General features: G+C 34.1%; 2 protein-coding genes and 1 long non-coding RNA gene across 8 annotated transcripts; 2 read left to right on the top strand and 1 right to left on the bottom strand.

The window, feature by feature from the left end:
• Positions 1-9,071: 9,071 nt before the first annotated feature.
• LOC139856005 (CBL-interacting serine/threonine-protein kinase 6-like) lies at positions 9,072-10,706 on the top strand. Its single transcript, XM_071845473.1, has one exon. The coding sequence runs from the start codon at positions 9,324-9,326 to the stop codon at positions 10,608-10,610; it is 1,287 nt and encodes a 428-aa protein (XP_071701574.1). The 5' UTR covers positions 9,072-9,323; the 3' UTR covers positions 10,611-10,706.
• A 20,853-nt stretch (positions 10,707-31,559) lies between these two features.
• On the bottom strand, positions 31,560-37,903 carry LOC139884776 (uncharacterized). 6 transcript variants are annotated; one of them, XR_011771946.1, is made up of 9 exons: positions 37,122-37,901; positions 36,581-36,682; positions 36,411-36,463; positions 34,993-35,062; positions 33,471-33,587; positions 33,287-33,371; positions 32,273-32,346; positions 32,075-32,150; positions 31,562-31,996 (listed from the first exon to the last, which is right to left on the bottom strand). It is a non-coding gene; the product is annotated as an uncharacterized lncRNA (long non-coding RNA). The 6 variants fall into 6 exon arrangements; XR_011771947.1 differs by lacking the exon at positions 34,993-35,062 and adding an exon at positions 33,158-33,190; XR_011771945.1 differs by lacking the exon at positions 34,993-35,062 and having other exon boundaries at positions 31,565-31,996; positions 37,122-37,154; positions 37,266-37,899.
• Positions 37,904-39,968: 2,065 nt separating this feature from the next.
• LOC139847776 (uncharacterized) lies at positions 39,969-45,414 on the top strand. The gene is made up of 4 exons (XM_071837503.1): positions 39,969-41,627; positions 43,039-43,341; positions 43,549-43,668; positions 45,259-45,414. The coding sequence occupies exons 1-4, from the start codon at positions 39,969-39,971 to the stop codon at positions 45,412-45,414; spliced, it is 2,238 nt and encodes a 745-aa protein (XP_071693604.1).
• The last annotated feature ends 26,675 nt before the right edge of the window (positions 45,415-72,089 follow it).

Genomic DNA, 72,089 nt, shown 5'->3' with positions numbered 1-72,089 from the left:
CTATTACGCTCACATGACGTGCCATGCTCAAACGTATCACAATCATCTTGCTCGATGTTCAAAACAATAACACACGATTAGTAACATCGTAATATAACATAGTTAGTCCACCTATGCATCAAAGAACTAATCAAACCCCGCACCGACCCGTAGTCCTACAAGTCCCGCATATAATTCCACAACACAAAAGTCTAAGTCTAGGCGCCTATCTCAAGTCACCTAAATCCCTTAGACCATGCTCTGATACCACTTGTAACAACCCAACCCTCATTATAACAAAAACACGACACAAAAAAAAAAATATTTCTGTGACTGCCCATCTGGACGGCGTCCAGAAATCGGGACGGCGTCCAGCACTTAAAACTGGGACGGCGTCCAAGGATTTGGGACGACGTCCCAATGAACTAAAACCTACTGATCAGTTTGCCTTTACTCGTGTGCGAAAAACCCGACTCCCGACACTTTTCAGCGAAACCAATTATCACATCACATCAATATATGTAAAACTAAGAGATTCCCACAATAAAAACCAAGTTTACATCACCGGGCCCACAACGACCTGTTTTACAATTTCGTTCAAAAATATAAGTTTCGACCACAATAGTTTAAATACCAAACGACACCTAGAGCATGGTGTTTGGGGTTAAACTACCCAAATCTTGGCCGAACTTTCCATAAAGCTAAAACCCCCGAGGTGCCACTAGTCCAAGCGAATACCTTTTCCTTTATCCAAGCCGGATCCTAAAAAGGTAAACAACGAGAGAGTAAGCTTACGCTTAGTGAATGCAACAATTATACATATACATATATAATACTTGCAAGCACTTACACAAATACCTCATACACGCTAGCAATTTACAAGCATACCATCGCAAGTATAACTCTAAACTCTTCAAGATCACAAGCTAGCACATCAATAGCATATATATATATACTACAACACAACGCGAAATTATGGTTAACCAATAACACAAGGGAGTGGTACTTCGAATTTCCCATCGGTGTTCGTAATAACCGTTTGTGTACAACGACATATATCACTAACCCCTAGGCGACACGGACAACGAAATATCCGTTCAAGCAATCGTTAGTGTACAACGAAATATATCACTAACTCTTCGGAAATTTGGACAACGAAATGTCCATCGTTAGTGTACAAGGAAATATATCACTAACTCTCGGTGGTATAGACACGTATACCCGGCCCCAACCCCCGCCCTACAAATAGATACATTATATACACACATGTATAATCATTCCACTCACCTTGTCGTCTAGGCGAGATTTCCAATAACAACTTGAATTCTTCAAAGCGAGTCACCTAACACAATTAACTCTCAATTAATACACATAACAAATTGGACTTTCCACCAACTAGTCTAACTAGTGCATTTATGGCCCAAATGGGTATTTATGACCCATTTGCCCTAAAATCACCAACTCAAGGTCCAATTCCCCAACTAATCACTAAAAGCTAGTGATTAAGGTTCTAAGACTTCCAACAACGCATAACTGGGGTGTTTTTATTCCCAATTTAACCCGCTAGGTCAAACTCACCCATTTGACCCATTTCAAGTCAACTATGAACCCTAACAACACTTTTCACTAACAACACAAGTGAGCTAGTGATTTATTAAACCTTTAAGACTCATTAACACCAATTATGACTTTGAAACCCTAGGTTAGTAACTCTTTAGTCTTACATGAACCATCTTTACCCAAAATCCCCAAAATCACCACATATGGGTTTTATGTTCAACCCTAACCCAAACCCTAACCATTTAACACTAATTAAGTAGGGAAATGGAGATTAGGACTTACCACCACTATCACCGTGTAGCTAGCGACTAGATGAACAACCTTACAACGCGAGCTAAGACCCGAAAATAACTTCTTCCTCCTTTGCTTGAGCTCTCTCACTCTAGGAATCACTCTCTCTCTCTCTATAATGAAGTGAAGAAGATGAGGTTGGTGTAAGTGGAGTAATGACTCCACCAAAACTGATCTAAAGGCCTTAAACTCGTTCCATTGTGAAAGTACCAAAATACCCTTCTTAAAATATCAAAAACCAACAGCTGGCCCGCCAGTTGTTCTGGACGGCATCCCAAGAATCTGAACGGCGTCCAGCCTTTTGAACTTGGACGGGTCCCACGTGCTGAACCAAAACAGGATGTTACAGTAAGTAGCATGGCAATAATAACAAATTCTACAGAAGTATCATGCAATCGAATGCAGATAATAGCATGCAGTAGTGAAAACAAGTAACAGTATACGACATACAGCACTAAAAGTAAGCAGCAGCATGCAGCAAGTTCCGCAGAAACAAGTAAACTAGCAAGTTGTAGATTAGTCCTATTAGTGAATCCTACTCGGTCCGGTCTAGACTCACTAATGCAACCTAATTCCCTACAACCAATAATCTGATACCAAATGTGATGCCTCGTACAAAATTAACGTGTACGGATCATCAACAACAGGATCATTACAAGGTCAAACACTATATGCTGTTTTAAAATAAGTTTGCATTCATAAGAAAGGGTGACATCATAACCAACATCAAAAGTTTTATAAACGAAAGTATGCTTCTATGAATAGAAGCAATTAACATAAGTACGAAACCCGAAGATCATTACAAATCATTGTTCAAAAGTAACATAGTTTGTTAATGCAAGGTTTCATACAAAGAAATCTTTAACAAGAGCAGCAGGAGTCTACACAGCAAGACTACTACAGCGGAAGCATCAAACCTCTAAGCACCTGAGAAAACATGTTTAAAAACGTCAACACGAATGTTGGTGAGCTATAGTTTAAATGTAACAGTAATGTAAGGTAGGCCACGAGATTTCAGTGTTTCAAAATAGTATGAAAAGTATATGTTCAACTGTGGGCACTTGGTAACTTACTTAACGTAATATCACCCCCTAAAAGTACACTTGGCGAGTGCGTAAGTTTACGAAGTATTAAACACCCTCTAAATGCTAGCGCGACTAGCCCGAGTGGGGATGTCAAACCCTATGGATCCATATCTAAGATTCGCGTTCACCGGTTCAAAAACCAATGACTAAACGTTACCAAGCTAAGGGGAAAGTTTATGCCGTTGTATAACCCACACATATATAAAGTTTAAGTACTCGTGCCTAGTATGTAAAACGTAAAACGCGCATGTATTCTCAGTTCCCAAAATAGTTAAAGTAAAAAAGGATGCTATAACTCACAGTGAAAAGTAGTACAGTCGGTACGAGATAAGTAAGCAAGTAGTTAGTCCGAAAGGTCCTTAACCTAAGTCAAAAGTTACTAAGTCAGTAAATCGTTCCCAAAGGTTTAAAAGTATGTAAATTAGGTCTTAAGTATCATCATCACCAAAAACATAAGTAAAAAGTAAAGTAAGTTTTCAATCAAGAATAGAGATCGAAACAAAGGCTGACTTCGTTCAGCTGTCATGACCTCTATACAAACTGAAATGAGGTGAGACCAGTGGCCATGGCTCCGTATATAAGTCCTTTAACCACTGACCAATTTTCAGAACCAAACTCGTCTTCGTTTGACCGTGGCGATGGTTTAAGTGCGAGTAGGTCAGAAATTTCAGCACAACATTAAAAGGGCGTAGTGACTTTCGGAAGGCTATAAATCCTAAACCGTAAATCGGATTAAGACGAGGCCTAAACTGAAAATCATCTACTCGAACCGAACTAACTGGAAATAAACTTTTCCAGTAGCCCAGGAGCCTGATCAGATCCAGAAATCAGTAAGCAAAGTGCTCCGGTAGATTCTTGGTGCTTGATGTTCATCACGGTTCTCATCCATGATGCTTGTAGCTTCAAGTGTACAACTCGTTGATGTGTTTGCATCATCTTTACCAAGTTTTAACCATCATGACACTAGTGTATGTCTAAGATAAATAGCACAACTCATTTAAGGGTTGTAAGATGGTTGATGAACCAAAGTTACATCAAGATCTTAAATCCGACACATACATGATTTCTAATAGTAATATTAAGCTATAAACTTGAATGTAAACTAAATAAACAAGATATTAAGTTGTAGAACTTAGATCTTAGTTAGATCTTGAAGATCCTAGACTAGAGAGTCTAGATCTAGTGTTCTAAAGTTAAACCCTAAGTTATGGAACTTGAATCTTTACTTTAATAAAACCATAAGTTATGAAACTTAGATTTTAATCTTGTAGAATGTATATATAAACTTATAAGCTTTTGTTTTAGCCAAAATTGGAAGACCATAAGCTATAGAAACTTAGATCCAATATAAGTGTATGAAGTTATAACTAGAAAGTTTTCATGTTCTTGAACTTACAAAGTTTAAACTTTAGTTCCAAGAAAAATGAGATCAAGTTTAACTAGTAATACTTGACCAATATTAAATAAATCACTAATTGAAATACTTACAAAAGAAAGAAATAAACTAAAGTTACAATTAATAAGTTCATATTTGCTTCATACTTAAGAAGATTCAAGCCAAAGCTTGGATCTTAAGAAAATAAACCTTAAGTTTACAAAACATGAACACAAGTAAGATCTTAAAGCTTATGAACTTTAGATCTTTATAATATTTCAAGTGTAGAACCATAAGCTAACAAGCTTAGATCCTTGTTCTTGGTTCCTCATCAAACAAAGGATGGAAGAAGCAAGATTCATGAAGATACAAACTATAAAGCTTGATCTTTAACAACAAACACAAACAAGTATATTGATGATGATACTTGGTGATTTTTAAAGGAAAAAGAAGAAAGGAAAATAAAGTTGTTACTTACAATTTAGAGAGAAAAAGTTGAGAGAAAAGAAAGTGTAAGTATGATGTGTGTGGAATGAGGTTTAAACTATCATATAAGTAACAAAAAAAAATGGAACTCCCTCCCCCTTGCTCAAAGCCGTCGGCCTTAGGGTCCAAAAAGGGAAGTCAACTTTGTTATTTCATGTGTGGGAAGGTGGTGAATGCTAGGAAGAGGTATAAAGCCAAATACATGGGAAAGGTGGTCATGCATGCTTGCAACATCTTTGTCTCCTCACTAAACTAATTAATCCTAGTTTATCCTTAATAAATCACAAGCATAATGATGGGCTCACAATTAGTCCATTAAGTAATGTAGGGTGGGCCTTGATAGTCCAAGTCCAATAATATAAGCCCAAGTATAAGTAAGCAACAAATTAGTAGAAAGCCAACTACTTACATTAGTTAATTAGAAATAATTAATAATAATTAATCATGAACGTAAATAATATTCGAAATATTATTCGCGAAAAGCACGTGTCGAAAAGACGAGTCGGGACATTGAAATGTCAATTACGGTGACAAGTAAAATGTATAAGAATACATTCATTAACACGCAAGTATTAATAATAAATATTAATAATATAAGTTGGAAAATCCAGGGTCGTTACAAAAGGTAAACCTAAATAGGAAAAAGGAAACACACCTTTGGAGCAACCAAGTTCGCGAACATAATCATCCACAATCGAGTCTTGAACCCCTAAACCAAATAAATGCGATTTGGCCACGTTAATTTTTAGACCCGAAAATCTATGGAAATCGTTAAGCACTTGTAGAGTCTGCAACAAACTTTCTCTATTCCATTCAGATAAAATTACCGCATCATTAGCATAAAATAGGTGCGAGATCTTCACTCCCGTCTCATCTATACATGCCCCTAAGATAACCCCTGAATCTACTTTTTCTTTAAAACAAAGGTGAAGCCCTTCCATTATCAAGAGAAATAAGAAAGGACTTAGCGAGTCCCCTTGACGAAGGCCACGCTGTAAATGAAACTCACCAGTAGGGCTCCCATTCATAAGGACTGATGTACGCGCCGAATAAAGGCACATTCGGATCCAGCTGCGCCACTTGTTACCAAACCCTAAAGACATCAACATATGATCCAGAAATTCTCAACTAACCGTGTCGTATGCCTTTTCAAAGTCGACTTTGAATAACATTAACTTCTGTTTTTTCTTTTTGTACCAATCCAACAATTCGCCGACAATTAATGGACCTTCAAGGATTTGTCTACCTTTAATGAAGGCAGACTGCTCCTTACTAATAATTTTATCAATTACTAAAGATAAACGGTTAGTTAAAATTTTAGCAATGATTTTATATTGCACACCAATTAGAGAAATCGGCCTATAATCCTTTATACAAGAGGGATTAGGGACTTTTGGAATTAACGTGATAAAAGCAGAAGCCGCACCTTTTGGTAACCGAGACTCGCCAAAGGCCTTTTGAATCGATAAAGTCAAATCCTTCTTAAATAGGTCCCAATATTTCTTAATGAAGAAGAAAGTGAATCCATCCGGCCCGGGTGATTTATCGCTACCACAATTTCAGACCGCCGTTCGAATTTCATTTTCAGTTACCAAACCTTCAAGCATTAGGTTGTCCTCCGTGGATAAACGCTCTTCAGGAGAGAACTCTGGAAAATTGCCATCTAGATGCTCACGTTTGACGTTCACTTTGTAGTATTCTTTGAAGGCATTTTTTACTAGCAAAGGGTCTGTGATCCACACTCCATTAAAAGATAAACCGGAAATGGCTTGTTTACTCCTTCGTTGTTTTAATAATCCGTGAAAAAACTTAGAGTTCTCATCGCCTTCCACGTCCCATTTTACTTTCGATTTTTGAATAATATCTTTCTCATCGTTTTCGTATAATGTAGAAAGCTCGGCCATCAAGTTCACTCTTTCTACCAACTCTGATTCGGAAACAGTAGGTTCATCAATTTTACGTTCAATAATATGCAGCCTCTCAGCCGCCACTTTTATTCTAGATTGATGGTTATTTCTCCTATTCGCTTTCAGGGCTTATATTGTTAGCTACCGGATAGCAAAAGAATGCCCAAGCTAAAGTAATAATATGTAATACAGCTAAATAGTCATCAAAGTGTTCATATCCGGCCATTCCTACCAGGCCATTTCTATCCGGCCTATCAATCACGATGCTAAAATGGTTTTTAATTATTGAGTATCATAACTTTCTCTCATATTTCCCATTTTGTCTTTGTTATTTATCCACCCACAGGTACCCCGTCTTTCTGGCTAGAAATAGTTATTCTTCAAACCAAATAAACTAATTGAAAATGTTTTTTATATGATATCTAAGCGACTAAGCGTATCATTATCACATGTTGTAATTACCACGTTATGGGTATTTATAATTGTAAATTATAAAATTTTAATTATAATTTACATAATGAAGTTTTAACGAAAATTACGTGGAATTCATAAATGTTGTAGTCAACAAATAACTGGATAATAATTTTTTATTTTTCAGTGGTTCATTTATTAGAAAAGTTCATCGGATTCTAGGGCAAGGTTGAACACCATTTTTGCAGCCTCACTTTAGACGATTTAGAGATTTCGGAACACTATCACTTTATGTTCAACGAGTCGAAGAAAACTTATTTGTTCGATTCTATCCGTATTTTTTCATATTTTTGGTTAAAATATCGAGGTAATTGTAATTGTAGTTGGTCTAACTCGCTAGCTAATTGTATTTGTTTTCTTTGCTGCTTGCTATATTTTTGGTTTAATAACAAGGAAAGAGACATCAGACATGTGCTTTGTTGCCGGATGGTTTATTCGATTAATTGAAGAGGGGTCAATTGAAAATAAAAAAAAAAATAAAGGAATGAAGAAAAGGGGAAACAAAGTGAAAACAAACTTGTAAAAGAAAAGACAAAAATTAAGAAAAAGCAAATGACAAAGTTACCCCTTAAAGGGTGCTAATTTATGATGAACTGCGAGTGTGAAAAGGGACAATACACCATGATTAGTATATACGGAACAATGTAATATCTTCGTCGTTAAAAAAATACTCTCTTCGTGTCAAATCTATTGTTCATAGACAAAAAATACACAGTTTAAGAAAAAAATACATGTCACGTAATCACGTGTCCTTTTTTGTTCACTTTTCAGTCTTACCCCTTACGTTTTACTTATTTTTTGTCTTACAAGAATAAAGTACGAGCACAAAGAACTTTTATCACATTATTTCTTTTCTATTTATAGAGTAGACAATTAAATTGAGGCATTTTAAAAAAGAATAATGGACATAATATATGAGACTGAGGAAGTAAGTATATAATAAAATACAATACTATACAATCAAAGTGTCTGAAATACAATCAAAGTGCTATGAATGGATTAATTGTCGTTGGAAAAAAGGTACTCTAGACTGGCTAAAATGGATCTCTAATCCGAGATGGTTCGATGCTAACCAAGCAAAAGTAGGCATTGGTTAATGTGCAGGTTTTTTATGCCGGATTCCTCCGATTCTCTACCTTCGCCGAGACTAAGAGGGGAAGGGCCAATTTGCTTTGTCGTTGCATAATGCAATACTGTAAGTTGGCTCCTTTCCCTGCTTGTAATTACAAGTTGTTCTTAGCCTAGTTGGAAATCGTGGATGAAGGCTTTTTCCTGCTCGCGAAAAATTAACCTTCGTGTTTATGCATTTAGATACTTGTATAGTCTTTGCTTAGTTTTCACGTTTGTATCTCGTCGTGTCTAGCTCTTTTAATTCTTGGTTAGGGTCTCGTTTCGAGTCTTTGTTTATGTAATTCTTTGTATCGGTTCTTTCTTAATAAAGTTGTTTGGCTTTTCAAAAAAAAAAAAAAAAAAAAAAAAAAAAAATACAATACTATACTGTAATGTATTTTTAATGGATTATTTATTGTAAATATATACAAATAAATAATCCGTATATATATATATTGTGCTATTTAGAGAATTTTTTAAAAAATGTTTTTGCTAGCAGATTTGATATTTTCTTTGTGCAAACTGCAACGCAACTGTTTCCACAAAAAAGAAGTGTTGTCCCAAAATTTATTCAACTTTTGCTCGTTTATATCCGCACACGTGTCAACCTACTACAAGTGCAAATAATTCAACTACTGACCCCTCGCAAATTACATTATACCCAACTATAGCCGTTGGATTACCTTCAACTTGACCAGCTCTATAACCTCCACACTCCCAAACCGCCTATAAATCACGCCTCCTGCCTTCATTGCAAAAAGAGTAGCACATCGGATTAATATCTTTCATTTACTTTTGCATCCTACAAATTCCCCCAAATTCCCTACAATTTCCCACAGATTCTTAGAATCCGCTTTGGGAATGCAGAGAGATGAGGGAAGATTTGCGGCCGTTTAACTCTGGGCGTGCTCAAAAATCCACCGGCGGCAGAACTTGCCACCGTAAACACGTGGAAGACGGGTGAATTACTTTCACGCATCAAAACTATTTCTTTGATTCTGTAATTGTACTTTAAATCGATTGATTGATATTTTTATTAATCGTATAATCAATTTCACGATGGCGGTGGAAGACAGATCTAACGCCGTACTAAACGGCAAGTACGAATTAGGTAGACAATTAGGGCACGGGACGTTTGCGAAAGTGTATCACGCGAAAAACGTGAAGACGGGTAAAAGTGTAGCGATGAAAATGGTCGGTAAAGAGAAGGTGATTAAAGTCGGTATGACGGAACAAATCCAGCGTGAAATTTCCGTTATGAAAATGGTGCGTCATCCGAATATCGTCGAGCTTCACGAAGTTATGGCGAGTAAATCGAAGATCTATTTTGCTATGGAGCTCGTTAGAGGCGGTGAATTGTTTTCCAAAATTGCAAAAGGTCGGTTAAGAGAAGATGTCGCTAGAAACTATTTCCAGCAGTTAATCTCCGCCGTTGATTTTTGTCATAGTCGGGGCGTGTACCATCGAGATTTAAAGCCGGAGAATTTGTTATTAGACGAAGAAGGTATTTTAAAAGTTACTGATTTTGGTTTAAGTGCGTTAGCGATTCATTTAAGGCAGGATGGGCTATTGCATACGACGTGTGGGACCCCGGCTTACGTGGCACCTGAAGTAATCGGGAAGAAAGGTTACGATGGGGCCAAAGCTGATATTTGGTCATGTGGAGTTATTCTGTATGTTCTGCTTGCTGGTTTTTTACCATTTCAGGATGAAAATGTAATCGCGATGTATAAGAAAATTTACCGTGGTGATTTCAAGTGTCCGCCGTGGTTTTCATCTGATGCTCGGAGATTAGTTACGAGAATGCTGGATCCGAATCCGAAGTCGCGGATCACGATAGCGAAAATCATGGAATCAAGTTGGTTTAAGAAGGCGGGACCGAAGAAACCTAGTTTTTTAACGGAAGATGAGAATGTGAATTTAAAAGGAAAAGAAGGTGATACGATGAATGCGTTTCATATAATTTCGTTATCGCAAGGATTTGATTTGTCGCCGTTGTTTGAAGAGAAGAAGAGAGAAGAGAAACAAGAGATTAGGTTTGCTACTATGAAGCCGGCCGGAGCAGTGGTGTCGAAATTGGAGGAGGTGGCGAAAGCGATGAAGTTTAGCGTGAAAAAAAGCGGGGACGAGAGTAGTTTGAGGTTACAAGGATGCGAGAATGGAAGGAAAGGGAAATTAGGGATTTCGGCGGATATATTTGCTGTAACGCCGTCGTTTTTGGTGGTTGAGGTGAAGAAATCGAGTGGTGATACGTTGGAGTATAATCAATTCTGTAGTAAAGAGCTTCGGCCAGCGCTTAAGGACATTGTTTGGACGTCACCCGCTAATCACTCTGCTCCGGCTTGAATTGAGCTCATTGATTGTTGTTATTGTTACTGTTTGATTGTCGTTTGTTGGATTAGTTTGTTTGATTATTTGATTAGTATCAGTGTCATATTTGAATTAGAATGTTGATATTGTGACTTGTTATATTTTGTTTAAGGTATTGCTATAATAAGTAAAAGGAGAATGTCTAAACGTTTTAAATTAAACATTCCTACATTTTTATTTTTAGTCTGCAAAAATACGAAAAGTGAAACTACTTTTTTTTTTTTTTTTTTTAACCTGAGTATCTAACATTTTTTAACTAAGAGCGATTACCCGCTTTGCGAGTAGTCCGGAGTCATTGCAGGCGAACATACAACGAACATACAAGCTCAAACATGCACAAGCAAAACCAAACATAACAAAAGACACACCGAACTATAACTGCACTACAAACTAGACCATTTGCCAACAAACCGGCAAAACAAAACAACTACAAACTAGACCATTTGCCAACAAACTTGCAAAACAAAACAACAAACACATAACAAATTGGCACACATACAAAATATGACGAAAGAACATAACCAAAGCCCTCATCATTTCTACAATTGATGTTATTTTTTCTCTTTACATTGTAGAACTCGTGAAAATTTGATTCTTCCATTTTTCATGACGTCTCTGTTTTTTTTTTCTTTTTTTTTTTTGTTTTCTTTAACCTACTTATTGGCCGGAGGTTCAGAGAACATTGAGAGGGAGGACTTTCTCTACTCTTGTGGTGTTTTCATTTTGGGTGGGGAAATGACTTCTCTTTATTCTACGATAGAGAAAAGATTGTTTACATCATATCTCTTCATACCCCACTTTTGTGAGATTAAGTTTTGTTGTTGTAGAAATCAATCATCTTAGAGTCGATTTAGGACTCTTGAACTGTATGTTAAGCTATCGACATATTAATTATTAATTGTAATTATATTATTACTCCGTAGACAAAAGTTAGAAAAGACGAGCTGCAAAGTTGAAGTAAAAGACTGATGGCATGAGAAGAGTTGAAAGAGTGTGGTAATTGAGGCATGTGCCTTAAAACGATAGTTGGCTAAGGTTGAATTGACCCAAGAGCACCCTCCAACTTGATATTTTACAATTACCACTTGTTTCTTATCATTATCATCATATAATATAATATAATACTACTACAACAACAACAACAACACCCAATCCCACGAATGTAGGGTATAGGAGAGGTGGAGTGTAGACAATCATTCCTCGTACTCTAGACTAGAAGGAAATTCCTACTCCACTTGCGGGTATAGAACCCGCGACTAGATAAGATCGTCTCTCCCTCTACTCGAGAGCCAAGAGATTGCTTCCTAAAGGACCTCCGGCCAGAAACTGCTCATCCAAACGAAATAATGCGAACATATGTACATGTAAGAGTTATGTGCGCCTAGGGAGATGCAACCATACGAGGTAGCCATAAAAGAAGACTAATATAGTAGTGATGCACATCATATAATATAATATAAATAATAACAAATAAATCCTAAATATAAAAATAGGCTATAAATAATAATAGTGACTTAATCAAGTGTACCTTAAAACTAGCCATCAACTTCTATGGAATCTTCGTAATATTTGTAAGAGAGTTTCCTTTAGGCTTTCCTCGTCCAAAAGTTTAATTGATCGATGATATCATTAAATAACCAATCAAAATTTAAATAAATATAATATCACATTCGTCTCAAAATAAATATCCACTATACTATTTATAATTGTCTTAAAATAATCATTAACTTACAAAACATAACCATCAAATATCATTAAACTCATTAATTTACTCTCATTTGTTATTTTCAATTATTTATTTTTATATTACTTTGAATATAAAACAAATCTACTCAGGTGCTGTTTGTTTTTTAAGATGTTTTTGTCTGAAATCTGCGAACCATGTCTGTAGAGAAGATGTGGCCTGAAGGTCTGTAGACTGACACTTAAAGACTGTTTGTTTTTACATCTGCTAAATACAATTTGAAATCTTGAAATATTATAATTTTCAGTTTTTTTTTATCTAAAACGATAAAATTAAACGTTATAAGAATTTTCTTTAAAAAAAAAATTCACGTACATTCGTGTAAAGAAATTAAAAATATTTTTAAATGACAAACAAAATTTTTCATCATGATCTAATATTACATCGATCAATAGGTTGATATAAATCTGTATATTATCAAAAACTTAACAAAATAATATGTTGTTAAATTTATACATAAAATTAATTGCAGCGTAGAAATCATTTAACACATTCAAAACCAACACTCAATATATATCACACACACACAAAAAAAAAAAAATCGAATATAAAACCCCAATTCTTTTTTTTTCCCCTTTATATTCCAAAACCCCCTAATTTTTCTCAAATAAAATTACACAGTCAACATAATCCCATGTTTCTAAAATTCAGTAAATAAGATGAATTAATTGATATCGCATTCGTAACCGAGTTGTATTTTTCAAGTAACAAAAAATGGCATACAAGTATAAATAGGCCGCACAAGTTATGAATTTTGTTATTGCATATAAGTAAAAAATGTTATTCACAATTATATACTTTATTTAATTTCGATTTTGTTATTGTTATAAATTTTGATTGATGGGTTTCATCAGCACAAGAGTGTTGACTTCACTGTGAATTAAATCTTTGATTGATGGGTTTAATGAGCTTAGCTTGCTTGATTTCCATCACATAAAAGTTCTGTTGATTGATTAGCACGCCGGAGATGATGGTGTCGTCAGAGGTGGTGGTGCCGCCGGAGGTTGTGATGACGTCGGAGGTGGTGGTACCGCCGGAGGTGATGGTGAAGCTGGAGGTGTGAAGTGGGTGGGAAAGGATTGGAAGAGAAAGTAGGTGGTGAAGAATAGAGAACTGATGAAAATGTCTTCAATGTTTAGAAGCTATATTCCAGAGCTGAAAATTGGAAGACACATGAAGATCTTATCTTGTCTTATGTCTTCGAAAAAACAAACTGTCTTCAATGACAATGTCTGCCCGCCCGCAGACATAAGACTTAATAAGGTCTTCAATAGAAAAAACAAACAACACCTCACTCTCTACGTCTAATTTGACTTTTCATTAAATTTAAGATATATTATCAAAAATTGTCTAATATAGCTTTCATTAATTGAGATATTTTAATTGAAGAGGGTTGTTTTAAAAGTAATTATTAAAATAGTTAACATATATAATGTTACATTTCCAATAATATAAAGGATATAATTGAAACTTTAATAATCTTTTATGATTATTTAGAGTTAGAGATAATATATTTGAGAAAGATAAAATTAGTAAAATGGACATTTTTTTAGAACGGTGGATTAATATTTATCAAACATAGTTTAAATACAATAAAACTTCCTAAGATAATGAATTGTTGGTGATTTTAGCATGATCCAACGTCATTTTAGTTGATTGGATTGCTAAGTTGAAAGTGCTCGAACCATTGACACGCTACACGGATTTGGGGAGTGTGGAGTACACGTTCGTAAAGTGTAAAATGGTTTGAGGATATGTTAGTGAGCTTGGAAATAACATTTGGAACTTAAGGAATACGAAACGCGACTTGAAAGAATGCGAAACGCGACTTGAAAGGCTAAACACACTTGAAAATAAGCTTAAACTTGATTTTGGTGTGCAGTATATTTAAGCCGCGGCGCGGCTCATGGGCCCGCGACGCGGCTTAAAGGGTGATTTTTAGTTCGAGAGTTTTGCCATTTTTGGAAGTGTTGTGCTTTGTTAGCCCGCGGCACGGCTTAACACTGAACTCGCTGAAAATTGTGTTTTTTCAACCCAAAAGGCACATTTGAACCCCAAACGTTATGGGGTTGTTCCAGGGCATTTATGAACGGTTTTTTCATGTATTTGGAGTTGCTTAAGTACAAATACATGGGTGTGACATTCCAAGCATTATGTGGGTTCATATGAAGAGGTGTGACTCTTCAAAGAGACCTTTTCACCTATTATAAATATATGAATTCATTTTCATATGAATGGTTAGACACTTTACACTATGTTCCAGATTTTGAACATGTCTAACACACTTTCAACACAAAACTTACAGATTATACTTTCTAGAATTGCAAGGAACAATTATCTTTTGGTCAAGATGATTGTTCATACTAGTCTTATCCTAATAGTGATTTCGTGTAACCCGTGACCAAGTGGGTCGAAATACTCTATTAAGAAAGTGTTCACACGATTCTAGTATCAATCCGGTTGTTGATTCTTTACCCGCTAATCTATATTTCCCCAACAATTTAATAGAGTATTTTCAAGAATCAAGACCGGATGAATTTGTGAAGAATTTGACTTTCAAATTGGTGTGAAGTTTTGAAGGTATGAAGATTATGAAGGAATGGATTGAAAATTTTAATGATGGGACAATCATCATAAAGAGTACGCATTTGTTGTCCATAATTCTCATTTAAATGTTCAGGCCACGGTTGAAATATTTGTGAATAAATATGAATTGTGTCTGACCATCACCATCACCATATTTAATAATTCATGGAAATTAATGATGAATTATTTGGCCATTTACTATGGAAAGATAAAAGAGTGGTGATTGTAAAATATAATCTGTGAATTTGCAAATACTTTCAATTTACGTTTGCTAAATATGGTATATATTTTGGAAAGGAAATTTTTTCATTTTCTATGCAAACAAATTAAGTGTCTGCATGTTTATGTATATGCATATGATTGTGAGTATGTATATACATGTGATTGTGATGCCAATATTTGTTGCCAAATTTTACATTGGTGGTCGTTATCTTTCAATTGAAAAACAATAAGAGAACAAGTTTGTTTTACCGGAAAATCGGGTAAAACCTTCCTTTGAGAAAGTATGTTTCTTTTTCAAGCGTGTTATTAAAAAGGAAAATTGGAAGGGATTTTGAAAGATGTTGTTTACTAATTAATATTAGTAAGAGAATAGAATAGAAAGAGTTTCATTCTCTTGTATAAATGGTAACCGACATATATCCCATGTGACTGTTGGTGTTTGAACAAATCGGTTCAAACACATGCTAATTGCTTGATGATGATTATGATGCATATGCCTTCGTGCAATTTTATGTATCATTTCATGTTCTGTGATTACAATAATAATCAATCAAGTGAAGAAGTATGAGTTAATGGGTAAACATGACAGGGTTAATTTCATGTTCTTGAAATTTATTTATTACTTGTTTTAAATGCATGTTTTATTATATGTATGCATGAGTGTAATGATGTCAATAAAGAATGTTGTAATTATATTCTTTGTATATTGACATGGAATCTCCTCATGGATTGTTAATAATTGTGATTATTGGTAAGACAATGGGTAACAATTATTAGACAAATTAACGGGTGGTAATAATCCGTTGGAAGTGTCACAAAACAATCTTCATGATTGTGAAGTGACTATTTTGTTACCAAATAAAATGTCCATGAAATCTTTATTCATTGATGAGATATGTCCATAGATCTTTTGATGCTTATCAAATGGTAGAAGTTAGTGAAATGAATATATTTTATATGGAACGAAGATTTGAAGTTGCTTAATTGACAACGGATTTATGCTTTGGAATTGGTGGCATGATGTATGTGATTACATCAAATAACCAATATAGCATATGTGTTGGAGAGATTAAGCGAAGTATATTGTCATTGGACTTAAGTAATTTAATACTTGTAAAACCCAACTATGGACTATGGTTTAATTCACAATATAAAATCCTTAAAGCATATTAAGAATATATTGAGTTAACTTTTGATCAAGATGATGATGCATCTATAAGTTGTAGGACTTTACACTTGGTATAGATGAGGCATCTTAGATCAAAATGTTGATGTTGAGATTATTGAAATTATAAACTTATTGTCATTAACTCTTGGTTTTAAGAAGTGGCTTGACTAAGGTATGTTTATAATAATAATCTCACTGTCTAATGTAATGTTAATAATTGTATACACAAGGATAATGGGGATACATTATCAAGGGTGTATAAATTATAGGTTTACATTGATTACTTGTGAAAGGTGGACATGTGCAAGAACTAATCAATCAATTGATTTGAGTTCTCATAAGTTTCTTATGGTTTAGTAAGAATTTGGCAAATCCTTGGCTTAAAGGATTGCAAAAGAAAGGAAATTGATTGAAGTCATAATGAATGAGATGAGAGTTCACGGTGATCCCTAGTTATGGGATGTCACGTGACTAAGGCATGTGTTTGAATGTACAAGTGAAAGTCTAGCTAGACGCTTATGCCTTAGACAAATTGTGTTTCGTGAGGTTTATCACGAATAAAGTGATGTATGTGGATGTTGTTGGGTTACAACAAAAGTTTGACTAAATCACTTGACAAAAGCATTAGCCGGAATCCGGCAAAAGATGGCTAATGTTGTGGGATTGAAGTCCATTTAGATCTTCCATAGTGGGATACTCAATTCCCTTCTACTACAACGCTAGGAGCTGAATTCAATGAGGAAAGCCTACTATCTGAATATTGGAACACATTTAATATATGATCCCAAAGTATGTTTTCGGACCCGCGAGATAAAGAAGGTTGAAGTTAAATACTTCTTAATAGTTGTCTTGAAAAATTGCATCGCGAGAGCAAGATTAAAAGAAACTACCTATGTGAACATGAGGTTAAGCCGCCTTAAGAAAGCTTGGGACTTAGCTTTTGATATGTTCATGAGAGGATTGGGACACAAGGCTTATAATAGTATCGGGTTAGTTGTAGAAATTATGGAACTAGTGTGTATATTATCGACAGGTTTTCAAATGAATTGATGGGTTCAAACTATTAGAGCACCTTGATTTTCGAATTCTTGCACGTGTAATATACTATGTGTAAATTCAATCCATGTGACATTTACACTTATGCACTAGTTATCTGTTTGTTGGTATTTTAGTGATCAAGGATCGTACTAAAATGGGGGGAAATTGTTGGTGATTTTAGCATGATCCAACGTCATTTTAGTTGATTGGATTGCTAAGTTGAAAGTGCTCGAACCATTGAAACGCTACACGGATTTGGGGAGTGTGGAGTACACGTTCGTAAAGTGTAAAATGGTTTGAGAATATGTTAGTGAGCTTGGAAATAACATTTGGAACTTAAGGAATGCGAAACGCGACTTGAAAGAATGCGAAACGCGATTTGAAAGGCTAAACACACTTGGTGTGCAGTAGCTTTAAGCCGCGGCGCGGCTCATGGGCCCGCGGCGCGGCTTAAAGGGTGATTTTTAGTTCGAGAGTTTTGGCATTTTTGAAAGTGTTGTGCTTTGTTAGCCCGCGGCGGGGCTCCTGGACCCGCGGCGCGGCTTAACAATGAACTCGCTGAAAATGTGCCTTTACAACCCAAAAGGCACATTTGAACCCCAAATGTTATGGGGTTGTTCCAGAACATTTATGAACGATTTTTTCATGTATTTGGACTTATTTAAGTACAAATACATGGGTGTGACATTCCAAGCATTATGTGCGTTCATATGAAGAGGTGTGACTCTTCAAAGACACATTTTGACCCATTATAAATATATGGATTCATTTTCATATGAATGGTTAGACACTTTACACTATGTTCCAGATTTTGAACATGTCTAGCACACTTTCAACACAAAACTTAGAGATTATACTTTCTAGAATTGCAAGGAACAATTATCTTTTGGTCAAGACGATTATTCATATTAGTCTTATCCTAATAGTGATTTCGTGTAACCCGTGACCAAGTGGGTCGAAATACTCTATTAAGAAAGTGTTCACACGATTCTAGTATCAATTCGGTTGTTGATTATGTGCCCGCTAATTCATATTTCCCTAACATGAATGACGTATATTTTTAGGACCAAACTAAACACCCATCATGCATGTCGTCAACTAGTTCCGAGTTTTAAATCCTAGACATTATCGGCATGAAAAGAAACAAAAATGAATATTTTGTACATAATCAAGAAATCGAGAAATATACAAACAAGATACTTCGTTATATCATGTACTTTTATTTTATGAAATACGGAGTATAAAGCTAGATAAGGTGGTTTTATTTGATGAACCTTTTTTTTTTTCCTTTCCACTTTACTTTTTTAAAATAAAGGATGATTTACTTTTTTATGAAGACTAAAAGAGGTTTCTGAAATCGACGCTCCATTTTGTTAATTAAACGTGTGCTAGTACCAGTGTTGTAAATCTCCCGGGATCTCCCCGAGATCTCCTCCGAGATCTCGTTTTTAGAAGAAAACCGAGACGAGATGTTCATCTCCCGAGATTTCTCGGTCAACGGGGTCAAACTTAGTCAAAGCCAGGATTTCTCGAATTTTCTTGCTAATTTGTAAGATTGTTTTTGTAAAATTCGTAATTTCTAAGATTTTCTTGCTCATTTCTCGGATATTTTTGTAAAATCTCGTAAAAACGTATATAAATATACATATATTTATGTTTTTTTGTATATTTTTATTAAAAACCCTATAAAGTCAACATAAGTCAACGTCCGAGATCTCCCCGAGATTATTCCGAGATGCCGAGATCTCCCTAAAAAAGTCCAAACGAGATCTCCCCGAGATCCGAGTTCTTCAACCTTGGCTAGTACCATATAAATGTCGACAAAACTAATTATATTCACTTAGAGTATTCGATGTTATATTGAACAATTTAACTAGAGCAAAGGTTTAGGCGTAATTCCAAGATGATTTAATAGTTATCATGTTTAAACTTCGCTATAGCAATCTTGGAGTGGCAAGAGCAATGATTAAAAACAGTAAAGTAATAACTCGATTTTGCCACGTAAATTTGAAAATCCGAGTAAGAATTACCGTCCTCCCAAGTAAGTTAACCATGAAAAAGCACAGTCATCCAAATATGTTAACGGCTAATCAAGTGGATTTAACATTTCTAAAATTGAGTGAAGACTTTGATTTGACAAACACACTATTGTTAAAGTTGCACCTTTTTTTACAAAAGAGACGAAAACTTTCATAAATACGTAAAAGATTTTTGAATAGAAATCGTCTTCAAAAAAGATACAATGGGAGTTAACATTTCTAAAATTGAGTGAAGACTTTGATTTGACAAACACACTATTGTTAAAGTTGCACCTTTTTTTACAAAAGAGACGAAAACTTTCATAAATACGTAAAAGATTTTTGAATAGAAATCGTCTTCAACAAAGGATACAATGGGAGAAACTCCGAAGAGGTTTTTTCTTGAAAGCGGCAACCTTAGAAACTATCTGTATCGAGCCTCATCTTAATTAAACCGAAATACAAACCGGATAACAAACAACACATGCAACAAAGTAACTACGACACCAAACTCAAAAACGAAAAAGATGCTAGGAAGCGTGTCGTATTTTAAACACGTTTGACATATTTTCATTGAATATTTCTTTCTCGTGGTCATCTTGTACATAATTTCTCCACAATATCCGATTATAACAATCATGAGAAACAATTAACCTTTTCATTTGTACAAATATAAATATAAATATTGTTGTCCAGTTAATATTATGTACTCTCAAGCCGGGGAGGCCCGAAGAGGAACATAGTGATTGACCGTTCAGGACCCAAGATTTTTAAGGGTCCAATTATTTTTATATATACAGACATAATCAGAGATTTTAGAAACAAAGGTACCAGGAAAACACAATTGAAGTAGCGAAAACAAAACACAATAGATCCAAAAACAATAATCAAAAGCCGCGAAAAAAAAGAAATCAAAGTCTACTAGCAAGGCTGAAAGAGCATTTTTTTTTAAATAGTTCATATTTTCGTTAGGACCTAGGGTTTTTTTTTTTTCATCTCGTTCTAAGTACTTAAATTTTCAGAACTGGTCCCGCTTCCAAGAACATCCAATAATGATGCAAATAAGTTCAAAATGAAGTCTTCATTCCAAAGAACGTACACAAGCTAAACTTTTTCTCGTAACAGTTACATAATCAAACAATGTACATTGCAAATAGACAACGTTTTAACAAACAAAACATGACACTACTTTGATACGACCGCAAGTGAGAAAAGGGCAGGCATTAGCGATTATCCAACACATGTACTACAATGTACCGATATCGAGTTTGTTTAATTCTTTTCGATCTTGTTAGTAAACATCACTATTACTTGCTTCAAATAATACAACTAAAATAAACGCCGGTGACACCTTTCATGAGCTTACTTATTTAATTGCATTACTTCTAATTATATTGTACTTAATTACGTTGCTTGTCATCACTAATCATTAGAATGAAGTTAATAAAAAAGTACCAATGATAATTGATTAATTAATTAATTCATTGAACAAGAATCACCGTGCATCCAGAAATCAGCATGACGCAATTAAACACACACGCATAAGAGAATATATACCAAAATAATAATAATTGTCATTTAAAAAATTATATACCTCGTACCACACTAATGAAGTCCCACTGAAATTACAAAACTGCGCCGAGTTAATTTTCATTAAATTATATACTCCTTATTACAGTAGCAATCGCTTACTCTTTTAGAATTATAGAAAGATTATATATTAAAGAATTATTGACAAAGAAATACAGACCAAATGTCAAGACATAAAATAGAGATAAATTTGGTGAGTTATTAGACAAAAAGGTGGTGTTATTTTACAATCAATGATGTTTTGTGGATGCAAATGGACTCAACTCATCTAGGGAAGGTCGTTACAAACCATGAATTGTGTTTGTCGAGAATATTATAATTTCCTAACTCATCATTAAGCTATGAATAATTCACAATTAAGTGCTCTAATCATTGCAAAATTAGACGGCCACTATTAATTCAACATAATACGTGACAACTACTGATGGCGATCACAACATGACAAACAGTCGAACATTAGTACCCTGGGCATCCAGCAGAACAGGATGCACAATGTTGCCACAATTATAACATTTTTTAAACAGCTTAAATTCATTAGAATTTTTTTTTACTAACTAGTAATATAGCATGCTAGTAGAAAAGAGAAAAGAGCAAAGAAATTACAAAAAGAACATGCTTACAGAATGTAGTTGACGAATCTAAATCAATCAAACCGAGTGTTTGTTTTTCAGCCTGCATATATTATTATGTCTTATGTTTGCGCGCTCGCGGACGTTGTTTTTTTTTTTTTTTTTTTGAAAGGCAAACAAACACACACACCCCCCCCCATTAACACGAATATTTACAACCACGAACATGCCCTAAGTGGGACTTGAGCCCTCAACCTCTTGGTTGGAGGACCATCACGATACCGCTGGGCCAAATGCCCTTTGGTGCGCTCGCAGACGTTTTGACTGCACATTGTTTGTTTTTCTGAAAACATAACATAAAATAATGCATTACTAGACTTAGAAATATGTTTCTAGGTGGTGCAGACCTTTAAGTCACATTTTCTCTTAAGTCTTTGTCCGCGACAAAAACATTTTAAAAAAACAAACAGCTAAGACATCGTTGTGGCTAGGCATGACACCATAAGCACTAAATTGTTATAGGTATCACCAAGAAGGGAAAAGAGTAGTGTTTAGTTACTTTTCAGGATAAGAACTTAAGTATGACAGTTATGATAGGTATTCTTTAGTTATGGATTAGTTATACTCTTGTAACATCCCTCGTTTTTCCGTTAAATTTAATTTTAACACCGTTTTTTTTTTTAAATATAATCTTTCGTATTTAAATTAATAGTTCCCGTGAGTAACGTTCATTATATTTCCGCTATTTAATTTTGACATCACCCGTTTACTCGAGCGTTTTAAAAATATTCGATCGGTTAAATCCCGCACCCGCTTTGAAACTCGAGGGACCGGAGTTGCCAAATGGGCAAACTAGTTGACTAGGTCAACTAGTCAACCCATTTTTCATTCATTCCATCATCTCCCTCCTCTTTTTTTCTCTCCATCTCAAGAACACACACACAAACCCATTCCATTAATTCATCATCTAAATTCGGATCGGGAAGCAAACTTCAAAACAAATTACATATTCGTGATCCTCTCATCATCCTCTTCGATTTGGTACCAATTTCATCCATTTTGGGTAACATTTCTAAAACACTAAATTTCTCTAAATTCGTTTTATATACTTGAAATTGTGTTAGTTAGTGTCTATGGCTCGTGTGTAACATGAATATATGTTTTGTTTGCTCGATTTGTGGTTTGGAGTAACTAGTTTGAGTTTTTGAAATGGGTTTGCTTAATCCTTGATTTTGGATGAGTTAATGTTGTTAGATTGTTAAAGTGCATGTTTTAATTGTGTTACTAGTATCATTAGCCACATTTGGATGTGTAGGTTGATTAAGAAAACTTCAAAAACCCGATTAATGATTTTGTGATGTTTGACTAGGGTTTGATAGTTCTTGACATGAACTTTTGGATGCTTAAATGCCATGGAATGTTAATTGTTAGTGTTTAGTTGTAATGTATGCCTCATTACCTTCAAAACGGCATATCATATGTGAGAATTGGATTCCCGAAACTCAAAATGCATTTACGAACTTGAAACTTTGAAAATAAACCTTTCTTGATCAATTGACGAGTTTTCGGTTATTGTAATTGATGTTTTTGCTTGTGAAAGGTAGTTAATTGTATTCCTTGTCAAAAGAGCTTTCCAACGATATAAGATGCGAGTTCTAAGTGTTTGCGGTTTGTGTTTTATGCATAAAAAAGTTTTGGGTTGAGACTTAGAAAACTGAAACTGGCCAGGTATCAGCTCGCGTGTAATGCCGCGGCGCGGCCAGCTTTGTCGCGGCGCGGCATATGCCGTGGTCAGATTCTGACCTACTTTGTCAAATTTCGAAAAATGTTTGCTATGCTACGCACCTCCGATTAACATGTAACTTGGCCAACATGCTCATATATGATTTCTAAGATTAGAAAAATAGTTCGGGACCCGACCCGAACGTGTTGACTTTTTCGTTGACTTTGACCAAGTTTGACTTTTAGTCAAACTTAACCAAACTTTTATACAATCGTTCTAACATGCTTTTATACTTGATTCTTGCATGAAACTTGACAACGTGATTCACATGCTATACTATTCGAGTCGTAACGAGCCATAGGACTAATTGAACACATTTCACCCGACCTTGTGTCGTAACCGGTTAATTGATACAACTTACTTGTTTAGGTCAAGGCTAAGCAACTTTCATGCACACGTTTACTTGTTGAAGTACCTTTATACTCGTGCACTCGAGGTGAGATCATAGTCCCATCTTTCAACAACTTTTATACTTTTAAATTATGGGATGAGAAACATATACAGTTTTATACTACATACTTTTATACTTTGAACACAAGTACAAGGAAACAAACATTCCACAGCGAGTTAGAACAAAAATCCTCAATTCGATTATCATTAGTTACACTTGCAGGGTGTAAGCGAGAACTTATATTGTGTGGCCATACGGGTTTGACAAACCCTCATTACGGACGGTTCGCTACCGTCTACGGATGAAATATATTTTCGGGAAACAGTGTATGTTCTAACACTATTGTGATGGGGTTCTATGGAAGGAAACGTTAAGTCTTGATAATTGGGTGCTCGCGAACAATACTTTTGGAATGCAAACGATTTTGATAATCAACTATGGGAATACTAAATCTTGTGGTTCAAAAACAACGTTTATTACAAACACCTATGATCTCACCAACGTTTTTCGTTGACAGTTTTCTACATGTTTTCTCAGGTTCATACTTGGCTACTTGATACATGCTTCCGCACTCTTTGATTCTTGCTTGGGGTCAAGCATACATACATACATACGCTAGGGATAGCACTTTTGGATTCAAACTTTTGTTTACATACTTACGCTATTTATAGCAACTGTGTTTTTCAACTTATATTATGTCGCAAGTTATTTCATTTATACTTTATGACTTTTGTAAACTTAGACTTGTTGTCGAACGGTTTTGTAAACTAAACTTGCAAGTCTTGTACCTTTCAAATGAATGCGACATAATTTTGGTCAAACGAGTCTCATATAGGGACTACGACCACGCAACGGGACCTAAGTTAACGGCGCCGTCAATAACGGTTTTGGTCGGGTCGTTACAGATGGTATCAGAGCGTTGGTTGTAGGGAACTAGGACGTGCATTAGTGTGTCTAACAGAGTCGTTAGGACGCATTAGTGAGTCTAGACTACAACCGGATAGTTAGCATTTGCATTCTGACATACATTTGCTATAGATAGCACTTACTTGACTACTTGTGCATTATACTTGAATCATTCTTAGGCAAACTTTTTAATGGTACCCAACCTTCATCATACGAACTCGTATTCCGCCACTTTTTTTGGTAACACACGTAAATTCATGATTCATACACGTATGGATGACGACGACTTCGTTAGTCACACTCGTTCGGGAACTCTGTCTCCCGGATTGTTATTTGCCACCGTTTCAACTTACTATCGGTTCTCCACTGGTGTTTCTTACTATCTACTTTTTGGTGTTACTACCATCACTACTCTAGGTGAGTATCGTCATCACCATTTATCGCTACGGTTGCGTGCTACTCGTTACTCTTTTCATACCTAAATACCTTATTGTCTGACTCGAATCACATTGACGTGAACAATCATTTATACACTTCCCACGGGGAAACGCTTCTTTAGAGTTGTAGAAATTCTTTCGATTTAATATGAGACACGTTTGAGACGTCGTTACATTTTGTTCATTTTAGGTCTTCACGATGACACGAACTTGAATCTATAGAGTGATGTGGGAATGGAGGTATGAGTTAGCGTAATATAACGACACTCGATCAACGTGGTTATATTACGGTAAGACATACCAAAGTTCTAGTGACACGTGATGGTGGTTAGACTCGATCAACCTAAACACCACCATGTGCCATGTACATGACTTCATCCTTTCATGTTTGGACATCCGAAAACCCCGAGAAAATTGATAACAACCATACCGGGGACACCCCTTCGACTTTTGTCGAACTATACTTATGCTTCCGAATGAATTACCGATTCCTCTCGACTTTAACCGTATGTTACACGTGTATACTATCTCGTCCTCGCACAGTCTTATTGACTAATTACGATTTACTCGTTATGCTCGCACCGAGGCGGAAACTTCTCTCTCATCACACTCGTACTTCCGGTTCAGGGAATCTTTACTCTAAACTCTCAATGGGGGAAGAGACTCTCCACGTTATACTAGTATTCACCTCGAGGGTGAATAGTTCCGACGAACGTTTTTCTTTCAGAAACCGATGAGAACTTGCCTCGACGAACGTTTTTGGAAACTGATAAATCTTTCGCGACGCGAATTTTCTTGAGAAACTTGTCCTAACAAACTTGTCCAAATATACCTTACGGAATGTACTCCGTTTCGGACCGAGATCCTCGTTTCACTTCTAGATTTTGGAGTGCCTCACAAAAAGTCTCGGGACCACGTTTAGACATGAGTACCGCGTACCATCCAAAACCCGACGGACCGAGCAAACATACGATTCAAACCTTGGAAACCGTAATACGAATTTGTGTTATCAATTTCAAATTTACTTGAGAAAAGTTTTTGCCTTTAACCAAAATCTCTTACAACGATGGTTATCATTCAAGTCTTAACGTCACACTTTTCGAGGACCCGTATAGCCGTAATCGTCGTTTTCTTAATTTGTTGAACCGAAGTAGGTGACAAGCGAACCACCGGACCCGAAATCATTCATGAAACAACCGGAAAATTTTTCAATTCCAAGAAAGGCTCAAGGCGGATCGTAGTCGCCAAAAGAACTATGCCGATGTTAGACGTAAACATTTCAAATTCAACGTGGGAAACCGCGTCACGTTAAGAGTCGCACCTTGGAAAGGTGCAATCCGTTTCGGGAAACGTAGGAAGCTAAATCCGCGATATTTTGATCCTTTAAATTCTTGGGGTGTTTTGGACCCGTCGCTAGCCGTTTAGACTTTTCCGACTCATTTTGGGTCTCCGTTTATCCTACATTCGATGTATCAACTCAAAGACGTGTTTTGCGAAACGAGAACTTGTTATCTCCTTTGATGAACTCACTATCGACGATAACCCTCACTTCCTAGGAGGACCGGTTGAAACCATAAATCGTGAAGCCAAACCTTAAAACAACACATGATCCCGACCGTCAAAATCCGTTGAAATACCTTAGAACGTACTTCTCCCTCATTCGTAGAATTGGCAACACAAGATCTCGAGGAAGATTCAACAACTACTACTTCCAACTAAATTTCGGGACGAAATTTCTTTTGAGGTGTGGATAATGTAACATCCCTCGTTTTTCCGTTAAATTTAATTTTAACACCGTTTTTTTTTTAAATATAATCTTTCGTATTTAAATTAATAGTTCCCGTGAGTAACGTTCATTATATTTCCGCTATTTAATTTTGACATCACCCGTTTACTCGAGCGTTTTAAAAATATTCGATCGGTTAAATCCCGCACCCGCTTTGAAACTCGAGGGACCGGAGTTGCCAAATGGGCAAACTAGTTGACTAGGTCAACTAGTCAACCCATTTTTCATTCATTCCATCATCTCCCTCCTCTTTTTTCTCTCCATCTCAAGAACACACACACAAACCCATTCCATTAATTCATCATCTAAATTCGGATCGGGAAGCAAACTTCAAAACAAATTACATATTCGTGATCCTCTCATCATCCTCTTCGATTTGGTACCAATTTCATCCATTTTGGGTAACATTTCTAAAACACTAAATTTCTCTAAATTCGTTTTATATACTTGAAATTGTGTTAGTTAGTGTCTATGGCTCGTGTGTAACATGAATATATGTTTTGTTTGCTTGATTTGTGGTTTGGAGTAACTAGTTTGAGTTTTTGAAATGGGTTTGCTTAATCCTTGATTTTGGATGAGTTAATGTTGTTAGATTGTTAAAGTGCATGTTTTAATTGTGTTACTAGTATCATTAGCCACATTTGGATGTGTAGGTTGATTAAGAAAACTTCAAAAACCCGATTAATGATTTTGTGATGTTTGACTAGGGTTTGATAGTTCTTGACATGAACTTTTGGATGCTTAAATGCCATGGAATGTTAATTGTTAGTGTTTAGTTGTAATGTATGCCTCATTACCTTCAAAACGGCATATCATATGTGAGAATTGGATTCCCGAAACTCAAAATGCATTTACGAACTTGAAACTTTGAAAATAAACCTTTCTTGATCAATTGACGAGTTTTCGGTTATTGTAATTGATGTTTTTGCTTGTGAAAGGTAGTTAATTGTATTCCTTGTCAAAAGAGCTTTCCAACGATATAAGATGCGAGTTCTAAGTGTTTGCGGTTTGTGTTTTATGCATAAAAAAGTTTTGGGTTGAGACTTAGAAAACTGAAACTGGCCAGGTATCAGCTCGCGTGTAATGCCGCGGCGCGGCCAGCTTTGTCGCGGCGCGGCATATGCCGTGGTCAGATTCTGACCTACTTTGTCAAATTTCGAAAAATGTTTGCTATGCTACGCACCTCCGATTAACATGTAACTTGGCCAACATGCTCATATATGATTTCTAAGATTAGAAAAATAGTTCGGGACCCGACCCGAACGTGTTGACTTTTTCGTTGACTTTGACCAAGTTTGACTTTTAGTCAAACTTAACCAAACTTTTATACAATCGTTCTAACATGCTTTTATACTTGATTCTTGCATGAAACTTGACAACGTGATTCACATGCTATACTATTCGAGTCGTAACGAGCCATAGGACTAATTGAACACATTTCACCCGACCTTGTGTCGTAACCGGTTAATTGATACAACTTACTTGTTTAGGTCAAGGCTAAGCAACTTTCATGCACACGTTTACTTGTTGAAGTACCTTTATACTCGTGCACTCGAGGTGAGATCATAGTCCCATCTTTCAACAACTTTTATACTTTTAAATTATGGGATGAGAAACATATACAGTTTTATACTACATACTTTTATACTTTGAACACAAGTACAAGGAAACAAACATTCCACAGCGAGTTAGAACAAAAATCCTCAATTCGATTATCATTAGTTACACTTGCAGGGTGTAAGCGAGAACTTATATTGTGTGGCCATACGGGTTTGACAAACCCTCATTACGGACGGTTCGCTACCGTCTACGGATGAAATATATTTTCGGGAAACAGTGTATGTTCTAACACTATTGTGATGGGGTTCTATGGAAGGAAACGTTAAGTCTTGATAATTGGGTGCTCGCGAACAATACTTTTGGAATGCAAACGATTTTGATAATCAACTATGGGAATACTAAATCTTGTGGTTCAAAAACAACGTTTATTACAAACACCTATGATCTCACCAACGTTTTTCGTTGACAGTTTTCTACATGTTTTCTCAGGTTCATACTTGGCTACTTGATACATGCTTCCGCACTCTTTGATTCTTGCTTGGGGTCAAGCATACATACATACATACGCTAGGGATAGCACTTTTGGATTCAAACTTTTGTTTACATACTTACGCTATTTATAGCAACTGTGTTTTTCAACTTATATTATGTCGCAAGTTATTTCATTTATACTTTATGACTTTTGTAAACTTAGACTTGTTGTCGAACGGTTTTGTAAACTAAACTTGCAAGTCTTGTACCTTTCAAATGAATGCGACATAATTTTGGTCAAACGAGTCTCATATAGGGACTACGACCACGCAACGGGACCTAAGTTAACGGCGCCGTCAATAACGGTTTTGGTCGGGTCGTTACAACTCTAGTGTTTATGTGACAGCTAAGAAGTCATGATATCTAATAGTAAGTGGTCTAAGACCGATAATCTAACTCTGATCTTATTGTTGCTCCAATTAATTTAACCCTTGTTAGAGACGGTCCTGCACCCTTGTGTGTGTGTTTGACAGCTGATATTTAATAAACGGCTAGCAAGAAGCTAAAGCTAAAACAAATACAAAAAAGATGCAATATTTAAGGAAGCAAAAAAGACGATACAACGAAACATACAAGCAAACAGACAAGCAAGACAGAAAAAAACGAATACATAGGATTACTTAGCTCGGAAGTCCAACTTGGTGCAAAATTGCTTCTAGCCTTTAGTCATAAGAAGGAAGAAAGTCTTATATTGTCGAAGAGCTCGCTTTCCTTTATCAGATTAGAGCCATTTAAAGAGTCGTTCCGTAGTCTCCAAAGCCACCAAAGCGCCGCAGTAGTAATACAATAAAGACGAGACTTACTGGAAATGGGTCCATTAATAGAATCCATCCAAATAAAATGTCTTTATTGGTGATGACGTTGGCTAGTCCATGTTCATCCAAATCTTTAAAAGCCTCCAAATCGAGTGTCACTCGACAAACAACGAAAGTATGTTCCCTTGAATCTCCACCAATGCTACAAACAGGACAAATAATTGTGTTGATGTCGAGCCCCCTGAAAGCCAAATTAACTCGAGAAGACAACCGATCCATAATAAGCCTCCACACAAATATATTGATTTTCAATGGTATATACTTGTACAAGCGGGGTAGTGTAGCTATAAGAATGGACATTAATAGTATCCAGATAGATTCGAGTATCACAAACACGGAAAATACCATCGTTTCCAATGTTCCATTCGCACGAGTCTTTAGAGTTATTTAAGGTAATCGATTGCAACTCCGAGCTCAGACTATCTAGGTTTGCCGAAGAAGAGGGTATGCGAGACCCGTCCCATGACCAACCATTAGCCCACATTAAATCTATTGCAAACTAAGCAGTTCGGGTCATTATCGAGGTGATATAAGCGATTGTATCTTTGTTGAAGTGTAAAATTTTCCAACCATTTATCCTTCCAAAATCTAGTGTTCATACCATCTCCAAATGAAGCGTATCAAGAGGAATATCGCCCTTTTCATGAAGTGAGTTAATACTTCCCACTGTATTACTCCACACACCCGAAGTTTTACACCCACATTGCTTCAATTCATTGACATTACCAAAAGAAGGGATACTCAGATTCCACTACCAGGCAATCAAATTTTGTCACAATTATAACAGATCCTATTATAATTCAATTAGAATGAACATGCAGCAAAGACTAAAACTTACATTGTATTCCAAATTTTATAATTTATTTCTTACTGATTTTTCAAAACACAATGTAATGTTTAGACTTACACTCGATTAGAGGGAGAGATGATTTTCTATTTATGGGTGGAGAAATGATTTTTCTACCCGTGGGTGGATTAAATTGACTTTCCTTTATATTAGAATATTTATATTAGGATTAGCCCAGCCCAATTGTATAGATGGGCTTAAGGTCCATAAGTAGGGGATTAGGGTTTCTGTTGTACTCTATAAATAGTTATGAATGTAATACATAATCCTCACGGGGAATTCACTATTCGACACTTTACTCTAGGTTAAGGTTACATGACTATCAACTAATCTAGATACTAATTACGTACTTATAAGGGATAGACGCACACGTTTCAGAAACATTGAACGTATTAGAGCATCAATAGCTTAACACTCATGAAAGCTTAGTTATCATACAAGTTAAGACTGAAAATGAATATCATCCCATATACCAAAGTACTATACCTGGCAAACGGGTCAGGTTGGGTCGGTTTGGGTAACAGGTTAAAACGGTTTTGGGTCAAAATGGGTCATGGGTCATGGGTCAAACGGGTAAAAATTTTATACGGGTCCAAACGGTTCAGGTTGGGTCGGTTTGGGTAACAGGTCAATTAGGTCATGAGTTAACAGGTCAAATGGGTCAAATGGGTCAAATGGGTCAAATTGCTCAGGTCAATTCGAAACCCGTTTTTTCTTCAATTTTTTTACAGCCAGAAGTCTTAAATTAGAATAAATGAGATATTTTGAAAAAGATTATTTCAAAATTATGTAGGAACGTGCTCAGATGTATTAAAAAATTATTTCAAGCCTATTCGTTAAGTTTAGACAAGAAAAAGTTATTTCAAAATTATGTAGGTAATGTGCTCAGATTGCAGAAAGTTCCTTCACATTTTTATATAATAATTTACAAATCTTTGTCAATAGATTCATGAAGACAATTACTCTGAAATATTCTACTAAACAATATTTAATCTATCATTCTTCATTGCAGTAGTTCTAGCAGATTAATCTCCAACTTCACGACACTGCCAACTCATAGGCACACATAAGCATAGACCAAAACCAACCTTAATTGATCCTCTAACGATTGATATGCGGACAGAAAGTATTCAAAAGTCGAATAAAAGGGTATTACACAAGCAGCATAACAAGTTTAAAAAAGAAGTCTATCAGAACATGTTTCAAAAGCGAAAATATATACAAACAAATATAAGATTGAGTTTCATGGATAAAAAACGGATGCTTCGATAACGACTCGGGATCATCGCTTCCATATCATGCTACTTCAAACACTTGGGATCAACACTTCAATATCCTCAACTAGATCTTCTTCTTCTACTTCGTCTTCATCTATAAAAAGTATAAAGGATTTAAATTAATAAATGAAGATTAATGGATAGAAAAATTTAAAATAGATCAGTATACTACCTTCAAAATCGAACTCGAACAACCAATCACTTTGTTTTTTATCAAACTTAATCACTGCTCCAACTCGATCTACAAACTTAATAAAGGCTTTTTTGTTATCAAATCAAAAGTTTAGTATTAACAATCATACAGTTGTCTGAACCAACGACAACGATAAAAAAAAATAAAAAGTTCCAAAATCAATATTTAAAACCCTACCTGATGAGAGATTATAGAAGAGGAGCAGATTTGGATGAAAAACCCTTTGAATCCGTGTTCAACTATTCATAAATCTGCGTTATAGATTCTTCGATCGTCAATTTCTCATTGATTCTTCTTCCGTATTCAAATCTTCATGAATCGGCGATTGGGCGTAGAGGTTTTTGAAGGTACGATACGCGATAATTGAAAATTAGGTTTTTTTTTTTTTTTTAAGTATTGGACTATCAGGTAACAATAGGAAAAGGTTAAGTAAAACCAATAGGTAAAATTAGAAAACCAATTAACCTGACTTATGGCTCGCGTCTTTTCTTTTTAGGCCCATTAAACCCATTATGACTTTGATTTAAAATAGAAGGAAACCCAATAGTAAAAGTATAAAGCCCATGATACCTAATAAACCCAATATGGGTATGGATTGCCAGGCCTATACCAAACTGATAAGAAGATAATACTAACTCACTCTTTTACTTAGCACCCAGGCCCGAGAGAAGAAAGGTTAGTATCGAATCAGTACAGTGGCATTTTTCAACTTAATTTTAAACTGAAGTCGCATTTACAAGACCTACATTGCATCACCTGCTGTTATTCACACTAACCCATAGAACATAATGTACTAATTTTCTATTAATAATTAGTTTCTTTGGGCATTGTTGATTTGTATTGGGTTAATTAGTAATGATAATAGTTGGCTACTAGTAGGATTATCCGGGTCAAGCCAATACCCACAAAACCCGAACCCACAAAACCAATTTTATAGTTGAATTGGATTATGGTTAAGTTTTTATCTATATTATTAATTCGACTAACCCGGCCCGATTAACCCTTATTAGGGGTCGAGTCAACTCAATTAACCCCTACCTGTGAGGACTTTACGACCCTTACCACGAGGTCACCTTCGTGATGGTTTAAAGTTGTCTACAAGGAAATGAGCAGATAGATGAGGTTTTCCATGTTCATGTTATGTTACACAAGGAGAGCGAGTATTTTTTATTTTAACTAAGATGTACACACCTAACTGGGGATCGCGTGACCGTTTTGACCCTTTCTTGATCACCCTTAAGATGTTTACTCGGTTGGTTATGTTTGTACTTAAACCCTGCATATAGAAATCTATTATTATATGGTAGTGGACACAGACGTATATAGATATTACAAACTTATATGAAGTATTATCATTTTGACATTTAATATTCACCTCGATTAGATGATGCACGCCTTATATTTATCTCATGCCGGGCCACGCCATAGAAAGACCTTTGTGACTCGATCTGCCTGACCAAATAGTGTTGAATCAACTGTCATGGTCATCGATCTACACACAGTAGAGAAGAATTAACCAGAAGTTTACCTTAATTAAACGTGTTTACATAAATCAACCTTGTCAACACAAGTCAATTACCACGTAACTATTATTATCTAGCAAGTGGTTACAAAGATCCAACTTTACTTTTATTTACATATATACATATTTTGCTGAGTTTACATTGAATACCTCGGCAGCAAATTAAGTTTCAATTAATCATAAAACTTTAAAAGCACAGTTAGTAGTTAGTACTGCCCCAGGCGGCCACATGTGTACAGTTAAAATATTGCTCATATTGCTATGTCATATATTCCACAACCACTAGCTCCATAATCGACCCGTGGACACTAGTTACGAGCTTTGCATATAGATTATACGTAGTATTAAATATTAATATTAATGATTACCTATTAATGGTATGAGTGTATGACAGACATAGTCAGGTAATGCACAAATGACACAGCACACTTCTTACACAACCATCTAGCTTCATCATTACAAAACAGGAATATGAAATTAGAAATAGTTTACTTGCATGATATAACCATCAATTCTGATGCAGTTTAACTATATGCCAAATATCTTATGGAAAAACTCATATTTACTTCATTGCTTCTCTGGCTTGATGTCTTACACGATCAGACAGTAACCAAGTGATGATCCTTATAGTGACAGTATAATAGAAACCACAATATTCAGTAGCAAATAATCATCAGAATATAGTAACCTAACTACAAACATTATGAGCTACACATGTCAAAAACAGGTTAACACTTGGATTTAATTATAAAGGTGAAGTGCTTCTGTTCCCAATATTTCACTGAGAAATGATATGTCTCAAAGAGAGGGATGACTTTCTCTACTTTTCTGGGTGGAGAAATGACTTGTTTTTATTCTCGGATAAGGGAAGGATTGTCTGCATCTCACCTCCCCCATACACCACTCAAGTGGTATTGGGTACTGTTGTTGTTGTTGTTGTTGTTGTAAATGATATGTCTCAAGTTCTCAACAGGTTTCGGTGGTCAAAGTTGACTAATTAAATGAATACTAAATGCTTAGAGAAGTTAATGTACTGTTTAAGAGATCATGAGATCTTTCAACGGTTCGTCACTTCGATAGGTCATCAGTGAAACAATTTTGGTCTTAAATAAATATTCAATGATAAACAGACTAATTACAAACACACTAACAAGTACCAAAATTTAATATAATCCATCCGTGGAGACTTGAATTGATTGTTGATGCAATGATGATAAACTAATGAGATGCCATCACATAAGTCACAAATCAACACGAATCTTTTGATGCACGTTTTAATCATATGATCAGTGACTGTATCATAATTACAGTACAAGCATCAAATCCGCAAAGCACATTAGGGCTACCAAATTTGAGTAGTGATCAAACTCATTACCGGGATAATGGCTTGAGTGCAAAATGAAGGTGATAAGGTTTGATTTAATTGTTTAATCTCCAGCTTAATCCTGCAAACCCAATCAGAAACACTTGGTGATTAATCACTCTGTTGACGAGTAATTAATAGTGTGGTAAATTCCGACTCGAGGATGATCGAAATTTGACCAGAGTTTATGAACTTGAATATGAGAGAGAATTTTTTGGGGGAGTAAGTTTATGGTGAGTGGAAATATGGCAAATATCCAAATGTGTCTATTTATATGTGGGAAAGTTTGTTAAGAGGTGCTGATGTGGCACTGCTCATGTGTGTAACAAACTTTCCAAATTAATGGGGCTTACGTGGCACACACGCTTCTCATGTGTGCACACTGCTAGATATTTGTTAGGGTCTTTGTAATACGTTTCCGGATAGCGTGCTAAGTGCCCAAGGTAAAAGACTTACGTAAAATACTGCCCGATATTCTTCAAGTGTTTCTAGTCGATATACATAATAAGGTACACGACGTCACGAATTAGATCACTGGTGACTAATTTGTGTAGCAATGGTGTTTTTTCGGTCTTCCGACTAAGACCTCCTCACTTCTTTTTATCCGGGACATGGAGGACGTATAATATTTATATAATATTTGATTTTTTGAGTGTAATCAGTAAGACGTATCATTAAGTAGTTAGCAAAAACATAAACGGTCACCGGCTAACCCGGGTAGGACGCGTATATTCGATTAAAATATTGCCCTTCTGAACATATATATATATAGAAGACTTTCTCCGTTTTAAGGAAACATAAACGTGTATTGAGAACACAATTTTCCCAAGTTGAGCCAATGCTAATAATTGACTTTGAGTTTTTTTATCACTGATATTATGTATCATAAAAAAAAAAATAAACCACGTGTGATACAGCATATCAGTATATTATTCAATGTAATTTTAGAACAGCAACAGCAATAGGAATTAAACATATAAATTGCATATAATAGGAACCATTAAACTTATTAAGGGTGCGTTTGTTTGCCTCTTAATAGAATGATTTCAGCGTGTTTGTTTCTGACCTCTGAATGACATATGGTGCTGAATGGTTCAAAATTCAGTGTTGAACCATTCAGAGTTGAAACAATCTCTTAATCATTAAGAGCCTAATTGTTCTGTAATATTCTTTTCAAATCACATCCAGAACATGTAACCAACAAGTATATTGTATTTTTTATTCATGTAACACGTCAATAAGGTAATTTTACTCGATTCATATCGTTCATTTAAAACGATTATCAAACAACTTATTTTCATTCAGAGCAAACTTTATTCAGAGGCTCTGAACCATTCAGCGCTAAATCATTCAGTTTTATCAAACGCAGCCTAAGTTGCATATATTCTGATTATCAAACTTAATAGGAACTAACCAAATAAATTTGTTACCTGGCACGAATTCTTTCTCCAGTTAGGCAATCTTACCACCCAAGCATCAACTTCTGCAGGAAGAAATTTTGATTAACACGACCATATTTACTAATGCAATATTGTTAATAACAACTTTTTTTATAATTTTCTCCCCTCCATATAAACTACTTTAGCAAATACCATCATACCTGCTTTATCGAGGTCGCTTCAAGAAGTACGGAAAGCAAAAAGTTCTACACTTCTACTAGTCCGTGGAATTGAATCAAACTGTTCTTGGCATTCCTTGCTTCCTAATTAACTTTTATTAGTATTGGCCTTGCAAAGGAAACGTTTTTAACTCAAAAACCCTTAATTTTTAGTGAATAAATTTTATATCTGTGTTTTAAGAGTGTTAAGTTGCCTGCAAATAGTAAGATGCTTTGTACCAAAAACAATATTTCACTCAAATAACTAATGGATCACTACATGTAAGTTTCATCGATCAAACCCATTGAATAATAGAATTTCATTTGATAAAAACAAATTCCACATCTATAATACTCCGTAGTACAATTTAACAACACAACCATAATTTTATGCCAAATAGTTAGAAGAAATAACACGGATGGCAGAAGAAAACCCTAAATTGAAAAACTGAAACTTCTTAGAAGAAAAAAAAGGTTAAAGTGAAGTTAATTAGTACAATAACAATTAACAATCAATGATTAATAGAAGATGATGGAGATGTACCTTGTTAATGATTTCGAAAATTCCCATTTCGTCCTCACCATCAACAAAAAAAGTACAGACATTTAGACTCCCAAGTTGAAATAATAATAAATAATATTTATAATGTTTAAAAACCACAAAAAACAATTTTAACAAAAATGGAACCTGAAGGTGAATCTTTATTATACCTACCATCCTCGTGTCTTCTCTTGATCTCATCTTCCCAATTTCGAGTCTGCTTAAAATGATAACTCTAATTGATTAACAAAGGGGGATGTGGTGGTGTTGTATGGTGTAACACTAACTAGTCATCAGAAAATTTATTAACTACAGTTTTATGTTGTGGTGGTGTCATGATTGATATAGCTATAGTTATAGCTATGTAGCTATATGATATTTTAAAGTTTCCAAGTGTCTAGATTTAACAAAAATAATGCTTCCATTTTCCCATAAGATTTAACAAACAAAAAAAAAAAAAAAAAATTAAATTTGATAAAGATAATACATACACATATGATAAACACACACAAAATAAACAGGAGGAGAAATAAAGAATAAGTGGCTGACAGCAAGAGTAGTGAGCACACGCATAAACACTATATAGTCTCTCTATACAATTGCCTGCGTATGCTCACTCTCTTCTGTCAGTTCTCAACCAAACTCCATCTTTCTCCTAACCCTTTGCACCTTATACATAAATAAAAAACAAAAATATTTATTTAATATATTATAATTATATGATATATATAGATAGATAGATATATATATATACTACTAATCATGAAGTAAGTTGAAAGTTTAAGCAAGATCACTGCTTGACCTAAACCCAATCTGGTAAAAATTCAACATACAGAAGAAAACTCTTTAATCTTTAATCCCTGTGTATATCAAATTTGTACTGTATCATATTGGACTGTTTGAGTTGGTATTGTGATAAGATGAGACAAATAAAACTCAAGACTTGGTCAAGAAATATCATTAAATATAAACTTTGTATTTGTGATTGATTTAGAATTTAGAATTTAATTAGAATAATAAAAAGACGTGACAAGAAACTACTTTGTTAACCACTTTTTGCTTGTCTTTATTAAGTTCGCATATGATAATTAACCATCAAGCTAGATTATATTATTATGATTAATACTTCATCTGATGGGTATCAACATTAATGCTTTTTGTTATCTACTTTTTGAGTTTGAAATGTAAGATCACTGATAAATAGAAGGGAGAAAATTAATAAAGCAATATTTTAAGTGTCATTTCTGCGTATATTTAATCGTATACTTATACAAATATTTAGCAACTCAAAACAAAATGAGTGGCTAAATGATATATTTAGTGACATGGAATGTTGTCAATAATCTATTGGTAGTTTAGGGTAAATTGGAAACTTGGAATAATCTTATTGGTCAAGGAAGATGATGGGATGAAAACTTTGGTTGACTGTAGTTCGTAGATGTAGTGGGGGACCGAGATGTAGACCGTCTCATAAATTTAATTTAGAAAAAATTACGTAATTGATACACGTGGTTTGTTTACATTATAATCATATTATTTAAAGTTTCTTTTTTTTACGTAGTTGGTACATAAATTTTGTATAACTTACGTGATTGGTACTCATGACTAACTGTAGTTAGCCATGAGTACAAATCACGTAAGTTATACAAAATTTAGGTACCAACTACGCAAAAAAAAAAAATTAGGTGTTATCATGATAGCGTAAACAAATTACGGGTACCAACGGCGTAATATTTTTAAAAAAAATACATTTCTATGATTGAAATGAATTATTTAATAAGAAGCTTATAAAAGATGATATTTACGTTTATCATATAAATTGTTATTTTAGTCTTTTAGGGTACATGTGTTTAGAACACGAGATTTGATGAGTTTTTGGGCACTTATAAACTCTAACTTGTATGCTTGTTTGACAAAAAATTAAAATAAAAAATAAGAAGATATAAAATAAATTAGTTGTTGAAAAATAAAAGTAGTTGGATATGTTTGAAAAAACTATCTAGTACTTTATAGCTGATAATTGGTAGGTTGTAGCTGTTAAATGATGGCGTTTAGGTTGTTAGTTTTCTTTATATGTATTTATTTGTTTGAAAGCATAGGTGATGGTAATTAGGTTGTTGGCTTTTAGGTTCTTTTATTTTAAGTCATTCAACAAATAACTTAATCAACATACAAATTGTTAACAAGAAATTAAGGATGCAATTTTATCAAAGCAAGGCATTATATACTATTCCGTATCTATAAATACAATTCAAATGCTAACCTTATGACATCACCATTATGCTAATTTGCTCGTATACGTAATTAGACTAATATCAGGGACACGTGTTTCCATTTAGATGAGAGGGTGACGTCATGCAATTATCATTATCATTGGAATTTAAAAAAAAAACCAAAAAAAAAAAAATATACTTCATAACCGAAAAAGATAGATAAATATAAGCAAAAATATCTTAACCAATAAAAACGAAATCAATTGCCAAAATAATAGGAGAGTCAAAGTCATTTAAACCCACGACTATCACACCATTCCCAACCTTCTCACAAGCTTTTCATCTCAGTAAAAAAGATACATCATCAACTTGCACGTATGTACTGTTTTTCTGATTTTTTCGATTTTGCTTGAAATGAAACAACAAATCTTTACACTCTTATATGTTATTTGATGTTGCAACTTAACAATCTTTTCATGAAACAGCTATCATTATGCCAAACAATTTAGCAGCAATGGCAATAATTAACCTACTGGATCTCGATCTTTACACTCTTATAAGGTTAGCATTTTAATTGTATTTATAGATAGATACATGGATCTTAATAATATTCAAATATATGTGGATCAAATGGATCATGACATGCTTGTCCTCTGCGTCGATCTCCGTATTGGTGAACGGGTCCCCTACGTTAGAATTTAAACCGGAGAGAGGTGTTAGACAAGGAGATCCGATTTCTCCTTTTCTATTCATTATCGCGGCCGAAGGTTTAAACATACTCACACAAAGGGCGGCTGAAAATGGTATTTTTAAAGGAATCAATGTTGGTAGAGATAAGATCATGGTATCCCACCTCCAATACGCGGACGATATGATATTTTTTGGAGACTGGTATAGAAGCAACTTGGCTAATGTCATGAAACTCCTACGTTGTTTTGAAGAACTATCGGGTCTTAAAGTCAATTTTGCAAAAACTAAATTAATTGGAGTTGGAATATCAAGTGAAGATAGTAAGCTGATGGCCGATCGTTTTGGCTGCTCTTCGGGGGATTTCCCGATTACTTACCTAGGTATCCCACTCGGTATTAAAATGAGCAAAGCTAACTCGTGGAACCCGGTAATTGAAAAATTCAGAAAAAGACTCTCCGAATGGAAAGCAAAATCAATTTCGTTTGGTGGTAGGTTGACTCTTGTGAAATCGGTGCTTAGTAGTTTACCATTGTATTTCTTTTCCTTGTTTCGCGCGCCTGCAAGTGTGATCAAGCTACTCGAATCCATAAGGTGCAATTTCTTTTGGGGCGGGTCGGGTTCGGGTAAAAAACTTTCTTGGGTAAAATGGGATCGGGTACTTTCAAAATATGGGGAGGGTGGTCTAAACATCGGTTCCCTTATCTCAAAAAATCTAGCACTTTTGGGAAAGTGGTGGTGGAGGTTCAAATTGAACCAAAACTCCTTTTGGGCAAAAATCATATCTAGCATTTATGGGTCGGAGGGTGGGTTGGGAGGTACTAATAACTCGCGTTGTGTAGGTTTTGGCTCTACATGGGCAAATATTATAAAAGCAGGTAACAAGATTGACTCGTGGGGCATCTCTTTCTCAACATCATTCATAAGGGAGATTGGGATTTGTAACTCAATCAAATTCTGGCAAGACGTTTGGTTAGGAAGCACTCCACTCAAGGAACAATTCAAAAGACTTTTTGCACTAGAGGTGAACAAACATGTCTCTTTACAGGAAAGAGTTCAACAGACGGGCGAAACGGTTACGGGTAATTGGTGTTGGAACAGAGACCCGAGGGGTAGAGCAATCTCAGAATTGGCAGAATTGTCCAGGAAGATAGGCGAATTCAGATTCCAACAGAATAGTGAGGAAAAATGGAGATGGAACCTAGGTACCGAAGGGATTTTCACAGCTAAACAACTCGCGGAAATAATCGACTCCAAAAGGTCAACTGCGGCTAGACAACTCCCTGCTACAACACTAAACAAATCGGTTCCAAAAAAAGTAGAAATTTTCGCATGGAGAACCAATCTTAAGAGGCTACCGGTTCGAGTGGAGCTCGACAAACAGGGCATAGACCTACATTCGATATTATGCCCTTTATGTGAAACAGAACTCGAAACAGTAGACCATGCAATAAAGTTATGTGTGAAGGTGAAGCAGTTTTGGGAGTGTTTTGCTCGATGGTGGAACCTTTCGGAAGCAGCTGTGCAATCGATCGCCCCCATCAATGAGGATTCGGTATTTTCAGCATACACAAAACACGGGAAGGTCACATGGGAAGCGATTAAATGGGTAAGTTGCTACATGCTATGGAGATCGAGGAATGAAAAAGTCTTCAAAAATAAGGAATGGGCTGCGGAAAAAATTCTAGCCGAGGTGCAAGCTACATCATTCAAGTGGATCGCAAGACGTAACAAGAATCTTTTCATAGAGTGGCATCAATGGATCTTAAATCCGGGCTTTTATGTGTCGGGCACAAATGATAGATCGGGGATAGGATAAAGTTTTCAAAGTCGCTATTTCCTTAAATGTAAATAGCTAAATTAGTTTGTACAGGTTTATGTTTTCCTGGGCTTCTGTAAATTTTGCCCATATAGTTCGTTGGCACTGTACATGTAAACTATCATTTGGTTTTAATCTAAGTCTTGCTTTTCAAAAAAAAAAAAAAAAAAAACCTTTTAAATTCTTTTGGAACTGTTTGTGCTATAAGAAACTTAGTAGAATCCACTAAAATAAGTTATGACGATTAAGATTGGATAACACCTAATCTATAATGAAATCAAATGTAAACAATTTGACATTATCCTAATTTCCATATTATTAAACCTATGTAAAAACAATTTAATACTGATTATATATACGTATATAATATAATATGTTTCATAATTCTGTAAACTTAATTATGTTTAATTGCTATAAAATATACCATATGGTCTTTAAAACTATAACTAATTACCCGAAAATTTTGGACTATAAGTTAGAAATCAAAGATAAACGTCAAATAAGTTAATTAAATGCAAAATTGTTAGCACCAATCAATGTTGGCGGGTTATAAAATCCGATATATGATTTCTAAATAAAAACCCAAATTTTCGCGGGTTATAAAATCCGATATATGATTTCTAAATAAAAACACAAATTTTCGCAATCTCTTTGTTGTTACAACCCATTTTATAGCAATCCAAATTGATCACTCATAAGATTACGCTGGCATTCCAAAACAGAGTATGTGACTTATCTTTTCTAAATTTCAACCAACTTTGGATAAAATCAAATCACCAATCATTCCCAAAATATCTCCTATAATCATGCAAACTTTCAACCATTCTATATTGGAATGTGATTTTGGTTATATTGAACCCTAACTATACTAACATTTCCCTCTATATATACTCCTTATTCCATAAACCAAATTATTCAAGTTCAAAACATTCGCATACGTATATTTTTATTCTGCAACAAACCACATACATAATGTCGAATGAAAGCTATAACTTCATTGAAGATCTTGATACAATCAAGGACTCTTGGAAGTTGAAGGTCAAAATAGTTAGCTTTTGGAAGAGTAACCTTTTGTTTTAAATGATCTTGATGGAAGAGAAGGTATGGAAAATTCTTATTTATAAACTGTTTAACTTTCAAAAGTGAAATTACATTTGAAGCCTTAACATCATCTTACTAATTTGATTTTTAATTTCTACAGTCTGAAAAAATACATGCAACAATTAAGCATGATATGATTGGACCATTAGAGAAAAAATTGGCACAAGACGCTTGTTGTCTATTAAGCCAGTTTTCTGTCGTCGACAACAGAGTTAAGTTTCCCGCCACAAAGCATAAGTATAAAATTACTTTGTTGCGTGGTATAATTGTTAGGCCAGTCAATGGTTTCAATGGCTCGGAAAATGGTTTCACATGGAAGTTAAGTTATAAAATGGTTTCACATCCATATATGCGACAAGATATGACTGTTTCTAATACTACAACTAATGTTGTTTACAAGGAAGTTTTTCAAAGTTTATAATAATAATTTGACACAGGTTTATTTGTACATTATTTTTTTTTTTTAAATAATACGTGTCAATGTTGTTTTCGTTCACTCAGTATCAAACTTAATTAAACCATATTCATTGTTTTCGCGTCATATTTTACATAGTACACAAACATTTAACTATACACTAAACTAACTTTTTGTTTTATTATTAACACGCAGATGATGAACGTGGATATGAGAGTTTTTGTTTACGGAATCAATCATGCACTTAACAAGCGTCTATGTGCGAAAGAAGTTGATTCACCAACATTTTTAAAGTTGTTTACGGTCTTCAATTATGTATTTAATTACATTTGAATGTGTTGATTACTATTTTTTCATTCAACATGCTTTATTTGTGTATTTAATTGTCAACGCACTCAATAAATACGACTTTGGCATTTACAATAGCTTAAAATGTAAAACAAATCATTAAACTGTATCGTTTAAACTTACCCGTGGTATCACGGGTCATTCCACTAGTTGTTTATATGTCACTCTACTTTTTTATTCTTTATTTTATATATATATATATATATATACAATAAAAGTTTGATCCGATAATTAAAAAGTATCATAATCATAATATCTAATAAGAAAAAATTACGCCGTTGGTACTCGTGGTTTGTTTATATTATTATAACAACACCTAAAGTTTTTTTTACGTAGTTGGTACTTAAGTTTTGTGTAACTTACGTGATTGGTACCCATGACTAACTGCAGTTAGCCATGGGTATCAATCACGTAAGTTACACAAAACCCAGGTACCAAAAAACTTTAGGTGTTGTCATGATAATGTGAACAAATCACAGGTATCAACAGCATAATTTTTTCTTTAATTTAAGGGTTAAAATCGTGATAAAAAATAAAAAATAAGCTCTTAAAACATTAAACTTTTTTTCGAATATATAAACTTATACTACTATTTTTTTTTTTTTTTACAAACGAATTTGTATAACTTAAACTAATTGATAAATAAATTTTTGTGATTAAATTGTTTGATAAGTAAAATATTTGTGATTTAGTTTATGAAAAATTAACAAACTATTTTATTTTATAGGTTTTAAAAATTTTGAACCATAACTGACTACTCACTTTGTACATGCATCGAAGGCGCCTCTGACTATATCGTCACTAAAAATTTAGATTTTGAGACATTAACACTAGAGAAGTAGTTGCAATTCATTATTTGGTATGTGCTAAATTCAAAACAATTACAGCTCAAAAAAAAGTGTTGACATGACGTTGAACTGTTAAACCATTCTTTAATTATCTAGTCATAAGTCCATTGGGCCGGACAGCAGGGCTTGGTCAAATTGTAGCCATTAAGTCTTCTACAAAACTATAATTCTATCTTATACATAGAGAGTTTATCGAAGCAATTTGGACACACAATCTACATAGGGGTTTTCACCTACGGCTCCTCATAAGGTTGTTTTCCTTACGTTCAAGCAGCGTCGTCCATCGACCGGCTGGTAAGCCTTTAACCACCCTCCACGAGATCATCATCTCGGCTAGGGTTATCACAGTAATCAAACTGGATGTTAACGGCGCTAAATCTAAAAAAACACTTCTATTGCACTCAAACGTGTTTCCAACCCTCGGTATATAACTATGCTTGATCATACACATTTTCCAATCAAAAATCCATCTTACTCACTTTTAAGGATAAAAATACACCGGACTAGACATGAACTCGACTAGAATCAAGCTTAGCTCAAATATTTTTTTATATAATTAATAATTATATATTATTCAATCATATATAACCATTATTATATAATTATACAATATAATTATATTTATATTTGATAAAGCTAGAATTAGTTCAGATTCATGTTCATGTTAGTTCGTGTATGATGTACGTATGTATATGCTTGTATATATCAGTGTGTGTATAATGATGAAGACGATCTTATGAAGATGAAGATCATGTACAGTAGCAGTAGTAATGAATTACAAAGTGTCAAAATTACAGATGTGAAAGGTTACAAGGTGTTAGAGATTTGGGAGAGAATTGGTGAGTGTGTGAGGGAGTTGGAGTAATTGTGATGAAAGTGTTAGCTTCTAAGTAACATTAAGAGTATTTATACTCCCTACTTCTAGTACAAATCACATCTATAAAATATGACTTAACAATCTCCCCTTTATATGTGATTTGTTGTTGATCATCTTCGTACTCTTGTACTGTTAGAGGTCTCGGGGATATCTTTGATGTCTTGAACTCTTCCATTGGTATAGGCTTAGTTGTTGTCTTGAAATGAAGAATCTTCTTCTTTTGGAAGATTCTTCGTTGTCAGATAAGAATGATCACAATGCACACCATCTTTTGTTCCTGACATTGTTTCTCTCCCTTGGTGTACGTTGTCCAAATATGTCTTGATGGAATTGAGAGGGGTGTAGGAAAGAGCTTTGTTGAAGATTTTATTTAGCTCCCCCTTGAATGATGAGTCATTTTGCTCTCCCTTAATCGGACATAGGGAGTTAGAAGTATTGTTGGGTAGAGTTTGTGTCGGAGATTTAGTGCGGAAGTTTGGGTAGTGGGTTTTTGGTTTGATTTGTCATTGTTTTTGGTGTACATGTTGTAGCATTGTCCATTCGATTGATTGACCTTGCATTCCTTCGTGGTTTGATCTCAGATCTTGGTTTAAGGAAAGTAACTCTTTGAATGAGTACTTGAGTGGTTTTGAAGGTTTAACTGTTGGCTTACTTGGTTTTTTTGAACTTGGGTGCTTTGGTTTATGAGTAAACCATATGTATTGATCACGAAAAGCCAGTGAGTTCCCCACTACTCCCATAGGTTGGTTGTAGAAACGGTTGATTGGTTTCGGTTTGGTAATTGGAGTAGACTCGTTGTCTGTGGAAAAAATATTTGCGAGGTTTAAAAACCTTGGGGGTTTCTGGTGAAGGAACCTTCATCTCCACCGTAGGAAAAGAGCAGGTTGATTCTGAAATCTTTGGCTCTTTGTATTCTGGGATTTCAACTTGAAAACCCATCGACACCATTGTTAGTTTTGGAGTTGGCGTCGATTTAACATCTAACTCATGTTCCAATAAGAAATGTGATGTTCAAAACATGGTATATGAATTGTTATATGAAATAGTATGGAAAAATACCGATTAAAGATTGTTACACACTAACGGGCAGTGTACCCGATCGTGTAGTAGTATAAATAATGGTTTAGTTCCGTGTATCGTTCCAAGGACAGTTGGATTAGTCAAACTAGAATTAGAAACTATATTGTGATTAACTAAGTAAATGAAACTTAAATGTACAAGATATTATGTTTTTGTGGCTATTTAACGATTTAGCCAAATCAGAGAAGATTAAAAGTAAAAACAATATTTTTGGTATTTTAAGTTTATATAATGAAAACAAGTGCAAAGAAAACAAACAAGATAGTTTAATTAAGATCAAAGATACGAAATGTTCATCTAGATATTTTACCCTCGATATTGGATGTAAGTTATATTGTTAAGACCCGATTGAATGAATATGTGTGCAAGTTACCTAATAGATTTACCAAGAGTTCTCTTTAGTAAACACGCAAACTCGATTACAAGATCAAGGGTTCCCTTTTCTCTATAGTTCTCGTGTTTGTAACCAAATAACTATGATATAGATGCTAATCACCCAAATCGACTTGCCAAGAGTTCTCTTTAACAAGTACTCAAACTATAATTACTAAGTGGAGGGTTCCCTATCACCTAGACCTTTTCGTTTGTGACTAGTTGATTAGCTAGATCAAAGACTTGAATACCAATTGTCTTTTGCGTTCACTCTACACAATTCATCCCTATATCGTCTAATCGTTTTGATCTAATTTACCCCCTTGGTCCGGTTTAGTAAACAATCAATCTAAGACAAGTTGATTGTAAATCAATATGATACATCAACAAGAGTTCTCTTTATCAACAATATATCAATTAACTAGATACAAATGATTTAATCATCAATAAGCATGGTTCTTTAATTCAAGCTTTAATCTATCACACATAATACATTCAATCCATAAGATTACATCCAATACCTCAGTTATTAATCTAGACAAATATTATAGAGTTTATCCAACAATCATATTAACAAACAAAATAGCAATCAATTAATAAGTAGAATTCATTGTTAGGAACAAGAAATCAACCTAATAAAGAATGAATCTTGGATGGAGAAGGATTGGTTTCTTGATTCTTGGATGTTAGATCACTTGCAAGAGCTTGGAGTTCTCCAATTTTGCTCCTAAAATCGTCTTCTAACTCCTCTGGTTCGTATCTCTCCGTATCCCTATCAATTATTTGGTTTTAAAGCAGTTAAAGTTGGTCAAAAAGCAAAAGTAGGCTGAAACCTACTTCTGGATGGCATCCAAGATACTGGACGGCGTCCAGTTGTAAAGGCCTGGACGGCGTCCAGATTTCTAGACGGCGTCCAGTTTTGAAGGGCTGGACGGCGTCGAGTTGTGCTGAATTTCACTGTCTCGTTTCTGTCTTGTTTTTTCCAAATCTCCTTTCATTTGGACGGCGTCCCAATCATTTTGGACGGCGTCCAACATATCTGCAGCCTTGTTTTATCGTTTTAGAGCACTAATTTGACCATAACTTGTATCAGAATCAACTTTGTGTATTACTTGTAGAAACCACCTTAACTATCATTGATTCGAGAGTATTTTACACGATATTGCGAGATATATATATGATGTATTTGAGCAATATCAAAACACCTCACACTTAAACCTTGCTTGTCCTCAAGCAATTCATTCTTACAAAGTAGAAAACTATCAAACACACTTACACAATATAGAGTACACACATCACACAAGTCACGCGAAACACATGAAACACACACGTTATTTGAAACGCAAACTCACACTATATGAAACACACGCTTTAAGTATAACACACCTTTATTGTAATCACACTCACGCTATATACACAATGAGAACACACGCACACATTTTTGGGAGTTTTAGAGCCAAGTATCCGAAAAATTTGATCCTACGGAAATCAGGACTTTATGAAAACGTTTTATGTTTTTGAAAATATAATGCTAGTTTTTACACTAGGCACGTTTTCCTATTTTTTGTCGGATTTTCTGAATTTTGGAAAATGAGCGCGGGTTTCCCGCTATTGGTCAAGCCAATCCCTCCCACAGTACCTAACATCGCTAGATGTTGGTAAGAAAATAATGCGTTTAGGAGGATACACATTACGTCCAGATATCATCGCTAATCATGAGGTAATCATCTAATCCGTTAAGTCAACCATAAAGATTGAGGTTCATCAGGCTTAAAAGCTGATATCTTACCTTTCCGGAGGTTATCCACTGGGAATCTGATCAATCACTGACATTTTGTGTATCATGGTGCGCTTCTCATTTGGCCAGCAAATCTCCCTCATTGAGATAAGCTTTGACTACCAGTTTCCCTGTTTGACGTTGAGGCCTGGTAGATTTCCAGTCGATTTTAGCAATGACTTTTCAAGATTTTTCGTCACCCTACAACTGGTCTGGAAACAAACATATATTTCATAGCATTATCCCTCAAGAAAGACAAGCTTTTAGTTGCAATTGTTCTATTTACAAGTGATATTCGTTAAATAATAAAAAGGTGAAGACAAAAGACAGATTCGACGAATTGAAGACGCAAACGACCAAAAAGCTAAAAAGTACAAAGTACAATCAAAGTGGTTCAAATTATTGGTGAGAAACGTCTTAAAATTACAAGAGTACAAGCCGAAAAACACAAAATACAAGATATTAAATTGTACGCAAGGACGTTCAAAAATCCGGAACCGGGACCAGAGTCAACTCTCAACGCTCGACACAACGGACTAAAAATTACAAGTCAACTATGCACATAAATATAATATAATATTTAAATAATTCTTAAAATTATTTATATATTATATTTATTTATTAAACCGTCGGCAAACTAGCAAACAAAGACATGTGACCTGGAAAAGCAGGCCATGCGATCGCATGGCCTGGAAGAGAAGAATCCATGTGATCGTATGGCACCAGTTACCTGGCCACATCTATAAATTTCAACATTTTCGGACGAATTTAGATATCTTTTTCTCTATCTCTCTCACGTATATATATATATATATATATATATATATATATATATATATATATATATATATATATATATATATATATATATATATATATATTATATTTTAATTTTAATTTTAAATTCTAATAATAAGGGTATGTTAGCGAATGTTGTAAGGGTGTAAGTCGAAATTCTGTCCGTGTAACGCTACACTATTTTTAATCATTATAAGTAATGTTCAACCTTTTTAAATTAATGTCTTGTAGCTAAGTTATTATTATGCTTATTTAATGCCGAAGTAATCGTGATGTTGGAATAAATATTAAAAATGGGTAATTGGGTTTTGGACCATAATTGGGGTTTGGATAAAAGAACGACACTTGTGGAAATTAGACTATGGGCTATTAATGGGCTTTATATTAACTAAACGATACCTCGTTAATTTAATATATAGACTTATAATTTGACATATTTATATATAACCACATACGCTTGACTGGGTACGGTGGGCGGGATATCTATAAATACCAATAATTGTTCATTTTACCTGACACGGAACTGGATTAATAGTTAATAGACTTGTTGAAACAGGGGTGGATTACATTCAAGGGTAATTGGTGTAATTGTTAACAAAGTAGTAAAACCTTGGACTACACGCAGTCGATAACCTGGTGTATTCATTAAACAAAGTATTAAGACCTTGTTATAATTCGAATCCCCAATTAGTTGGAATATTTGACTTCGGGTATAAGGATAATTTGACGAAGACTCTCGCACTTTATATTTATGACTGATGGACTATTATGGACAAATCCGTATGGACATATCGAATAATCCAGGACAAAGAACAATTAACCCATGGTACTAAACTAAAAACAACACGTCAAACATCATGATTACGGAAGTTTAAATAAGCATAATTCCTTTATTTCATATTTAATTTCCTTTATTTCATATTTAATTGCACTTTTAATTATCGTACTCTTTAATTATCGCAATTTTATTTTATTGCACTTTTAATTATCGCAATTTTATTTACCGTTATTTTATTTATCGCATTTTAATTATTGTCATTTACTTTACGCTTTAAATTAAGTTATATTTATTTTTAATATTTTACATTAGGTTTTAACTGCGACTTAAGTTTTAAAATTGACAAACCGGTCATTAAATGGTAAAAACCCCCCCTTTTATAATAATAATACTACTTATATATATTTTTGTATTTTTACAATTATAAGTAAAAAAATATAGCGTTAAACTTGGCGAGTTCCCTGAGGACGAACCGGACTTACTAAAAACTACACTACTGTATGATTAGGTACACTGCCTATAAGTGTTGTAGCAAGGTTTAGGTATATCCATTCTATAAATAAATAAATATCTTGTGTAAAATTGTATCGTATTTAATAGTATTTTGTAGCAAAAATATAACTATTTTATACACCACCTCGCAGACATCAAGTATTTTTGGCGCCGCTGCCGGGGAAACTAAAACGCCGAAAGCGCAACGCTATAAAAAAAGATTTTTTAAGTTCTTTGTATAAAAAAATATACGTTTTAAATATTAAAAATACAAAAATATAAAAAGAAAAACAATATATATATATATATATATATATATATATATATATATATATATATATATATATATATATATATATATATATATATATATATATAAGAGTTGTTCAAAAATATATAAAATTATAAAATATTTCTATTTCTATTTTTAGTTTTTAAAAATATAAGTTTTATTTAATTTATATAAATACTTTTTTATAAATATTAAAACATGAAAAAAATATAAGAACTCGGCCCGATCACTGTTGAAGCCCAATATCCTGGCCCAAAAATCTACCCCATGCGACCGCATGAGATTTTAACTATCAAACCATGCGATCGCATGGCTTGATTTGACCCGCCTGGTAACCTCAGCCGACAGTAGGGTTTAGTTTAATTATTATTATTATTATTATTAAAACCCTAATTAGGGTTTAGTTTTTAATTAATTAGTTTAGTTTTTATTATTAATTTGTTTTTTTAGTTTAATTAGTTTTAATAAATATATAAAATTAATAGTTTTATAAAATAAAATAATATTTTTATAAAAATTGTGCTTTTTACAACTTTAAGTTTTATTTTTATATTTTGTATCTTTTTATTTGTTTTAGCTTAATATTTGTATTTTTCGTTCGTAACTAGTTTTAAGATATAGTATTTGCCATAGTTATTTTTATTTCTAGATTTTTAGGCTTTGACGTAAAATCCATTAAGTGCTTTTTCTTTAGACTAAGAATTAAGTGCTTTAGAATTTTGCAACGCCATTTTAAAATTTTAATACCTTTTTAAGTTATTGTCATTTGGGATATAGTATTTCTTTTAAGCTTTAATATCTTTAGACGCAACTTTTAATTTTTAGTTTTTAGACTTTTAAGTTTCGACGCGCTACGTTCTTTTTATTATTTTTCGACTATTTATTTTTCGACGCACTATTTTTCTTTCTTATTTTTCGCCGCTCTAGTTTTTAGGACTTAATTTTTTTTTCTATTTCTTCTCTAAAATTTCTTTAAATTTCAACGAAAAATTATTTTAAGTGGTTAAATTGATAGACATCTAAATTTTCTGTTTCGTAGTAATAGTTGGATTTGTTAGTGGCTGAGTTGTGAGCTTCCGATTTAAAGGGTTCTGGCTCCCTGCTGCATCTATTGGCTATTCGAAACATGGGCAAAATCAGAAAAGTCTATTAATTTGATAACTTATATAATTTTTATCTTTTATAACTAATAGGATATTTAGTGAATGCACCGAGCAAAACGTTCACCACCTTTTATACGTTCACCACCTGTAACTCGATCAAGACATCTAGCAAATATTGTCGCCGTTGATTTTTCTTTAGAATCGTCATCAAGTCGACCAAGTACTCCAATTCAAATTTCCGATAATCCATTTTTTGAACCCGACCTCACAATTGAGAATCCGGAGGATATTCAGGGACAATTCAGAGATCCTGAACCACTAATCTTTCCTCTGGAACCACCAATCATTCAAACGGAGATTGTCGAGGAACAACCCATTAAATCAGAATCCTCTAGTGATTCAGATTCAACAGATTCAATCATGAAAAATCTGGAACCTCTAAGTATGGAAGACCGAATGCGAGCTAAACGCACTGGCCAAGGTCACGCAATTACTCAACCAGACATTAATGCACCAGACTATGAAATCAAAGGACAAATCTTACACATGGTAACTAATCAATGCCAATTTAGTGGTGCACCGAAGGAAGATTCAAATGAACATCTTCGTACCTTTAATAGGATCTGTACACTATTTAAAATAAGAGAAGTGGAGGATGAACAGATATATCTCATGTTATTTCCCTGGACTTTAAATAGAGAAGCCAAAGATTGGTTAGAATCGTTACCTGAAGGGGCGATTGATACATGGGACGTTTTAGTTGAAAATTTTCTTAAACAATTCTTTCCGGCATCTAAAGCCGTAAGACTTCAAGGAGAAATTGTTACGTTCACGCAAAAGCCAAATGAAACTCTATATGAGGCGTGGACAAGATTTGGAAAGTTATTAAGAGGATGTCCGCAACATAGTTTAGACACCTGTCAAATAGTACAAATATTCTACCAAGGATGTGACATCACTACAAGAAAAGACATAGATATAGCAGCTGGTGGTTCCATTATGAAGAAAACAGCAACTGACGCTTACAAAATTATTGATAACACTGCTTCCTACTCACATGAGTGGCATCAAGAAAAAGATATCGTTAGATCATCTAAAGCAGCTAGAGCCGATTCTAGCCATGACTTTGATTCCATTTCCGCAAAGATAGATGCTGTCGAGAGACGAATAGAGAAGATGACTAAAGATATTCACTCAATACGAATTAGTTGTGAGCAGTGTGGAGGACCACATTTGACAAAAGATTGTCTCAGTATTGAACTAACAATGGAACAAAGAGAGAATGTTTCATACATAAACCAAATGCCTGGAAATAATTATCAGAATAATTATCAACCGCCAAGACCAATCTACAATCAAAATAAGAACTGTAACCGAAATGTTCCATACAACAACCAACAAGGTCCTAGCAATCAACAAGTATCCAATAATACTTACAATCAGCAAAGACCTACTTTTCAAAATAAACCACCACAAACCGATGATAAAAAGCCAAATTTAAAAGATATGATGTCGAAGCTAGTTGAATCTCAAACTCAATTTTTCACATCTCAGAAACAAACCAATGAACAAAATGCTCAAGCATTTAGAAATCAACAAGCTTCGATTCAAAATTTGGAACAAGAAGTAAGTAACCTAGCAAGGTTAATAGGTGAAAGGAAACCGGGAATTCTACCTAGTGATACAAATGCTAATCCCCGGAATGAAACAGCTAAAGCCATTACCACAAGAAGTGGTATTACACTTAAACCACCTGAAATACCTGTAATTTTTGATGATTCTATTCCTACTACACAAGAACCACAGCCTGAGCAAGATAAGGAAACAGAACCGGTAGTTGAGCACAGTTAAGGCTAAACCTTATGTAAAACCATACCAACCACCACTTCCTTACCATAGTAAAATGAGAAAAGAGAGACTTGAAGCCGAGCAATCCAAATTTTTGGATATGTTTAAACAAATAAATGTCAATCTTCCTTTCATTGATGTGATTTCAGGAATGCCTAGATATGCTAAATTCTTGAAAGATCTAATCACGAATAGAAAGAAAATGGAAGAACTCTCAGCTTTTACTATGAATGCTAATTGTTCTGCAGTGCTGTTGAATAAGATACCAGAAAAATTATCATATCCAGGAAGTTTCACAATTCCATGTTTTCTGGGTAGTCTTAGTTCAATAGAAGCATTGGCAGATTTAGGTGCTAGTATAAATCTAATGCCGTATTCATTATACGCTAAACTAGACCTTGGAGAATTGAAACCAACACGAATAAGTATACAACTAGCCGATCGATCAGTAAAATATCCTAGAGGGATAATGGAGAACATGCTAGTTAAAGTTGGTACTTTAGTATTTCCAGTAGATTTTGTTATTCTGGACATGGAAGAAGATTCTCGAGTTCCTCTCATATTAGAAAGACCATTCTTAAACACGGCTAAAGCAATAATAGACGTGTTTGGTAAGAAACTGACCCTAAGTATAGAGGACGAGAGTGTTACCTTTTCAGTTGATAGAGCCATGCAACAACCGCAATCTGCAGATGATACATGTTATTATATTCAAACCATAGATTCACATGCATAATTATTAGAAGAATTTCCAGAATTACAAGGAACGGGAGAATGTTCGTTAGGAGAAGGAACTGAACCAATTGATGAAGCTAAAATGTTAGCTACACTTATGGCTAATGGATATGAACCAACAACAGAAGAAATTCAAATGCTAAAAGAAGAAGACAGATATCGATATAAATCATCGATAGAAGAACCACCGACATTAGAGTTAAAGCCACTTCCAAACCATTTGGAATATGCTTATTTACATGGTGAATCTGAATTACCTGTAATAATATCGTCTTCTCTTATTGAAAATGAAAAATCACAACTCATTTCTGTGCTAAAAGCTCATAAACCAGCTATTGCATGGAAGATTCATGATATTAAAGGAATAAGCCCTTCGTATTGCACACGTAAAATCCTTATGAAAGAAGGTCATAAAACGTATGTGCAACGTCAAAGAAGACTAAATCCAAATATGCAAGATGTTGTTAAGAAAGAAATTATTAAACTGCTTGATGCAGGTTTAATTTATCCAATTTCTGATAGTCCATGGGTAAGCCCAGTTCAATGTGTACCTAAGAAGGGTGGCATGACTGTCATCACAAATGAGAAAAATGAGCTTATTCCTACTAGGACTGTAACAGGATGGCGTGTTTGTATTGATTATAGAAAATTAAATGACGCCACCATAAAAGATCACTTTCCCTTACCTTTCATTGATCAAATATTGGAAAGATTAGCCTAAAACAGTTACTATTGTTTTCTTGATGGTTTTTCCAGATACTTTCAAATTCCAATAGCACCCGAGGACCAAGAGAAAACCATGTTCACGTGCCCTTATGGTACTTTTGCTTACAAAATCATGCCATTTGGACTTTGCAACGCCCCTGCAACCTTTCAAAGGTGCATGATGGTGATTTTTCACGACATGATAGAAGAATGCATGGAAGTTTTCATGGATGACTTTTCAGTCTTCGGTGATACTTTTGAATCATGTCTAGTTAATCTTGAATGAATGCTTATTAGATGCGAACAATCAAATCTAGTACTTAATTGAGAGAAATGCCATTTCATGGTTAAAGAAGGCATCGTTCTTGGTCATAAAATTTCAAAGGAAGGAATTGAAGTGGATAGAGCTAAAGTAGATGTAATTGCTAAACTTCCACATCCCATCAATGTTAGAGGAGTTAGGAGTTTTCTAGGGCATGCCGGTTTTTACCGACGTTTCATAAAAGATTTTTCTAAAATTGTCACTCCTATGAATAAACTCCTAGAAAAAGATGCACCATTCATCTTTTCAGATGAATGCATCAAATCTTTTAATATTCTTAAAGAAAAACTCACTAATGCACCGATCATGATAACTCCAAATTGGAATCTACCATTTGAACTAATGTGCGATGCAAGTGATTTTGCAATGGGAGCCGTTTTAGGACAAAGGATTGAAAAACGATTTCAACCTATATATTATGCTAGTAAGACGTTACAAGGAGCACAAACGAATTACACAACTACTGAAAAAGAACTCCTTGCTATTGTCTTTGCTTTTGACAAATTTCGTTCATATCTCGTTCTAGCTAAAACGGTGGTGTATACCGACCATTCTACTCTTAGATACCTATTTTCGAAACAAGATGCTAAACCAAGATTAATCCGTTGGATCTTACTCTTACAAGAGTTCGATATTGAAATCCGAGACAAAAAGGGAGCAGAAAATCTCGTAGCTGATCACCTTTCTCGTCTTGAAAATCCTGAATTAGAAGTTCTAAATGAATCGGCCATACAAGATAACTTTCCTGATGAATATCTATTGAAGATAGATTATAATGAAATTCCATGGTTTGCAGACTATGCAAACTACTTAGTATGTTGATTCCTTAAAAAAGGATTGTCGTACCAAAAACGAAAGAAATTCTTTAGTGATATAAAACACTATTTCTGGGAAGATCCACATTTGTTTAAAAGTTGTCCCGATGGAATAATACGCCGATGTGTATTTGGAGATGAAGCTAGTCAAATCTTAAACCATTGTCACACAGGACCAACAGGAGGGCATTATGGGCCTCAGCTCACAGCAAGAAAAGTTTACGATGCTGGATTCTATTAGCCTACAATTTTCAAAGACGCACACCTTCTTTGCAAATCCTGTGATGCTTGTCAAAGGGCCGGAAAAATAAGTCAACGTGATGAAATGCCACAAAATGTCATTCAAGTATGTGAAGTATTTGACATTTGGGGTATTGACTTTATGGGTCCATTTCCAAAATCTCATAATAATCTCTACATTCTCGTTGCCATTGATTATGCATCTAAATGGGCGGAAGCACAAGCTCTCCCAACTAACAATGCACGAGTTGTAATCAACTTTTTAAAACGTCTTTTTGCAAGGTTTGGAACACCGAAAACTTTAATAAGTGATCGGGGTACTCATTTCTGTAATAATCAACTTGAAAAACTTCTCAAAAGATATGGAGTAACTCATAAAATCTCAACCGCTTATCATCCACAAACAAGTGGACAAGTTGAAAATACCAACTGAGCTTTAAAATGTATTCTAGAGAAAACCGTAGGATCAAATCCGAAGGAATGGTCCATGAAATTAGAGGATGCACTCTGGGCTTTTAGAACAGCCTACAAAACTCCAATTGGAACCACACCTTTTAGACTCATTTACGGAAAAGCATGTCATCTTCCAGTAGAAATTGAACACAAAGCATTTTGGGCTTTGAAGACATGTAATCTTGATTTACATGAAGCCGGACGTCTACGATTAAGCCAACTAAACGAATTAGAAGAATTAAGACATGAAGCATACGAAAATTCGTTAATCTATAAAGAAAGAACGAAGAAATGGCATGATAAAAGAATCAGAAGTTCAAAAGAATTTAAAGAAGGAGACAGAGTTCTTCTTTTCAATTCAAGATTCAAGCTATTTCCTGAAAAATTGAAATCAAGATGGTCTGGACCATTTATAGTCAAAAGAGTTTTCCCATACGGAACAATAGAGTTAATAAATTCAAATGGGATTGAATTTAAAGTTAATGGTCACAGAATTAAACATTACATACATGGTTCAATGGAAGTTGACAATGAAATCAATCATAATTTCACCACCCAAGAAAACCTTCAAAATGAAAACATAAATATGTTATCAACAACATATGAAAAATCAAAAATGAAAAATGGGGAGAATTCAAATTGGAGTGATGAAGAAGAATTTCTATACAAACCTCCCATTCCAAGAAACGAAGAAAAATGTGAACAAGAAGTTCAAATAGAAGTGAAAGAACCAAGAAAAGAACAACCGAAAAAGATTTACAAACCAACTCGACTTACTAAAGTAGGAGACCCGGGCGAATTTATCATTTTTTGCTTGCTTAAAGATGGTGCTATATATAATGGACTCGCAGATTTAGGAGCAAATGCAAATATTATGCCTCTTTTCTTATACAAAAGATTAGGTATGGGTAAATTAAAACCAACCAAAATAGGTGTTCAATCATTTGACCTAACCATTAAACACCCAGTTGGAATAGCAAATAATTTACTTGTTAACGTGGGAAGTTTGACCTTTGTTGCAAACTTCATAGTTATTAATATGGAGGAAAACCTTGATATTCCTCTAATTTTAGGTCGCCCATTTTTAGCAACCACCGAGGCGTTCATTGATGTAAGAAAAGGTAGAATGACACTTAGGGATGGTGATAAATCGATCACCTTTGTGAACCGAAAGTTTAGATCTCCACCAACCAAAACTGTTAAACCAATAAAAACGCATAAGTGTGGGAAAGATGAAGAAACACTTAATGATGATCCGATCACAAAGAACCCCGTTGATGATACGAAATTAGATGAACCCGTTTTTAACAGTTCAATGAAGAAACTTTATAAACGGATTCACGATGCTAGGATTAAGGGAAACTTTAAGTTATGTAACCGATTAGTATCCAATTTATCGCCAAAAGAAAAGGCAATGTTAGTTGAATTTGTGAAAGTTACAGAGGAAATCAACAAATGGATTGAAGCAAAAGTCAAAGATATACAAGTTGTTGATAGTCCAATTGAAAACAAAGTTAATTATAATTTCGACACCACAGCTAACTAAGTGTGGGGAGATTCAAATCTTTTTAGGGTAATATGTATATCTGTTAGAGTTAGATATTCTGTTTTCGTGTAGTTCTCGAGAATGGAATCCGAATGGTCTTTCCCTAGCAGACCCTAAAGAACTAGTCTTCTCCCCCCATTCTGAATTTTTATTTTTTTTAGGTTTTACGAGATGAAGAATTCCTTTGATCTGAACCATGGTCTAATGCTACACGCTTTGATCACTAAACGTAATAATGACACACTCCCGAGTGACCTGGTATCAGTAATAAGAGCCAAATTGGACGGAGTAAGAAAAGAACTCAGGAACGATCATAATAAGTTACATTTTGGTAAAGAAAAATCAAAATCCGCAGCGAAAAGAAGAGCACGACACCTTAAAAGATGTCACAAATGCGGAAAATGGTCACACGAAGGAAAATGCTCAACGAATCAGACATATTCCAATACCGAGTTCGTTACTTTATGTAGAGAAGGACCGTTCATATGTTTCGAAGAAAAATCGTTGAATGCTCGAGGTTATGCCTATGTAGCTATGGAAAACCAATTAGTCCGACTATCGTATGAGTGGGCTAAAGTAGGTCTCTGAGAATTCTTTCTCACAGGTAAGTATGTACAGTTTTTATTTTTATTTTATTGCTTTTAACCTTTTGATAATAAACTCTAAATCGTTCGCTATAAAGTATTAAATTGGTACTCAATAAAATTAGGTTCTGTAACCGAAATTATTGATGTCAAACAAAAATTTATTACATCACTGCGAAATTTACCGTTTATTCTTAAGGTATAAATATCTTTAATCAATCAACCTAAAATATTTCAAAAATTCGTCAGGAGTAAAACTAGGTAATATAGCCGAAATTACTTTACCGAAAAGAGGGACGTATATTTTTGATAATATTTGATTGATTAAAGTGGGATAAAAGACCAAATAGATTTTTAATTTTTAATTTTTACCATGTTTTTAAAATTAATATATAAATATTAAATTAATATTGTAAACTTTTTAAAATCAATATATTTAAGTTTGTAAATATTTGAAAATTTTATGTTTTTAATATAAGTTTGTATGTATAAAAACAAAATTATAATATAAATTTGGTGTGAATTTTTAAAATTTTAATAATGTGAATTTTTAATTTTATGCATTTTAAATTTAAGTTTGGTGTGAATTTAAAAACAAAAATTTACTTTATTTCACTAAGATAAAAATATGATTTTTAAAATTCGTCGTGAGTTGAAAACTAGGTCGTTGAACCGAAATTGCTCTACCCAAGGGAGGGACGAGAACTTTTATTATCATTATTTTTAATCTTATTGAATTAAAGTATGCCAAAAACATTAAAAAAACCAAAAAATCTTTGCTTTTAAAACTGAGCTTTGAATTGACAAATTTTAAAATTTTGTCGAGGGACGGACTAGGACAACGATCCGAAACGCCCTCATCCTAAAAAGAAATAAAATTTTAAATTTAATTAATTATTTGTTTTAATAAGTTAAAGGTTTTATTAAAAAAAAAAAAAAAAAAAAAGGGACCTCATGCGATCGCATGAGATTTATCCTGTAACCTCATGCGATCGCATGAGGCTGGAAAACTGGCCAGAAACATAAAGCTCAGCGACCTGCTCTCTGTTACCACAATACACACACATATATACGAACCATCTCACCAATTCACCTCTAAAATCACCATTTTTTCACCAAATTCAACCAAATTTCGTCCTACAATCCGCTACAATCATGCCTAGGTTCGGATTTTTCAACAAGAAGGTAAAAATTACACACCTAAACTCTTAAAATTCTTAATTTTTGTGATATTTACCAATATTTTACCTAATTTGATTTTATTAATTTCTAGTATAATTAGAGTTAAATTGTTAGTATATTATGCATGTATAACCTAGATTGATGCTATTTAACATGATTTGAAGCCAAAAACTTCAAAATTTTTAGAAATCTAGGGTTTGTGTTCTTGAGCAATTTGGGGCTTTTTGATATAAACAGGTTATGGCCGATTTTTGTCATGAATTATTGCTAAATTAAGTAGTGTAACATGTTTAGGTAGCTAAATGATCCAAACTATGATCCTAAACATGATTTTTGAGAATTAAAGTGGACTTTTTAGGTCAAAAATTCATGAACTTGATTAATTTGATATAATTGCCATTTGAGACTTGTTTAATTGCTAGTAATGACTATTTTAACATGTTATTTGAGTTAAATGCTTATGAACTTTGTATACATTTTCATATATGCTTATTTGAAAAAGTGTAGAATTGTAAAAAATTGTGAAAATGTGTATAAGTTTAATTTTGATGGAACATGTTATTGTAATTGTTTCAAGTTGTTATCTTGCTAACACTAATGCATATTTGGATGCACAAATTTCGTGTTTAATGTGTTTTGCCGAAATATACTGAAACTGGAGGTGCATCATCATCATCTAGACAGCCACAACCGGAACCTGAGCCAGAATTGCAATACGAGCCAGAACCCGAACAAGAACCACAACAGGAACAACAACATCAGCCTGATCAACACGTACCTTATTATGATCCGCTACAATTTGTTGATGCCTTCATAGTATTTCCGATGCATCCGCCAGTAGAATACCCAACGATTCCTGAAAACACGTTGCATCCTAATCTGAGATTCGATAGAAGCTGGAGAGATTACCCAACATATCAAAGTAACAAATTCAAACTGATACCGAAAAATGTAGAAGTGCCAAGGGTAATCGATTGGGAGCCTTTAGAAAAGGTCTAACTAGTTAACTCAGTTAGGGAGCATCTGATCCAAAGGTATGGCAGTTCTTCTTTTCACGATTGGGAACGTCTATTCACCATTCGTAGACCTGTATATAAGGAATGGTGTATTGAGCTTATGAGTACTATAGCGTTAAATGCAGATGTAGATAGATTAGATGATAGAAGTTTTCTTAGATTTATACTTGGACGTAGGATGTACATGATGTCCATGCTGGACATGGCCAGGGATTTGCAGATATATACTCCTGGTGAATTACTACTACCCGATTGTATGAATTTGATTTATCGTGGTGAAAGGGTAGATAGGAATTTTGACGCAAACGCCGTCTGGAGGCGTATGTCAGACTATAATGTTTTTACGCTGGGAGGAAAACACTCATACTTACATATTAACAAAGCTGAGCTTCGTATAATTCATAGATTTTTGGCTAACTCGATTACACAGAGAGGTCACAATACAGAGAAAATGACCTTACATGATTTATTTTGCCTAAAGCGTATTCGAGACCCAAGAGGCTTTGTTAATATCCCTTACTGTGTTGGTTTTTATTTGTCTAAGATGGTGGAAGGAATACAGGAAGAGGGAATAATAGGAGGAGGTATTTTTGTTACTCTCATTGGAGAGTATTTGGGTGTAGATAGGGATTAAGGAGGTCCACTTTTGGAATGTAGAGAATAGGTTGAGCCTTTAGGATTGAGGGTCTTTCAGGGTGCTAAGGTATTAAAAAGCAGACGCAATCAGGCAATACCCTTTGTTGGTAGTCATCCTCATGTAGAGAGAGGTTCAGATGAGAAAATGGAGGAAGCAGATGACATTAGGGATGTCATTAGGGAGGCTATGACTGACGTCTACCTGCGTGTAGATGAGGTAGATATGACAAACGGGGAGAGATTTAGTCGGATGGAGCAGTGGCAAGCCCGGAATGATTACGAGCATTCCAGGCAACGACAGCATGATAGATGGGACTATCATCAGTGTCAGATCATGAGCCGGCTGTCACCTCAGGATCACTACGTTCCGACCCGACCGGCTTACTATCCTCCACACCAGCCCGAGATGAGACCACCATATACTCTCTATGACCCTAACCAGGCCTACCAGTACACCTATCACCAACCATGGAACCCGGGCGACAACATGAACTGGAACCCCTATCCAGATTGATATAGTTCCGGTTGGTGATTTCTATGATTTTTTTTTTTTTTTTTTTTTATGTTTAAACACATTATATTTTGATAATTTTATTGTAATGTTTAATATTTTTATTATGTTGTACTAATATTTCATATTTGATTTGAAAGTGGGATTTTAAGTCCCATTTCAAATTACCATGCATGTTTATATTTGTATGTATGTATATTGTCAATTTTATACAACAGGGTAAAACAGTGCATTTTCAAAGACTGGCATTAAGTTCAGTAAAAGCTACTAGTTTTGATGACAAAATGAAAAACAAATGTGATGTAACAACAAGACGGAATGAACAAATGATGTGCACCATTTATCATTCAGCAAACAAACACCAATATGTTTGGAAATTTTGGTAAAATTTAATCATTGTTCTACGCTAATCACCCTCAATAATTTAAAATTGTTACTGATTTCTTGCAAATGAGGGCATTGCAAGATCTTAAGTGTGGGAAGGGGTTAAATTCTTTCGAATTTTAAAATTTTTTTTTATACACTTGGTTACCATTAAAAATACTAGTAACGCAGTAGTTGTATTAGAATCTAGTGCTCTCTGATAATAAAGAACAGCCCTAGTCTTATATACTGACTACCCAATTCTAGTAAAAATTTTCAAAATTTTCAATTAAATGAACTCAAAATCATGTTTATACATATTTATGAACGATAAAACTAGGTGTTAACACCGAAATTATTGTTACCTCGGAAAGGACATAAATTGAGAAACAACCTAAAATGTTAGAATTCATTTAAAATGGAATAGAGGACAATAAAATGGAAAATAAAGGAAAATAAAAGCCAAGTGTGGGAAAAATTTACCAAGTTATTTTGAACATATATCACATATTTGTGTACAAATAATTGAAGATACTTTTGTTTTGGACAAAATTAACCGTTTTACTCGAAAAATTGTAATATATTTGAAAGAAAGATGGATCTACACGATGAATCAATTCCATCATTAAAAGGAAGTAAAGTCTTCCGAAAAAGAAACGCGCTTCTTGATTTAGGTCATGAAGTTGTCGTCCAGACCAGTTGTAGAGTCTACGAAAAACCTTGAAAAGTTTTCTCGAAAATCAGCTGGAAATCCACGGACCTCAGCATCAAATAGGGTCGCCAAGTGGTCAGACTTATCCTAACCATAAGAGGATCTGTCTCGTAAAATGGGGAGGGCACCGTGCAAATTAGCTTGATAAGACTAATGAATCAGATCCCCAGAAAGGATAATCTCCTTAAAAGATCAAAAATCAGCTTTTAAGACTGATATTACTCAATCCTTGAGATTGACTTTTAAAGATTGAGAATTACAAACTCATGGAATTCGATGATATCTAAACTCGAGCTTGAACGAGAAAATATTTTGATCAAAATTACAAACCGATTTGTTTTCTAAAAACCTATTTTCAATGCGTTCATTACCATTAAACATAAAATCCTGAGAATTCACCTGGAATTCATTAGGTCACCTGAACCAAATCGGGTGTTAACCGTAAGAACGGTGGTTGCATAGCATGGTCAAAGACAGGACCTTGTGCCAGACCGAAAAACCATAAGGGTGAGCTTTACTATTGCTCCTACCAAGGATAGTAATTGCATCCGACACGTTATAGACCATAATTAAAAGCATGTCAGGGGACATTGCCTCAACAGTTGCTTGTTCAACGCTTTCCTTTACAACCGGACGGTAGTTTATCGAAAGGTAATATACGGAGCAAGTATACTGGATGTGTTGCTTTCCTAATACAAGGTTAGCAAGTGGGTGACACAAAACCATAAGTTTTGAGCTAAAATTTTCAAATCTGAAACCCACCAAACCCACAAAAACAATTTCGCAAACACCGGTGAAGGGTTATTCCGGAAAACTTATCTAGGGTAAAAGCTAGATTGAATTTTCAAAAGATCAAATGTTTTCATAAAGATCCAATTTCCTTAAAGATCTAAATTTACATAGTCATGTGGGACTGTAAACCACAACGTTACTATCATTGTTTATACAGCCGTATAGAAATCACTGATGTACAAAGTGTGAAGAATAAAGAAGTGATTCTAGTTGAAAGGACCCATTCATATACATTATAAACGATTCACAATAGTTGATTACATTGCGAGGTATTTGACCTCTATATGATACATTTTACAAACATTGCATTCGTTTTTAAAAGACAAACTTTCTTTACATCGAAAGTTGACGGCATGCACACCATTTCATAATACATCCAACTATAATTTGGCTTAATAATAATCTTGATGAACTCAATGACTCGAATGCAACGTCTTTCAAAATATGCCATGAATGACTCCAAGTAATATCCTTAAAATGAGCTAATGCACAGCGGAAGATTTCTTTAATACCTGAGAATAAACATGCTTTAAAGTGTCAACCAAAAGGTTGGTGAGTTCATAGGTTTATCATAACAATCATTTCAATATATTAATAGACCACAAGATTTCCGTTTATAAATATATGTACACTCGCAAGTGTATAAAAGTATTCTATAAGTTGTAGGCACCCGGTAACAAGTCTTAACGTTCATGTTTTACCCTCTGAAGTACACCAGATCAGGTGTGTTTAAAATAACCTCGAAGTACTAAAGCATCTCATAGTCAGGATGGGGTTTGTCAGGCCCAATAGATCTATCTTTAGGATTCGCGCCTACCGTACATAGACAAGTAGTTTAATGTTACCAAGCTAAGGGTATATTTCTGGTTTAAACCCACATAGAATTAGTTTTAGTACTTGTGCCTATTTCGTAAAACATTTATAAAAATAGAGCATGTATTCTCAGTCCCAAAAATATATATAAAAGGGAGCAAATGAAACTCACCATACTGTATTTCGTAGTAAAAATACATATAACGTCATTTAACAAGTGCAAGGTTGGCCTCGGATTCACGAACCTATATTAATTATATATATTTATATGTTGGTCAATATTTGTCTAACAATTTTTGGTCAAGTCATAGTGTACCACAATCCTAATGCTCGAGACTAATATGCAAAAGTCAACAAGAGTCAACTTGACCCAAAATGACTTCTAAAATTTATACGTGTTTATTATATAACTTAACTATAGTCGTTTTATATATTTAAATATATTTATTAGATTTTATAATAATAAAAGTCATTTATTAATAAAAATTTATATTAACGTTTATATATGATAAAATATACTTTTATATATCTTAAGTAGTAAAATTTATAAAGTTCACTTAATATCGTAAAACTATAGTGGTAAGTATTATTAATGTAATTATATTACGCGTGGTGAAAAATATCTTTGTATCCCCTATTTATTTGATAAAATAATATTGATCATAATAATGATAAGTAAAAGTTGTATTATTTTGTAATAATAATTATTATTATTCTATAAAAAAATAACAATATTTATATTTACTAAAAATGGTATTATGATAAAATGATAATACTAACATAATAGTAATAATGATATTTTATAATAACAATGATATTTCTATTAAAATAATAACGACGATAGTAATTATAATCATTTTAACAATAATACTAAAATTCAGTTGACTATAACTTCTAATCCGTTCATCGAAACCATTCGATATCTAAATGAAAAGTTCTTAATTTTTCGCTAGCTTTCCAATGACATGCATATCATATAGCCTATCTCAGTAGCATATGTATCTAATTCAGGATTCAACAAACCTATCTAAGGACAATATCGAATGTACAAGCATGCATAATCCTATATACTCGAGCACTAGTCAGGGATATACTATTGATATATAAAAGTTAAGTTATGAGTGCTCACGTATCAATATTGAGATTCAATATTGCAGGAAAGTACGTAGACGCAATGGAGATGATAAACACTAGATTGACCTCACGAGCATACCCATGAACCATACCCATCACCTCCATAGCTATAACCCATAATTTTCTTAGCTTCGACTCATTCAAAAAAAACTATTTTGAAATCACTCGGACAGCACTCCGTCGTAATATTTTATGTATACTAATAATATCTTGAAATAATACAGAGCAAATATATATATTTATATATATAAATCGATTGAGAGAGTTTAGAGAAATATATTTTCAAGTTTCTATGAAATAATGAAACCTACTGAATTCTATTTATAATAGATTTTTGAATTATTAAAGTGAATTATTAAAGTATGAATTATTAAAGTGAATTATTAAAGTATGAATTATTAAAGTGAATTATTAAAGTATGAATTATTAAAGTGAATTATTAAAGTATGAATTATTAAAGTGAATTATTAAAGTATGAATTATTAAAGTGAATTATTAAAGTATGAATTATTAAAGTGAATTATTAAAGTATGAATTATTAAAGTAAATTATTAAAGTATGAATTATTAAAGTGAATTATTAAAGTTAAAGTAAAGTAAAAATAAAGTAAAGGTAAAGTTAAAGTATAGTAAAAGTATAAAAATTATGTATGTATAATACGCGTATAAATATATATAATATTAATTTAAATCGTTATATATATTTAATGAAATAAAATATAAATATCATTATATTTATTATACTGGTTAAGTAATGAGTTGTCAAAAGTGATTCTAGATATTTATAAAAGTTATATACGTTTTAATAATAAAGTTCTTTTTAAACTGAAAACGTCTTTGTACGTTTGAAAATAGATTAATAGAATATTATGGAAACCAATTCTCCACTAACTTTTGTCTAACTTTCGTAAATGACACTTTTTATTTTTATTTATAAATAGCTTTACAAATTATTCCGAATATCGTTAAGAGGAATAGATTTTCTCAAATCATAGTGGACCTCTCAACAGAGACTTGTAATCATAATTCAATGTTTCTGATAATTCAATCATTTAATATATTTTTTTTAATTTCGTCGATAATCATATTGAAACAAATACATTCATATAAAGCATTATACGTTTAAATACTTTGTTGACATTTTCAATTTATAACATATACACATATACATACATATTCATATATGTTCATTTAATGGTTCGTGAATCATTGGAATTTGGTCGAGGTTTAAATGAATGTATAAACATAGTTTAAAATCCTTGAGATTTAACTTAACAAACATTGCTTATCGTGTCAGAATAATATAAAGAAAAAGTTTAAATTTAGTCAGAAATTTTCGGGTCGTCACAGTACCTACCCGTTAAAGAAATTTCGTTCCCAAAATTTGATAGAGGTCGTTATGGCTAACAATGAGAATGTTATTATGACGTAACGATTATGAAGTTTTATCATGTCTAAGAAGTATGGATAAAATAATTCGATTACTCGAAGCGTATGAGGGAAGTTATCGTAAATGAAGGAAATAAGATTATAGTGATTCGTCATATCTTTTGACGTCATCACAATTGATCTCCGAATTTAAAGAAAATCTTTGTTATCTATGTTGGATTTGATGCTTCGGTGATTACGGAGATTATGATTCTCTTCGAATTAATACGATAATCCGTCTTGATTTCTCTGTCGGGTATTTCACTATAAATCCACCTCCTTCGTTTCCTTACAACTCACACCTTCTATTCTTTCTCCCTCAACTCATATTTTAAAGTATTTGTCAATATGCTTCATCCAGTACTGATTCTCGATATACTCCTCACTTTCATATCTGTCATTCTTCTTTTTCATCTGCCTCCGGAAGAATCTATTTACTTCTACTATACTCTTGGTTTTATAGTGTTTTTAGTTCTTTCGTGTCTTTATATTGCTATATGCATCGATATATACGGTTTATAATTTTTGGGTGGTTGTTGGGTTTTATATCCTCCCTTATATTTCAAAGCCCCTGCTTTTGTCTTCTATAATCATTGACATCTATAGTTAATGCTCCCTTCTATTTGCTGCGATTTATACTCCAATTTCTATTTTGGAATTTTGTCCTTTCGTTTCTTCTTCTTGTGATTAAGCAACGTTTATAATGGTCCAGTATTCGCAGATATGAATTTCAAAATGAACATAGTTAATGTTCTAAGAAGGAAATAGTAATGGCACGATCTTGATTTGTTAATTTACCAGAATACCCTGAAAAGACCGAATCATCAAGAAAATATATTCTTCATATTTTTAGAGATTAAATAGAATACAAGAGTCGTGTAACATGGAACATGATGACGGCATGGTCTGTGAATCGTCATGTCCCATTAGAAACTCAGCATGACTTACTGTAATATAATCACGTTGATCAAGTGTCATTATATTATACTAACTCATGCTTCAGTTCCCAACACTACTTCAAAACATTCATAATTTAAACTCGAAAGTTTATAGAATATAGAAACTAATAGTTTCTTATATGATATAACACTGATAGCGCAAAGAGATAAATGACTTCAGATAAGATTAGTTGTGAAAATATCTTCAGAAATATCGCGGATATTTATAATGAAAGATATGATAATATCTTAGAATTTCTAATATTGATGGATGATGATGAAGATTTGTCTGTAAAGGTTTAGAATAAAGAGTAAGGTATTCGTTAATGACTTTAGCAGGCACTAAATCATTTGAATTCTTTGAAGGCAGATTTAGTCTTTATGATTTGTCCACAGCCTCCTTCATAGTCTGTTCAATCCGTTTTTCAGTTCCAAACCTTCTCTTTTTCTCAGCTTTACCACCTTACTATTCTTTGTCATCAAACTTTTTACTGTTAAGATCGTTTACAGTTTTTGATGCTTCGTCAGCATTTCAAGAACTAGTTTGCAGTTCAAAATATTTTTCAGAACTTCACATTCAAAGTATGTAAGTCCAGGAGATAGACGTTTTACGTACACATATAACTGTTAGCGTAGACATGCTGCGAGATTTCAAAATACTGGTTACCATTTTCCGATGATTCGTATGACAATTCTCGTTACAAGATGCGAATGAGTAAATGATGTGATTTCAATAAATATAATGATTTTTCGAAAAGTCAAAGATAATTGAAGTTGTTGGTAACTTTATTGCTAAGGTGGCGAGATATGAAAGGTCCCCAGTAACGATGACGAAAGGGCAACGTATCTATCTAGGTTATAATAAGACTAGTCCGACTGAAAAGTCGAAGTTGACTTGCTGGAGCTGTGACAAAACTTTCTACTTTGAAAAGGAATTGAAAAGTCATTTTAGCTAATAAATGCCAAAGGGTCTGACACGGATACGCGTCGAACTATGACTTTGGCTTCGAGAGCTTTTTAGGTACATAAATGTGGGTAATATGTGGTTGGATCATCATCTCGATTGTTCATTGTTTGAAGTGTCTTCGAAAACTTCGGAGAGTTTGAACACAGTTTGTAATCGTTAATATACATATGATGTTCTAACACAGTTTTGAAGTCAAAGTATAGCTTTGAAAGATGTAGGAATCTAAGAGTGATGTCTTCTGTTAAATCATGACTTGTATTTGATTTGTCAAAATCAGAATGCGTAATCAAATTTGGGTGAGAATGGTTATTTTGATTACTATACAAGAATGTATATTGTTGTGAGATTTTGGGAGTATAGTTGATGATTTGCTTAATCAGATTCAAAAAATGTAACATATTAATTGTGAATTTATATATCTCTCGGGTAGGGGTGTTCAAAATCGGATATCCGAAATTTCGGTTATCCGAATTTCGGATATCCGAAAATTCGGATAGCTGATTTAGCCATCCGATATCCGAATCCGAAATTTCGGATATCCGGTTTTCGGATATCCGAAACTTCGGATTCGGATATCGGATTATCCGAATATCCGAAATTTAACTTCAATTGAAAATTTGTGATGCATTTGTAATAATACGACAGTATACCATTATGAACGTGATTATTATTGTGGTTGAAGTAGAGGCGCATGTGGATGTGGTATTCACGTTTCCAGGTTTGGATAAACCCAAGAAGTATAAAAAACACTTGCACTCTGTTTATTTTTTTAGTAAGGCACTTGCCCTCTGTTTAAAGAAGTAGGTAATACGTAGTTCATGGAATTCAAATTAGTTCAAACAGTAGCTATGTCATCTTGAAAGAATTAAACCAGCAAGCTACTTTATATTTAATACAATATTTAGTTAATTCATGTGAACATGAACAAATACGAGAAACATATAAAGATGACATATATATTTGATCTGCAAAACGTCAAAACAACTATTAACACTTCTTCGAACAAATATCAAGATCAATGTGATCACTTGGATTATATATAAGTTAGCATCTACATTAAGGTGGTAAAATATAGTTTCTGACAAATGATACATTTTGAAGAAAAAACATAATTTAATTTCGGATATTCGGATATCCGAATATCCGAAATTTTTAAAAATTACATCCGAAATCCGAATCCGAAAAATCGGATATCCGATTTTCGGATATCCGAAAATCCGGATATCCAATTTTTCGGATATTTTTGGATCGGATTTTCGGGTTATTCGGGTTGTGGATTCGAATTCGGATATTATGAACACCCCTACTCTCGGGTATTACCTACCCGTTAAAAAAAAAATTCACAATTAATATTTTGTACAACAGAATTTTATTACAGTCTTTATGAAAATATATATGTGCATATTTTCTTCAGATGTAACATAGATTTAATGAGTTAATATTAAATTAAACTCATTTGATTTACGGTTGAAACTAGAACTGAATAATCCCTAAAGACTTTAGAAATTACATAACTTTTACGGAGTATTTATTGAATAAAATTGAAATTATGAATTAATACTTCGTTATTTGTTAGTGTTTGTAACTCTTGCATCATATTCTCTAAAGCCACTACTCGAGCGCGAAGCGCGTTGACTTCTTCTATTACACCGGGGTGATTGTCGGTTCGAACGAGCGGATAAATAAAATCTAGAATTTGATGTAGTATATAATCGTGACGAGATACTCTGGAAATGAGAGAGAAAATGGGGTTTCGGACCGGTTCGCCGGTAAGTGCTTCAGGTTCATCGCCAAAAGGGCAATGTGGTGGATGGAAGGGATCACCGTCTTCTTGTCTCCAATTATTGAGGAGGGTACGAACCTATCCCCAATTCATCCAGAATAGATGACGGCTAATTGGTTGATCCATTCCGGTCACACTGCTTTCGGAGCTTGAGTGAGATTCCATATCGGAATTCGAGGGACTTGAACTAATGACGAATTCCATTTCGTTCGATTGAATAAAGGATTTTTCGATATGAAATGATTTTTCGGCTATCGGGTGGTATTCTAATTACATAGAATATCTATATATATAGCGCAAAAGATTTCGTAGATTACGGAGGAATTTACGGGATATGTCAGGCAAAGTTTACAGTAACAGATACGCTAAGATATGGATTAGCAGATACGCTAAGATATGAATTTTGTCTATACACTATTCATGCAATCAATGCAATAAGACGTGTCTAG

This window comes from Rutidosis leptorrhynchoides, chromosome 1 (assembly GCF_046630445.1).
Source record: "Rutidosis leptorrhynchoides isolate AG116_Rl617_1_P2 chromosome 1, CSIRO_AGI_Rlap_v1, whole genome shotgun sequence".
Classification (NCBI taxonomy): Eukaryota; Viridiplantae; Streptophyta; class Magnoliopsida; order Asterales; family Asteraceae; genus Rutidosis; species Rutidosis leptorrhynchoides.
The sequence above is the reverse complement of the archived record's forward strand: the minus strand, read 5'-3'. Positions and strand labels throughout refer to the sequence as shown.

Bases quoted from the DNA above. Each gene is read 5' to 3' on its own strand.
- LOC139856005 (XM_071845473.1), top strand. From the start codon at position 9,324: ATGGCGGTGGAAGACAGATCTAACGCCGTACTAAACGGCAAGTACGAA.
- LOC139847776 (XM_071837503.1), top strand. From the start codon at position 39,969: ATGACATGCTTGTCCTCTGCGTCGATCTCCGTATTGGTGAACGGGTCC. The intron at 43,342-43,548 runs GTTTTTCAAAGT...ATTAACACGCAG, and splicing joins CTAATGTTGTTTACAAGGAA to ATGATGAACGTGGATATGAG. The intron at 43,669-45,258 runs GTATTTAATTAC...TGTATATATCAG, and splicing joins TGTTTACGGTCTTCAATTAT to TGTGTGTATAATGATGAAGA.